Here is a 72,089-nt window from a genome sequence, read left to right as displayed (position 1 = left end):
TCAGCAGTAAATGATGAGGTTCGACCTCGCAATGCAGGTAAAAGATCACTGCTAATGCAACTGAGGCTGGAAAAAGAAACTAAATATTGTAGACCATTTTTCTATTTGCTCTTCCTTATTAAGGAGATGTTTCCTTCATTGAACTCAACTAAAATTTTCGTGTAGGTTCGGCCTCTAGAAGTTCAGGGGCATCAGCAGCTGCTGGTTCAAATAGAACTTCTATGCCTTGGGATCGACAAACACTACAGTTTTCTGTCAATGCTTGGGTATAAAGTGATTCTTGATTTCTAATCATGTTTCTTAAATGAGAAAGATGTGTATTTTATGTCCTTTATTCTTGCATTCTGCCTGATAGATACAAGAGTTGAGGGGCTGATTGACTGTTAATGTCTAATTAATAAATTACATTATGAAATATTTTATCAGTTGCAACATCTAGCAACTTAGGTCAATCTTACATTTCCTGCCTATATTTTTGTTAGGTTATTTGCTTATGTTATTTCTTGCAGGTTTTTATTGTTGCTGTGCTAGCCATCTTTCCACTTGTTCCTAGAAGTCTTTCGTACAGGGCTTACCGGCTGTCATTTGTGGGCGCTGCTTGTTCCTCTCTGTACTCTTTGTATGCACTATATGGGGTAAACCTTATTCCACTTATCATCCATTTGACTTAATATACCGGGGTTCTTTTGTTGAATCTGTTCTATGTGTTATGCAGAGACCAAGGGCGTGGAATTTGCAAGCACTTCAAGTGTATTTTCAGTCAATTATTGCAACTAAAGATTTTATATACTTAATCTACTGCCTTACATTTGTCACTTCACATCTTTTCCTTAAATGTGAGGATTTGTTTCCGCCCCTAATATTTTTAACCATTTTGTTACTAAACTCTTTTTACTATGTAGTACGATGATCTGATTTGGATCTTCATTGTAGTTGCTTTGATTCCTGTTTTATGCCGAACACTTGAGCACATCGCGAAGTTCTTGAGGCGTAATTTCAATCATTCCACCTTGTATAGGTAGATCCTTACTGAGATATATAAACCATCAGCTTTACTATAATGAGCGAGTTCAGTTTTAAATTTACTTAATTGGCATGGTTGTCTGTGGCTTTTCTTTTGAATTAGTTATACCATCAGACCATTAATGTTCGCTAAAAGAAAGTCAGTTAATATGAAATGGCTTAAACCTTCCGGTCTCTTTGTGAATGTTAATAATTAACGATAGGTAATATTCATACTTACCCTGTTCTTCTTTCATCTTAATCAATTTCTAGAAACACAGTAGTTCAATTTGATCTACAGCGTTCTTTGATGTCACCTCAAACATGGGTGATGAAATTCTTGTTTGCATATGCATTTAGATGGCGATGCTTGAAGGTCTATTCATCCCTTCCCTGTTAATACTAACTCCCTTTGTTTTATACAGGAAGTATTTGGAAGATCCTTGTGTGTGGGTAGAGTCAAACACGACTACCATTAACATACTCTCTTCGCATGCTGAGATTGGACTCGGCTTCCTTCTAATTGTTTCCTTGTTCTCGTCAGTTGCTAACTAATATAATTCTCCTATTTTGGTTTATTTTCCTCGCCAGTCCGGCCTTTTTAATTTTTCTGAAATTTGGTATCAACTTTTGTAGGTGGCAACGCAATATCATACAAACTTTCATGTACTGGCAGGTCTGTGATGCTTCTTTCTCCCATTATTTTTCTTTCATTAATTAGTTTTTTGTTCAGCAGTCATCTGGAAGTTACTGACAAGCTGATACAGAACTATTTACACAGTTTACATATTTACAAAACAAAAACAAAAGAAAACAAGTGGTAAAAAATCCTTCTCTGTTTTTCCCTTTTGTGGCAGCTATTGAAGCTAATGTACCATGCTCCGGTTAGTGCCGGTTACCACCAAAGTGTTTGGGTGAAGATTGGGAGGACAGTTAATCCTCTTGTCCAGCGTTATGCACCATTTTTGAACCCTCCGGTTTCTGCAATTCAACGATGGTGGTTCAGATAGTAGTAAAATCATATAGATCATAAACATGAATCAATAGTTGAGATAGTAGTAAAAAATGGATGATATATAGATCATAAACATGAATCATTCTACATTTGCTTTTGTTAAAGAAGACTACTGATTCGGGATATAGATGAAGTAACCGTCTTGAGTGTGGATGGATGGATACATTAATTCAACTAATTAGTCTTTTCTCATTCTTCTCAACTCCACCTTATACGGAAATTTTCATTTCTGTTTTTCTTTTGCCGGGGACGCGGGGGGGCATCTCAAATATTGAAATATATTATTTTTGTGATTAATGAGTATTATTTAATATTTTAAATATTTTCATTTTATTAAAATTGAAATAATTTAGTTTTTTTTTAAAAATGAGGTATTTAAATTATCATATTTATTTTTATCAAAAATTATCAAAAATGATATAAAATATTATATTAATAAGATTAAAATTAAAAAATAAACAATCTTTTAAAAATTAATATTTACTTTTATAAAAAAACATAAATAGGATAAACTACCCAATTGGTCACTCAACTATTAGAGTAGTTTCCTTTTTGCCACCCAAAAAGAAATTCTTATAATTTCATCACTCAACATTTAGAGCATTTTCATTTTAATCACTCGAGCATTAAATCTTTAATAGAGGCTAATTATTCACGCCAAATCATGTCCACATCATGTTTACACTTTTATTTTGGTCACAAGAAAAAAATTTAAATCTTGATTCGAGTAAAAAAACTAAGGATTAAAGTGAAAAGATGTAACAACTAAAATAATGCATTAAAAATTCGTCAAATTGTACTTGTTTATCTATTGCAAAAACTCTAAATTTCTTTTCTTTTTCAATCCTGAAATTTTAAATTTCAAAACATCGAAATCAATTAAATAAATTTTAAAAATTTTATAGCTTGATAATATCAACCACTTTTTTTTATTATAATATTAAAATTAATTTAATTAATTTAAGCTCCTAAATTTTAAAATTTTATTTTATTTTTCCAAAATATTAAAGACAAAATTAATTCAAATAACTCTTATAATGAAAAGTAATTTGGGTTTCATAGACAATTTTTAAAGATGATTTGATTTTAATTCAGAAACATAAAATAAAATTATAAATTTTAAAACAAGATTAAATTAATTAATTCCAATATTATAGTAACAAATCGGTTGACACTACCAAGGATATATATTTTTTACAATTTATTTAATAGATTTTGAAGTTTTGAAATGTAAAATTTCAATATTGAAAAAGAAAAGAAATTTAGACCCCTAACCCGCCTCTGTTGTTGGATTAGGGTCACGAGCATTACTAACCAATCAGAACATTTAATTACAACATAAGCAAATATATAAGTTGACTATTAACATCATATTATATAGAGAGCAAAACAAGCTAATTTAATGTTTCCATATTATTATCTTGAACAGCCGAATGATGAGATATGCTATGCAATACTAAACTTGATCTTCCACAGTTTACACTTTTATCACCATTTATCCCCTCTTAAAAGTTAGAAGTTGGATACATAACAAGACTATTCCAATTATTAACGTCAGAGTATTGAACTATACTCTGACTACTAGCTTCGATGATCTTAGTAGAATGACCTACTTCACCTAATATATGTTCGCCACTTCATTTAAAATTAGTGTAGAAATACTCTTACAGTCCTCAATACGAGTTTTATGGGACCCTGAATATAATAAAAAAAACAAACAGGGACTAATTTGAAACAATTCAAAAGGGTTTGGAGAAAAATTTCAAAAACTTAGAAACAGGGGTCACACGGTCGTGTGGCTTTCGAAGTTGGAACACACGACCGTGTCCCAGCTCGTGTCTCTGCCCGTGTAACTCACTGACTTGAGACACATGGTTGTGTCCCAGCTCGTGTCTCTGCCTGTGTAACTCTCTGACCTGGGTCACACGGCTGTGTGCTAGACCGTGTGAAACATGTACTTAAATTAACAAGACGCACGACTGTGTGGTCAGGCCGTGTGTGTCACACGATCATGTAACAGACCGTGTCTCAGGCCATGTGTGCCTAAATGTACCTTAAAACTCAAGTTTACCAAATCATGCTTACTAGAACACTAAACAACTCATTTACCAACCATTTAACATACTCAAAACACATTTAAGCATGCTTAAAACATGTCAAAACATCTATCTTAAGTGCCTAACCAATGTACCCTCATTGGTACCACATTTTATATTTCCAAACACATCAATAAGACATCAACCATCCAAAACATTCATTCATACCAAATGACCATAGTTGAACTAATGTTTAGCTATTTAGGCTACCAAGCTTAAAACTAAAAAACATGCAAAACATTAAGCTTGACTAAAATACCAAAACATAGATTTAACCACAACCATATGAACACATAAATACCATTACTCATGGAACTCAAAATAACATCAACCAAAAGACCTCCTAGGTACATACCATTACAAAATAAAACATCCCTACACTTGAGTCTGGTAACGTTGTTGGATGCTGAGCTGATGATACACTGAAAAGTACCTAACTTGTGCATGGAAAACAAAACTGTACGCTGAGTATAACTCAGTGGTATTTTTATAATTTGAATATTAAGACAAGATATAAATAAATGAAATGCTCAAACTAAAATTCACTATAAGTTTGAATTATGCAATTTTCATGGCAATACTACTTTACACATTTTGCAACATTAATACATGGCATTTTCAATTATACAAATACCCAATTTCCATTTTGGTTTGTAGTATGCATTTCATTTCTCAAGTCTTGTTATATCAATAGCATCTCATATATCATTCAATTTTTAATCATGAAATGACACCATCCTAACCACATTATTGATCCATATTCCAATTGAACATAGTCAATCTACGTTCATGGCTCAACCCAAAATTTCATTCCATTCTAATCCATTTCACATATTAAATTTCCATTTCACATATTTAAATTTCATAATTCATATTTATTTCTCTATTGACACGATTCGGACTTAGACGGATACGCGGATCCAACCAACACACCAGTTTGACACCTAGTGTCTCATTGGATAAATCCAAAGTAATACTACGCCCAGCGCTACATAAATTGACACCCAATGTCTCATCGATTAAACCGAAGTACATTGGCACCTAGTGCCTCATCAACTCAAAACTGAAGTAATCCTTGAACTTTTCCTATCATATGGCATGCCATCTATATCTAACTTCGCCTGAAACAGTTAATAGGGTTTCATTTTACTTTTCAATACAACCAATGTTTCAATTTCATAAATGTATATTACCACATAAAAGCATATATTCAATTTGATAGCAAATACATTTTCTCAATACATATATTCAATTCAACAGTCACAAAAATACCACATTTCTCGATATCTATAATTGGATAATTTTAATCATCATTTAGTTCAATTCAATCCAAATGTACAAGAGTTCTCACCTCAAATACTTACCATACACAATCAACTCAACATGCATTAATTCATAATTTAGTTCGGATTATAGAAACACAAACCGTATATTCCGAGCTACTCGACGTCGACCTTGTCTTTCCCCTTCTTACTCGAGGATTATGGATCGATGTTCGCTATGGAATAAAATAATTAAAATAGATTAATAATACACAACTCAATTCTCATTAAATTTCAAATTTTATGCTACATTTTGTTTAATCTTCAGTTTAGTCCCTAAATCGAGACTAATTTAATCTCCACAATTAACCTTAAATTTTTATACTAATTTCACTCTAAGCTAATTTAGCTCTTTATTTTCAATTCTACCCCTTAATTTCAAATTTTTCAAAATTTAATCCGTACTACTCAAAATCAACAATTATCTTCACTATTTAATCCTTTTCCACTTCTAACTTAAAAATCTATCAATTTAATTTCAAAACTCTAACTAATCAACAATGGTATTGGTAGTATCTTCAATCTTGAACAATACTAAAAATTATAACATGGGTCGGCTAATTCTACGTACCGGGATTCCAAAAACATAAAAATTACAAGAAAAAGACTAAATTGTACTAACCAATTTTAGTTTTGAACTCCAAACCGTGCGTCACCCTTGCTATGTTCTTTCTTCTTTCTTTTAAGGTTTGCATGTAAAAATAAAAAGAAAGAAATGGTTTTTTGTTGCTTATTACCACTATATATTATTATAACTTATATTTTATAATTTAGTTAATAAATATTATGAAAATCAATCCCACCACCGTCCATCACATTTAATTAGTGGTGTACCTTTGTCCCCTTAATTAATATCAATCTATAATTCAACTTTTAACCTTTACGTGATTTAGTTACTGTACCTTAATAGCTCTTAATTTCATAAAAATTACTTATCGAAAATTTAATCCACTACTAAAATAACTTCGTAAATATTTAATAAAAATATATACGCGTTCGGTTTACGAAAACGGAGTTCCAAAACTACACTTTCCGTCACCTCTAACTATCGGGTCATTACATTTAGAACTTTCGGTAAAAGGATAAACAAGTACAATATAACAAAATTTAACCCATTATTTTAGTTTTTACCGATTTTTCACTTTAATATTTATTTATTTTTACCCAAATCAATACTTCGAAAAAATATTTTTTGAGTGATCATAATGAAAGTGACCTAGAAGTTGGGAGGTCAAAATAAATGTTGAAACATGATGTTGCATATATAGTCAACCGCTATTAGAGATTTGATACTTGGGTGGCTAAAATAAAAATACCCTAAAAATTGAGTGATGAAATTGTAAGAATTTTTTTTTTGAATGATCAAAATGAATATTCCCCCAAAAGTTGGGTGATCCTAACTATGTAGTTTACCCTTTTAAACATTTGCTTCGGTTGGATGAGACCATCATGGGTTGAGTTGCAGCCTGTGTTTAACCCAGTCTAGCCCATTGGCTTGTGTTGGGGATCGACCCGATTAAGTAACGAACAAGTAAAAATAGCGGAAGAAATTGAGAAATTGAATACACAAATTTAATGTGAAAAGACCCCTCCAAAGAGGATAATAAACCACGGGTAAAGATAATTTTACTAAAATGGCAAAAGAACGAAGAGTACAAAAGATGGAGATAAAAACTAAACCCCGAAACCTGAAAATAAAGAATCCTTAAAATCTAAACACAAAATTCTCCAAAAGTGTTATGAGTTCTAATCTTTTAATGGGTGTGTTTTCTAAGGTTGTAAAACACTTATTGGTAGGCTAAATTCGTAGGTCAAATAAATTATGCTAATAAATTCTAAATAAATTATACTAATAAATACTAAATCTTCTCAAAAGAAAATATATTTTGTTTAAAGACTTGCAAGCAATCTCTTAGAATTCAGGTCACACAACTCTAATAACTTTAATTTAATATCCACTTATATTAAAATAAAAAATTGTGAATGTATAAATTGAATTCAAAATGAATTGATAAATGATAATAATTTCGGTCGGATCAAAATCTCAAAATTTGGCCTTTAATCATGGGTGTTCACCTCACAGCCTATATTGCGAAGATGATTGAGGGGATATAGGTGTGAGTAAAAGAAAGTTGTGCAAAAAGAAGATGCTACGGTGGAGCAGACTGTGATTATACGAAAGCTATTTGGCTGTAATGGATGTATGGATCACATAACAATATTGTAAAATGAGTTGTAGGACATAATGGTTTGTTGACATTATTTCTTCTCCTCGTACTTGCATAAAATTAGCTGCGAAATAGGGTTATGTTTGAGGAGTGTTGACACTTTTTTTTTTGAGGAAAATGGGGTCGACTTGAGTTTTGAAAATGAAAACGAAAAAACGGGAATCGCCACCAATCCTTTTTTATCTAGGTGTGATCGGATCACCTCATCATTTAATAAAATTTAAATTTACTAAAACGATAATTTTTGGTCTACAAAATCCAGAAAATGAGTTCGGGAGTCGGTTACGCACGAGGAAGGATTAGCAACCTCGATACGCCCAAAATTGGTACCTAGTTGATTAATTAGTGTCTTAATGTCGAAGATTGAAAACTTTGAAGAGTTTTAAAAATACGATCCTTAAAAGAAACTTTGATAACATGAATTGAAATATAAGATCCTCTTGTTCCGAAGGAATATCACATCCAGCACGTTAGGACACGATACTTTAAACCATCGAAACCAAGATCACCTTATAGTTTAACGAAACCATACTTTGAAGTTTTAAGAGAATATTTGGCTATTTAGTCGAACGAGAAATCGAAACCCAGCACGTTAGGGCACGTTTTATCGAATTTCCAAACGCGAAATATTGCCTCATTTAGAAAATCTTTTCTTTTGATGTATGATAAAATATGTATAGCAAAACAGTAATGAATATGATGGCGTAAAAATAACACGAGTAATAGCAACGAAAATAAGATAATAAAAGGGACCAATCAATAACATACAAAGTGGCAAGTACATAGGCAAATAAAAGTTGAATTCTTCTTTCTAAATAATAATGAAAGTGTAAATAAATAAATAAATAACGAATAAATGTAAAAAAACGTATATACATGAATGTACACAAAATTATGAAAATATGAAAAATCTATGTACGTATACATATTGTGAGATTATTAAATATAAAAATATATGTAAGTATGTATATACATGTATAGGTATATGAATTAAAATATGTAAATATATAAGTATATATATGCATGTAGAAACATGAAATATAAAAAATATATATTTAAAATAAATAAAGAATATGTACATATATATATAAATTATAAGATATAGTAAGAAATGTATATGAGTATGTATATATATAAATTATAGAAAAAATATGTACGTGTATGTGTATTTAAAAAACATGTATGTATATATAATGACTTAAATCAAGTAATACAAATAATAAGAAAATATTAGGTAAATAAAATATACATATATATAACTTAAAATAAATATTAAAGGAACTCCCCTTTTCCTTTTTAAAAAAATAAATTAAATGAACTAAAGGATGAAAATAAAATCAAACCAAAATCCGGGGGTCCAAACTGTAAATAAATAAAAAGATCGCCAGGGACCAAAATAGGATGCGTTGGGAAGAAAGAAGGACTGACTGCGCAATATCCCCGTCCCTTATGCGCTTCGTTTTGACATGGGCCAGAATGAAATAAGAAACAAATTATGCAGACAAATTAAAAAGGAAAGAAAGTAAGAAAAATGGACTGGATTAAAAGAACAAAAAATGAAGAGGGACTATCTACACAAATAACCCCAAAGAACCAAACATGCAGATTCCCCCCCAAAAACGACGTCGTTTTACGTCTAGGGTGGGTTCCAACACACTGCCGTTTCAGCTCTCCATTTAAACCCTCATTTTATTTTTTTTTGTTCATTTATTCCCCCTATTAAGAAAAATCTGCAGAAACCTCTCAAAGCCTCCCTATGCCTTCCGACGGTTGGGTTTCACACCGCCGTTTATCCGTCCATCGCACCGCCACTATACCGGCGGCCGACAAAGTGACGAAGGGGCTTTTAGAGCCTAGCCTTCGGGTGATTTGAAAAGCCGGGTCTTTGAACCCCCATGAGCGCCGAGATTGAGGCTCGTAGCTCCCCCCTTTCAGATCCGGGCCAATGACGGAGAACCACACACCGACAGCTCGGTCGCGAGGTGTCTCCGGTGAGCCCCTTTTCTTTACTTTGTTTTCGTTAAAATATATATATAAAATAGAGTAAAACAAAATAAAATAACAGGTCTGGAGAAGAAAAAAACTTAGTTTTCTTTTTATTTCTAAAGTTTGTGAAATTGCCAGAAGAAGACATTACAATGCTTTTGTTCAGCCTATATAGCAAACTTTTACAACCCCTAAACTTCTATTTTTGTCATTTTGTGCTTTGGATCCTTGTACTGTTGCGTGTGACTTCGTTTTGCAGGTGTCAGACGCGTGGACACATGAAGCCGGGGATTGGCGAGTAGCGGCGGTGGGCGTGCGCAGGAGGTGGCAGCAACAACATGCGGCTGGGGTTTCTTTTTGTGTTCGAAAGCTGGTGTAGTTTTGGGCCATTCGGGCCTCTAGGGTTTTTATAAATATTGGGCATTTGGGCTTGTAGTTTTTGGGTTTAAAGTGGCTGAAAATTGGCTGCTTTTGTTTTTATTATTTGGGTCTATTTTGCTGGTATGGGCCCGAGCAAAAATGGCCTATTACAACTGCCCCTTTTTGCTCATTGTCGTGTAATGAGAATAGAGTAAAGACTTCAAAATGGCCAATTTTGACCGGTCTTGCCTAGTCTTGACTTCTTCGGTACTTCTCTTCAAGTAGCTTCATTTCAATCTACTGTGTCTTGTCGCTTTGATCCACTTCACAGCATCTTTAGAGAGATATGACTTCAATCTACTCTGCTGCATGGGGATGAGATTTGTGGTTCTTTCTTCTGCTCTTCAATCTATTCCACTGTTGTCCAGGGAAGTAGAATTACTGGCTTCAATGTACTCTACTGTAATCTCAGAGAGGTAAAATCCGCCATCTTCGATCTGCTCCACTATTGCTTAGGGAGATAAGATCTGTAATCTTCAATCTATTCCACTATTGCCCATGGAAGTAGAATTTCTGGCTTGAATGTACTCCACTGTAACCACAGGGAGGTAAAATTCGCCATCTTCGATCTGCTCCACTACTGCTTAGGGAGATAAGATCTGTAGTTTTAATCTATTCCACTGCTGCCCAGGGAGATAGAACTACTGACTTCAATGTACTTCACTGTAATCTCAGGGAGGTAAAATCCGCCATCTTCGATCTGCTCCACTACTGCTTAGGGAGATAAGATCTGTAATCTTCAATCTATTCCACTGCTGCCTAGGGAGATAGAACTACCGGCTTCAATGTACTCCACTGTAATCTCAGGGAGGTAAAATCCGTCATCTTCAATCTTCAATCTATTCCACTGCCAACCCAGGGAGATAGAATTATCGGCTTCAATGTACTCCACTGTAGTCTCAGGGAGGTAGAATCTGCCATATTTGATCTACCCCGCTGTCGATGCAGGAGGGCAAGATCTGCTATATTTAGTCTGCTCCACTGTTAGTACAGGAAGGCAAGACTAGTTTCTTCGATCTGCTTCGTCGTCAGTACAGGAAGGCAAGATCTGCTATCTTTAACCAGCTCCACTGTAATCGATGGAGGCAAGGTTTTGTTTTCGATCTGCTTCGCTGTTAATGCATGAAGGCAAGATCTGCTATCTTTAACCAGCTCCACTGCAACTGATGAAGGCAAGGTTTTGTTTTCGATCTGTTTCGCTGTTAATGTAGGAAGGCAAGATCTGCTATTTTTAACCAACTCCACTACAACTGAGAGAGGCAACGTTTGTGTTTTCGACCTGCTTCGCTGTCAATGCAGGAAGGCAAGATCTATTATCTTCAACCAGCTCCACTACAAACGAGGGAGGCAAGGCTTGTGTCTTCAATCTGCTTCGCTGTCAATGCAGGAAGGCAAGATCTGTTGTCTTCAACCATCTCCACTACAACCGATGGAGGCAAGGTTTTGTTTTCGATCTGCTTCGCTGTTAATGCAGGAAGGCAAGATCTGCTATCTTTGACTAGCTCCACTGCAACTGATAGAGGCAAGGTTTTGTTTTCGATCTGCTTCGCTGTTAATGCAGGAAGGCAAGATCTGCTATCTTTGACCAGCTCCACTGCAATCGATGGAGGCAAGATTTTGTTTTCGATCTGCTTCGCTGTTAATGCAGGAAGACAAGATCTGCTATCTTTGACTAGCTCCACTGCAACCGATGGAGGCAAGGTTTTGTTTTCGATCTGCTTCACTGTTAATGCAGGAAGGCAAGATCTGCTATATTTGACCAGCTCCACTGCAACTGATGGAGGTAAGGATCTGTTTCTTTGATCTGTTCTCTGGGGAACATAACCTGTAGAATCCATTTTATGGACCTATTTATGCTTAGTGTTTAGGATGACATGATCAGAATAAATCAAATGCTCCTAACTGGATGTGTATGAATGATATTTGCATGAATGTAGAATGTCATGAGAATGATCCCTTTTTAATGTTTGGGTTGTTGTTCCTAGTTGATCGTTAAGGTTCTATCACTGATGTTTTCCCGTTCAGCAAGTATCTTTGACAGAAGATTCAAAGAAATAGTTTCAATTTAGACTATCCTCTCTCAAATGTTTCCAACCCTTAGGTTTGGTTAGTTCTAAACAATAGTCCTGTTTCAGGTCCTCGTATTATTTAGAAACTTTCAGAGTAATATGCAGAACTCCTTCTGCATGAGTATTGTCAGTCCATTAATCGTTATTTCAATGAAAAATGCTTGAAAAAGATTATCAAAATGGACAAAATGAAATTTTGTTGAGAGCAAAGCTCTAAACAAACAAATCAATCAAGACAGCAAATTTTGCTGAGATACGAGATGTATAGATGAAAAAGATTATCACAATGGATAAGATGGAAATTTGTTGAGAGTAAAGCTCTAAATGAACAAATTAATCAAGATAGCAAATTTTGCTAGAATTCAAAATGAGAATAAATTAATCAAGATGGCGTATTTTGTCAAAAATACAAAAATGAATAAAATTAAAATAGGTGCCCCAGCTATCATAGCACGAGCTTCTCTGCCCCAAACTTCTTGAGGACCCTTTTGAACTTGATATGTGTCTCGAAGTCTTAGAAGACTTTGTTGATGCCCCAAGATGTAGCATCTCCCCTTCTTATTAATTCAGAGAGGACAAGACTACCACATGCCCCAACTTTGATCAAAATTTGAACTGCCCATTCCTGGGTTTTCAAATCAAAACCCTTTGGTCCTAAGGCGCCCTTTGTGGGTTTTCACTTTGGCCTCTCCTTTTTCTCTTTTATTTTTCGTTTTTCTTTTCCTTTTTTTTCTTTTTGTTTCTTTTTTTTTTCAAGTGAAGTTTTTATTGCTTGCATCAAAATTCTCAAGATTAGACAAGTTCTTACCATCTATCTTGGTCAATACCGATCTTCTCCTAGATAGGCCTTCCACATAAGGTCCTTCTCGATTTGGCATCCACTTTCTTTTGAAGTCCTTTTGTATGGAAAGGATCTTCTTCGATATCAGGTTCCCCTCATGGAATTCTCTGGGGCGAACCTTTTCTTTGGTAAGCTCGCATCATTTGTTTTTGGTGTATTTGACCATGACGGATAGCTTTCGACCTTTCTCTTTAATCAAATTTTAACTGATCATATCGGGCCTAGATTCATTCAGCTTCATCCAACTTCAGCTCTGGCAAGACTCAAAAGGAAAGAATATCGACTTCGATGGGTAAAATTACCTCTATTCCATATACCAATGAGAAATGAGTTGCCCCGGTAGAGGTTTTTTTCTTTTATTTTTGTTTTTGTTTTTTTGTTTTTTTTGCCTCCACTGAATCATTCATTTTGGGGCGACATGGTGTTAATTTTGAACAGACTGCAAACTTCTGATATCGCACTGTTGTTCAAATTTAGTGCATTATCTGATATGAGCCCTTTGGCATTCCATACCGACATGTGATTTCTTTTTCATGAATTTGCTATCTGTCCATTTCGACACCGGCATATGAATCAACTTTCACACATTTAGTGAAGTAATCGATGACCACAAAGATGACTCGATGACCACCAGAAGCTTTCGGTGCAATCAATTCGATGACATCCATGCCCCTCATAGAGCAAGGCCATGGAAGAGTCATAACATGAAGAGATGAAGAAAGCACTTAAGTCTTGTCTCCGTAAATTTGACACTTGGTGCAACTGATGCAATCTCCTTCCGTGGTGGACCAGCAGTAACCATATCTCATGATTTTCTTGGCCATTACAAAATTAATGCATGTGCTCCTCAAACACCCTTTTTTTAGCCTCAACAGTGTCCACGCGTCTTTTTAGCTCAGTCATATGTTGATGCGAAAACATAACGTCTCGTTTTGTCTCTGCGGTGATACAGGATCTGATCTTCAACTCTTTCTCTTCTCTTAAGCTCACAATTTTTACTGATTCTTTGTAAAGCAATATCTGTTTCTCGACTTGTTCTACCATCCTTAATAATCAGGAGATAAGCTACAGTCTTGATCATCTTCAAAGTCTTGAGGTTCCTCTGGATACATATCTTGCTCAAAAGAAAGTTCTGAGTCAATAGCAGTGTCGCTCATATCATTGATATCTAGAGACCTATTATAGGAACGAAAGAAGACTCAAAGAACAAATGAATCAAAGGGTAATTATTTGTGTGGTATGAGTATGAATGAACTGGAAGGAACAAAAGAATATTTGCCAAAACAGGACACAAAGATGCATTTCGTTGAAATAAAGAATAGTGGACATGTGCCTTTTCCACAAAAGGATTTTCTATTGCTCCTAGGCTTAGAGCAATAAGAGCGTTCCGAATGTTACTCTGAAATGGTCCTAAAAAAATTACAAGAATCTCCTCCATAGTCTCATTGTTCATAACGCCTCTAGGGATGTAGAAACAAATTCCTGATGATTCTTTTGTTTTTGTTTGTTTTTCAGTTTCTTCTTTAAAGGTACAAACATCTTTACCTCATAAATCATCGATATCTTCAAAGAATTCTAATTCTCTATCATCCATCTGGCTCTATACTAGAGTTCTGAACTCAATGCCCTTTTGGATTTTAGGAAATTTATTGTATGCAATGAAATGCAATGTTAATGAATGAAAAGATGCATGCAATGAAATGTAATGCAGATGCATGAATGCAAAAAGAGACATTGATTCTTGATTCAATTATATTAGAATAACTTTACTAGAAAACAAATCTCTTTACATAAAATGGATATTTACATATACGATATCGTCCTAACTCTCGAAGTAGAGACATCGATCATTTTCTTCAAATCCATATATTAAGATTGAATCTCGAAAACTCTTCAAAAGGGGCACCTCATCTATCTCCTTTGCTTGATTTGAGTTGCGACCCATTGTTCGTCCATCTTCGTGATGCTTGCTAGCTTCTTTAAAAGGTCAAGACGTTGACGACTCTCGAATGATCTTTGTCGACTTGAATCTTCGGGCAACGAAGCAAAGTCGTATAGTCCTCCATTGAACTATCATCCTTCTTTTGTTATATTTTCTCGGACCGTATTAGGACGACCGTATTGTTTTCCACTTTATCAAGAAACTCATTTTCTTATGACAAGCTCTCTATTTAGATACTTGAACGTGAATCAACACCTCTTTTCTATTTGATGAAAAATACAATGCAATGCAATACAATCATAACCGAAACAAAATGAAACGGGTTAGTACACGAGAAAGCAAGAAAGAAACAAATTGAGCACCTACTCTGGAGATCACTAGAGTTTGGTGTAATTATTCCTAATGCGGGCAACTAAGGCTTACTATATGCAGTTCGGCTCTAAAATAAGGGTGCCCGAACCGGCAGATTCCTCAATCCTCACCCATTATAGGCTCATACAGACTGAGTTCAGTTCAGGGGAATACATTTCCCTATGGCTGCACGGAGATGAAAATTTCACAAAGACATAGGTACGGATGTATCCCGAAAGCGATCCGCTATCCTGCACGGAGGTGAAGACCTCACGAAGGAAATAGCTTATCACTCCCACTTAAAAGGATATAATCGAATGATTATGCAATATAATATGCAGAAACATATAAAAAATATTCAAACCAATAGAGTAATTACAAACCGAAGTAATGATAATCGTAGCAAAAACGGACAAAATACAACAAAATAATCGTAGATTTGAACCAAGTTTTTGGGTGACCTCTAGGCATTCGGTGTGGTTCTACCTAGGGTAAGCTCTTAAGGCTCATAATATGCGGTTCGGTTCTAAAGAAAGGGTACCCGAACTAGCAGATTCCTCGATCCTCACCCATTATAATTGCATACGGACCGAGTTTAGTTCAGGAGAATACATTTCCCTATGGCCATGCGGAGATGAAAATCTCACGAAGACATAGGTACGGATGTATCCCGGAAGCGATTCACTATCCCATGCGGAGGTGAAAACCTCATGAAGGCGTAGTTTCTCACTCCCACTTAAAAGGGTGTAACCGAGCGGTTATGCAATGCAATGTACAGAAAGATACCAAAACTTATACTAACACAGCAATCATAAACCACAATGGTAAAAACAAATGAAATACAATGAAAGGATCATATATTTAAACCCAACTTTTAGTTTTTGACAAAAAGACAAAAAATAATCAACATGTGGCTTGACTCTCTTATCCTATCCCCAGTGGCGTCGCCAAGCTGTTGACACCTTTTTTTTAGGAAAACGGGGTTGACTTGAGTTTTGAAAATGAAAACGAAAAAACGGGAGTCGCCACCAATCCTTTTTTATCTAGGTGTGATCGGATCACCTCATCATTTTAATAAAATTTAAATTTACTAAAACGATAATTTTTGGTCTACAAAATCCAGAAAATGAGTTCGGGAGTCGGTTACGCATGAGGAAGGATTAGCAACCTCGATACGCCCAAAATTGGTACCTAGTTGATTAATTAGTGTCTTAATGTCGAAGATTGAAAACTTTGAAGAGTTTTAAAAATACGATCCTTAAAAGAAACTCTGATAACATGAATTGAAATATAAGATCCTCTTGTTCCGAAGGAATATCACATCCAGCACGTTAGGACACGATACTTTAAACCATCGAAACCAAGATCACCTTATAGTTTAACGAAACCATACTTTGAAGTTTTAAGAGAATATTTGGCTATTTAGTCGAACGAGAAATCGAAACCCAGCACGTTAGGGCACGTTTTATCGAATTTCCAAACGCGAAATATTGCCTCATTTAGAAAATCTTTTCTTTGATGTATGATAAAATATGTATAGCAAAACAGTAATGAATATGATGGCGTAAAAATAACACGAGTAATAGCAACGAAAATAAGATAATAAAAGGGACCAATCAATAACATACAAAGTGGCAAGTACATAGGCAAATAAAAGTTGAATTCTTCTTTCTAAATAATAATGAAAGTGTAAATAAATAAATAAATAACGAATAAATGTAAAAAACGTATATACATGAATGTACACAAAATTATGAAAATATGAAAAATCTATGTACGTATACATATTGTGAGATTATTAAATATAAAAATATATGTAAGTATGTATATACATGTATAGGTATATGAATTAAAATATGTAAATATATAAGTATATATATGCATGTAGAAAACATGAAATATAAAAAATATATATTTAAAATAAATAAAGAATATGTACATATATATATAAATTATAAGATATAGTAAGAAATGTATATGAGTATGTATATATATAAATTATAGAAAAAATATGTACGTGTATGTGTATTTAAAAAACATGTATGTATATATAATGACTTAAATCAAGTAATACAAATAATAAGAAAAATATTAGGTAAATAAAATATACATATATATAACTTAAAATAAATATTAAAGGAACTCCCCTTTTCCTTTTTAAAAAAAATAAATTAAATGAACTAAAGGATGAAAATAAAATCAAACCAAAATCCGGGGGTCCAAACTGTAAATAAATAAAAAGATCGCCAGGGACCAAAATAGGATGCGTTGGGAAGAAAGAAGGACTGACTGCGCAATATCCCCGTCCCTTATGCGCTTCGTTTTGACATGGGCCAGAACGAAATAAGAAACAAATTATGCAGACAAATTAAAAAGGAAAGAAAGTAAGAAAAATAGACTGGATTAAAAGAACAAAAAATGAAGAGGGACTATCTACACAAATAACCCCAAAGAACCAAACATGCAGATTCCCCCCCAAAAACGACGTCATTTTACGTCTAGGGTGGGTTCCAACACACTGCCGTTTCAGCTCTCCATTTAAACCCTCATTTTATTTTTTTTGTTCATTTATTCTCCCTATTAAGAAAAATCTGCAGAAACCTCTCAAAGCCTCCCCATGCCTTCCGACGGTTGGGTTTCACACCGTCGTTTATCCGTCCATCGCACCGCCACTATACCGGCGACCGACGAAACGACGAAGGGGCTTTTAGAGCCTAGCCTTCGGGCGATTTGAAAAGCCGGGTCTTTGAACTCCCATGAGCGCCGAGACTGAGGCTCGTAGCTCCCCCCCTTTCAGATCCGGGCCAATGACGGAGAACCACACACCGACGGCGTGGTCGCGAGGTATCTCCGGTGAGCCCCCTTTCTTTACTTTGTTTTCGTTAAAATATATATATAAAATAGAGTAAAACAAAATAAAATAACAGGTCTGGAGAAGAAAAAAACTTAGTTTTCTTTTTATTTCTAAAGTTTGTGAAATTGCCAGAAGAAGACATTACAATGCTTTTGTTCAGCCTATATAGCAAACTTTTACAACCCCTAAACTTCTATTTTTGTCATTTTGTGCTTTGGATCCTTGTACTGTTGCGTGCGGCTTCGTTTTGCAGGTGTCAGACGCGTGGACACACGAAGCCGGGGATTGGCGAGTAGCGGCGGTGGGCGTGCGCAGGAGGTGGCAGCAACAACATGCGGCTGGGTTTCTTTTTGTGTTCGAAAGCTGGTGTAGTTTTGGGCCATTCGGGCCTCTAGGGTTTTTATTAATATTGGGCATTTGGGCTTGTAGTTTTTGGGTTTAAAGTGGCTGAAAATGGGCTGCTTTTGTTTTTATTATTTGGGTCTATTTTGCTGGTATGGGCCCGGGCAAAAATGGCCTATTACAAGGAGAGCCTACCATTCTTGTAACCAAATTATTGCTAGTTTTAAGAGTTACACCCAACTACATAATATCGTACTACATTTGGGCTCATGGGTGTTGATAGGTTTTGGAGGGTTTACGCTTCTTTTCAAGTGTTATATGATTGTAAACAATTTATACATTGGGATTGGCTCAATTAAGACATGCTCAAAGGTTGAGATACTCGTTAATAATAAATCTATTAATCTGGCCAATAGCACCAACAATAACATGTTTGATTTTCAACGTTTATAACTTTTGTTACTTTAATCCTAATTCATTTAACAATTTACTCTTAAACTTGTGCTTATATATACACATTATAGTTAGGGGTGAGTGTTCGATCAAATCGGATGAAAAAATTTTAAGTTAATCGAGTTGACGAATCATATCTTATCATCCTAATTCAATTTAAAATTTTCTCGAATCGAGTCGAATGAGATGGAATTCGAATCAATATATTTTTTCGAGTTAAATTTAAAAAAATGGCATTGGGTCCTTGTAGCCACTACCACCCATCATAATCAAATTTGTTATTAACTTTTATCCCATCATAATTTATTTACTAATATTTTATATACGAGTTAGCTTCTTTGCTTACTTAGTTGATTCAGTTATCTTCTGATTCTTGTCACCATGTATTTTGAAATTAAAAAATATATAAAATGTAAAAAATGTGAATTGTTAATAAAAGTTATTTTAAAGATAAAATGTAAAATTGATACCAACAGAAAATTTTAACATAAATATTTTATGACATAATCAATAATTCAATTTTAACAGAAATTGATAAAGATTCAGCATGATTAAATAATTCAATAATATAAATAGTAGATATAAATTCGAAAAAAAAATTTGGAGTTTGAGAGGAAGTAAAAATTTTGGGGGAAAGATAAGGAAAAAAGTTTTGGGGGGCTTAGGGGGGTTTGGGGAAATTAAAATTTTTGGGTGAAAGTAAAAGGAAAAAAACTTATGATATTTTTTTGGCTTAAGGGTGCAAAAGACCCTCAAACTTTTTCAACAAAAACAATTAAGCCCCTGTTTTTTTTTTGTACTCAATTGGGTATTTGAACTTTCAAAATGCATCAAAAAAGCCCTCAAACCTTTTAAAAAAAAGCAATTAAGCCCCTACCTTTTTTTTTCACTCAATTGGGTACTTGAACTTTCAAAATGTGTCAAAAAGACCCTCAAACTTTTTCAAAAAAAGCAATTAAGCCCCTTTCTTTTATTAAAGATTAGAAAAATTAAAAATTAAAATCAATAAAAGCTATAAACATTATTAAAATTTAGTAAAAAAATCAAATATTAAAAAGTTTTAAAAATATAAAAATAGTAAAAAAATTTAAAATTTTATAAAAATCATAAAAAATTATAAAATATATAGAAATATAAAAAAATATAAAATTTTATAAGGTCGTAAAAAAATTATAAAAAATGTAAAGAAATATAAATTTCGTAAAAAAATATTTATAAAAATTTTTGTTCCAAAAGAAGCATTTTATAATTTTTCTATAACTTTTATTAATTATTTTTTATTTTTTATTATTTTTCACCACATGTCACGTTGTGTTGCGACACGTGATGATTTTAATTGAAAAAAAAGTAGGGGTCATTAATTTTTTTATGATTTTCATAAAATTTTACAATTTTTTTTATTTTTTTATGATTTTTATAAAAAATTTCTAATTTTAATAATTTTATTAAATTTTTTTATTTATTATTTTTATAATCTTTTGTAATTTTTAGTAAGAGCATGGGCTTAAATGTTTTATTGAAAAATTTTGAAGGTCTTTCTTATGCATTTTGAAAGTTCAAGTACCCAATTGAGTAAAAAAATAGGGGCTTAATTGCTTCTTCTTCTTTTTTCTGAAGAAGTTTAAGGGTTTTTTTTTTATGCATTTTGAAAGCTTAAGTGCTTAATTAAGTGAAAAAAAAGAACTTAATTGCTTTTTTTAGAAAAAATTTGAAGACTTTTTACAAGCCTATTTATTTTATTAAAGTATAGAATGATAAACTAGAAACCTTTAAAGTTTTTTTTTTCCCTCCTAGAAAAGAAGTTGTTCCAAAATATCTGAAAGGCACAAAGCAAGCACAATTATTCCTAGAGGATTTGTTTCAAAGTTGTATAATTGAGGTGAGCAATTACTTTGAGGTTAAATTTAATGTAGCTGTGCTTGGCATCAGAAGACGACAATAAATCTTTCTGATAACGAAAGCAATGGGGTATACTATTTCCATGACAACACCTAGTCTTTCTAAAAGACTCGTATTGATCTTCAAAAGTTATTCATAAGATGAACCCTACAAGTACAATGGACACCGACATGATAATTGAAGGCCAAATTCCTACAGTCCTCTACATTTGACTTGGTCTCCATACAAAAAAAAAAAAGATGCATGTTAAGTGTAAGGACTTGAGAATTTTGAACTTATATATAGTTCCCGAGCCGTGTCATCACCGTGTATGATTATAAAATAAAAAAGTTTTTCCTTTTGTTACTTCAATACCCTTTATAAATAGACATGAGAAGCGGTTGAAGTTCAGCACAAACTAAAACCATCTCTACTTCTCTTTATCCAACTACTGCTCCAAAATATGAAGACCTTTCTTATTATTTGTGTTTTCTGCTTCTTATTCTCTGCTCTGCCTTTCTCTATAGCTCTACAAGTTCATCGAGGTAACAAATTGCCTTCTATTTTCTTCTTGTTCTTCTTCTTCTTTAAGCATTTCGCTTTTATTTATAAAAGTATGATCTCTACCTCTATTCATCCTGCTTTCTACCTCCTTGTTTTGTTTAATATTCACTATCTCTAACAAATTTAACCATATATTTAAACTTTTACTCCACATTGATTAGAAAACATGCATTATTGTTGTTAATAATCAGTTTAATGGTTGCTGCAGTTGAACACAATGGTTATTATGTACAATTTCCAACAGTAAACAAAGTGCCAAGCACAGGTAACGTAACTACGAGCTGTGTGGGCGGCAAATATGCAGCATGCACCATACCTATACCACCACCTGGAAAAGGATTTCCTAATAGACGACGACCCATATGCCCTTGCCGCCATTGATCTCAATTATCACCTTTTTAGAAAAGGAAAATATTTGTCTTTTCTTTTTTCTTAATTCTAGTGTGTTGTGAACGAGTTAGATATACGTTGAATGATGTTGTTTTAGTAGATAGCAGCAGCTTTCCTTTCCTAGCGGGTGGGATTAAGGTTTACATATCTTTTATTTCAATTCTATTGTTTTAAGTGTGATTATTCATAATTATTGATTTTGTTTGTTTGCTTCAATTATTTTTTATTATAATAAAAGATTTTGATTGAGCTTATATTATTAAATCATGGCATACTTACAAAGTGGAAGAAAAAATGATGTAATAAATTTAAAAGTTTTGATATAACAACTAATTATGACTTTTGTTAATTAGTCAAGCTAAACCATTAACAACCATAATGTTTTAGATACGAATGTCATACGTAAATATTTTTCTAGATTTTATACGAAAAAGGTAAAATTATTTTTAAAATAATATTTATTATTTTACAAAAATAAGTGGGTTTTGGTAAATTCTCTACTAAATTGAGATCCGTTGAAGGGTGATACCAACTTCATAAGAATTTAAATATTAGTATAGATAAGTTAAATGAAGCTAATTCAATAGATGAAAAATAAAAAATAGCAAGATAATTAAATTGAAAAAAATAAAAAGAACTTAACAAAAAACGTGCTATTTAAAATTTAGCATTATAACTTATTTGACCTTCAGATTTTATAAAAAAAAATCATTGTCTCCCTCTATCTAAATTTTCGTCTCTTTTAGCCTTTAAACTTGCTTTGTTTATCTAATTACCTCAAAATGGATGGTTAACTTTGCTGACGTGGCCGTCAATGTATATGCCATGTTAGCAGTTAATTAATTTTTTAAAATTTAAAATATTATTTTTATATTTTTTAGTTTTTTAATATTTAAAAAAATAATTAATTGTTGACATGGCTTCCACGTGTATGTCATGCCATCAAAGTTAACATACAGTAAATTTTTTATTCATTTTAAGATGATTTGACAAAGAACACAAATTTAAAGATTAAAAGAGATGAAAAGTTAAATAAAGAACTATAATGATTTTTTATCAAATTTAAGGGTCAAATAAATCATATCTTGGAATTTTTATAAAAATTATTTATTTCTTAAAAAAATATTAACTCACTCCACTAAAACTATTCAGTATGGTAGAACTTGTAACAAACAATCCCATTCTTCTCATAACTATTATTAATTTTTAATATATAAAATAATTTTTTAATTTTCCTTAAAAGGCATATATATATATATATTGGCAAGCATAATTGGTTAATAGAAAATGCCATGATTACAAATAGATTTTGCCAAGCATATAGATTTTGGCAAATACCTTTCTATGGTTGTTCCGGACATAAGGTTAGCTTGGAAACAACTCAGATTTACTTTTTCAAGAATGGGTCCTGACACTTTAGGGTTTACGAGAGTCGATGGCTCATCACGCTCGTATCATGGCTCAGCTTCTCTAGCCACGACTTGTGTCATGGGGCTAGACCTTTCGTCTCGCAATCCGTGCGGCCTTAGGCGATCCGTTCGTCTAAACTCGCCTAAGTCAGCCTTAACGCCCAAAAGTGAGGATTCCTTAAAACTCCTCCAAGGCACCAAATTGAAGAGCGGAAGCGATTTATGCCAAAAGAAGCTAACCAAAGAACAACAGAAAGCCACAGAAAAGATTGCACACAAGGTGTTTGAGTAAATGCTCTCAGAATTCTATTACTCTTAAGAATTCAGAATACAATGGATGATTTACAAATGAGGGGGAGGCTCTCTATTTATAGTTGAGCTCCCCCAAAACCAACGGTCAAGATACATTTACATCGACGGACGAGATTCAACCATATCCCTTAATTTTAGGGATTTACAAGATAAGCCTTATCTAATCTAATCTTTACAAGATATGATTCTATCTTCTAAGATTAGTTACCATATTAGCCTAAGTTGCCATCTCTTCATTATCGGGCCAACCAGGCTTCAATCTGACAGGCTTGTCCAATAGCTCTTTGAATCGGGCCAGTTCTTGTGGGCCAAATGATCTCCATCTGAGCAATAGACCTCCATTGGATGCATTTGGTTCCATGGTCACGGGCTTTGAACTGCGGCCCGTGACATTCTCCCCCACCCATTCTCGCAACGCCCTCGTTGCGACTTCTGAATGGCACTGACTTGATTCATCTTTGAACCCTCTCGTTGCCTTGGCTTCTCCCTGACTTGCCTTGCGATCAGGTTGTCCCTTCCTTCGAAACTTTTGCCTCGGCTTCTGTCGCATCTTCCCTTGAACCGTTGCACTCTTTGGTACATCTTGTTGGCAAGAAGTCTCTGCTCTAACTTGCCTCAACTTTGACTTGTTCTCTCTTGAATCATCTTGATTCTCACATCTTGGCTTCGTATTGCCCACAGTCCCTTGGCCTCCTTGCTCATGAACTTTGAAAGGGCCCCTACGACCTTGCCAAACCAACAAGTCAGAATTCAAAACACTATCAAAATGTTCGTAATGTACCTTACTCGCAGCATTTACTCGTCCCGACTGTTTTCGCATCGCTCCCTTTTCCTTGAAGCCTGATGCATAACCCACCTTTCCCAAAGGTGTTGGCTCCACAGTCAAATCTGCAGGCTTCATATCGAACTCTTGCGCCACTAACAATTCTGAAGGAGCTTTTGTATCTTTTCGATCGATCGAGCCAATGTTCCTCCCATACGAAACATCCTCGACTAGTTGGATTGACGATAACACCTTTGCCCCCACCTTCATATCTCGACGCACCGGCACAACAATTCTTGTTAACGGACCGGTGATAATATGAATTTGATCGGCCCATGGATACAGAACTACTTGAATCCTATCAAGGAAGTTTAAGCCAAGTACAAAATCGTAATCATCTAATTGGATTACCTCAAAGTCTTCCTTGCCCTTCCATTCGCCCGATTTGTAGCTCCACATTCTGAACTACTCGTATAGTTGGGGCTTCCTCGGAATTCATTGTCTTGATCTTCTTATTCGATTTCCTAATCGGCAGACCAAGCTTCCCTGCAGCTCTTTCCGATATGAACAAGTCTGATGCTCCCGTATCAATAAGAGCACTCCGCTTCTGACCCGCAATGTTGATGTCTACAAACATCAACCCTTCTTTACCATTCCTCTTATTAGGAATGAGCACCATCGAATTGACCCTCGATGGCTTACCCTCAATAGGCTTCACCTCTTCCGGCTCATTATTTTTCTTGATAGCCGAAACTGAAGATACCTTTGGGCAGTCCCGCTTCATGTGCGGTCCCTTACAAAAGTAGCATCGTAACTTTCCCCTCTTTTCTTTCGGGCTATTAGGTCTTCACTTTCCATTTCGTGGTTTCCTATCATCACCATCACTGCTACTACCGTTGCCATCATAGCTTTTTCCCTCTTTATCCTCCTCATGGTACCCACCATTGCCCCTCTTGTTGGGCTTGGAAGATTCAAACCTGTCCCTTCTCGGAGCAAGTTCCACTATGGACTCCGCTACCATCATAGCCTTGGTAAGTTCCTTAACTCCTCGACATTGCAATTATTGCTTAGCCCATGGTTTCAGCCCATCTGTAAAGGAGAAAAATGCTTCCTTCTCGCTCAAATCAGAGATCTGGAGCATGAGTTCACTGAACTCCCACACATACTCCCTAACCGTGCCTCGTTGCGTTAGCCGTCGCAACTTTGCTCGGGCTTCATCCTCGGCATACTCGGGGTAAAACTGTGCTTTAAATTCCTTTTGGAACTCCTCCCAAGTCCCAATCTCGGAAGTATTTACATAGCAACAGTATTTACCTTTGTGACATCATCCTCGATGTTCATCGCACGGAAGTATTGCTCCATGGCCCAAAGAAAGTTGTCCACTTCATTTGCAGACCTTGCCCCTTTAAATGCCTTCGGGTTGGGCACATCCATCACTTGTGGCTTCGGCTTTGAAGCCAACATTCCATTCCCTATGGCAGCCTTGAAAATCTTGAGCTCCCCCTTAAGCTCATTGATCTCCTCCTTCAAAGCTGTCACATAGCCTCGAGAGCATCGTCCTTCTCAGCCAGCTTACTCCCTGAGGAACCGATAGTATCCCACACAAATTCCATGAGCTGTCCTTGCAATGTTCGCAACCCATCATTGTGTCTATCATCGACATCGTCGATCCTCTCCTTGACGTCCCCCATGGACTCCTCAAGAGTGACGACTCGATCCTCCAAAGCCGACAATAAGTCCCTTGATCGACTCGCTTTTTTGGCCCTTCCTCGGGTCTCCATTGGCTCATTCTGACCAACAACTTCTTTTGACATCCCAACAGTGCCTTCGAACCAAAAGCTCCGATACCAACTGTCACAGGACTAGACCTTTCGTCTCGCAATCCGTGCGGTCTTAGGCGATCCGTTCATCTAAACTCGCCTAAGTCAGCCTTAACGCCCAAAAGTGAGGATTCCTTAGAACTCCTCCAAGGTACCAAATTGAAGAGTGGAAGCGATTTATGCCAAAAGAAGCTAACTAAAGAACAACAGAAAGCCACAGAAAAGATTGCACACAAGGTGTTGAGTAAATGCTCTCAGAATTCTATTACTCTTAAGAATTCAGAATACAATAGATGATTTACAAATGAAGGGGAGGCTCTCTATTTATAGTTGAGCTCCCCCAAAACCGACGGTCAAGATACATTTACATCGACGGACGAGATTTAACCATATCCCTTAATTTTAGGGATTTACAAGATAAGCCTTATCTAACCTAATCTTTACGAGATATGATTCTATCTTCTAAAATTAGTTACCATATTAGCCTAAGTTGTCATCTCTTCATTATCGGGCCAACCAGGCTTCAATCTGACAGGCTTGTCCAATAGCTCTTTGAATCGGGCCAGTTCTTGTGGGCCAAATGATCCCCATCTAAGCAATAGACCTCCATTGGATGCATTTGGTGCCATGGTCACGGGCTTTGAACTGCGGCCCGTGACACTTGGATCTGCCATGATGCCTCTTAATCATCATCAACAACCAAATCACTCTCCATAGTTAAAAAATAAAACAACACTAGCAAAACCAACAGACAGCAGTCACTTATACCAAATCAAACCTTTTAAAATTTTAAATCAAGGTCTAAAATCAGTAATTATTGTGTCTTATTTTTAAAAGAAAACATTAATAGGGTATAAGTTTATACATTGTTGTAAACCATATTATCAATAAATTAATAAATAATTTTAAAAATTATTAAAAAAAATCAACAGCTTAATATGAACTATCAGTGCCCTAACTTTTCCTTTTGGAATTTTTAATGAAAGATAAAAACTATGAAGACTTTTCACGGATGTCTCCTTTGTTACTAAGCATAATAATGTGAGAAAAAAAATTATTTATAGTTGAATATAAAATAAAGACTAGTTAATATAAATTTAAACGATGAGTAAAAAACTCTTATAAAAAGATAAAAATCCCTTTAAATTAAGTGAATTTTTTTACTAAAAATAAATAAATAAATAAATAAATAATACTAATTAAATTAATTTATTACTCAAAGTTTTAGAATAATTATTAAAAAGAATAGTCAGCTTCCTCCCATTTTCACGGCATATTCAAGGGTCCAGGTAAGTCTACTGTACTTGCTTTAGGATTGGGTCCAAGAATCTTTGACGCTATAACCTATAATACATCACATGAATATGATGATAAACAAATATCATTCTTTATTATATAATAAACCAACATATAAGATTGACGGTTTCAATGCAGCAAAAAGATGTCGGTTCTCAATTATTAATACTTAATATTTAATCAAGTCTGTTAATAAGCGTAGAGACTAAAACTAAATTGATGTAAGAAGTTTAAATCACAAGTTAAAAAGGTAGTATAAATATCAATTTTGAAATTAATTACTATTATATAATTTGAAATTTAATCATTTTACCATATGATGTAAACAAAAACAAAAACAAAGTTGACCACGTGTCAACCAAGCGCCTAGTCTTTCTAAAAGACGGCCAAAAGACTTTTATTGGTCTTCAACAAAAGATGTTTTATTCATAACATAACCCTACAAGCTAATGTTTTCCTCCTAAAATCGACACCAAATTCCAAGTCCTCTACTTTGACTTGGTCTCCGTCCAAAAAGAACATGCAAGTTAAGTGCAAGTAGTTTAGAATTTTGGGTTAAATATAAAATTAGTATTTAAATTTGTCTATTTCTTTTATATTGGTATTTATGAATTTTTTTTTGTCCCAGATTGGTACTTGAACTTTTTTTCATCCACTATATTGGTACATAAGCCTAACAACGTTACTTTTTTATGATATGACAACTTTGGCCAATCTCGCGTTGCTATGCATCACCCTCTTTGACCCCTTTGACCTGTCCTCTTGAAAAAAAAAGATTAAAATCATTTATCTTAAATTAATTAACATCATTTATTAAAATAAAAAAAATCAAAATCCATTAAATGTTTTCCACCGATTAGTGAATTGATTGTTGAACAAACCTTACCTCTTCGATTACTAGACCTTTTTTATTATCCTTCAACATCAAAAGCCATCTCTAATTCTTTATTTTATTCACATTGAATCCTTTCACTAGACGTTTCCATCCTCAACTTCTGTGTAAAAACCCTTTCGATTCCATCCTTCAACCATATGAAAAACCCTTTCGATTACCCAGCTATCTAAAAAATTCTTCATCATCTCACTGAAAAGGCCTTGTTTCATCATCGATTACTCAGCCTTTCATCTCAGTGAAATGATATTTGAATCAAGATTACTCTATTTTCATCATTGGTTACTGGTATTTTACTCAGCCTTTTTAGGTTCTTTTTTATTTCCATTTAAAAAGCATAAATTTTTTTAAAAATTTATTGGTTTCTCAATGTGCTTTTTATTATGTGTTTTTTATAAAAAAATAGAATTTGTTTTTTCCACTACTTGGATTTTTATTAGTCCTCAAAAAGTGACAATTTTTTTATTGGGACCATTGGTTTTCTAGTTTAAAGAATGCTTAACAATTTGTAATGGTTTCTTAGTGTTGGTTTAATGTTGAACCAATTTTTAATAGTGCTTAGATTTTTCGTTGTTTAGATATTTTATTTGTATTATAATTTATTTCTATTTTTTTGTTGGTATTATTGTGTATGCAGATAACTCCATATCGAAGGGAATTTTTTTAAGGTGAAATTGATTGAGGCTGAAAGGTCAGTCAATTGTATATTATTATGTCTATTATGTATGTATATTAGTATGGATATTATGTATATTAATGTTTATGTATGTATATTATGTATGTATATTAGTAGGATATTATATATGTTATGTTTATTACTGTTTATATTATGTAACTGACTTTATTATCTAACTAATTTTGCCTATGCAGTGTTTTATCATAACTTGGGCTAGTGTGGTGCATATGCATTTGGGTGGAACTTTTACCGCAAACTCTTGTGCAACATATGTAGGAGGGAAGTGTTGTAATGAGATTTTGACCTAGATTTTTTGTGTTATTACACTTTGTGTGAGATGGTAGTGGAAGTTGGGTATAGAGTTATGAAGAACTTTGTATACTGTGAAGGTGGGTTAAATTTTAGTAAGAGACTGAATGTTTGCTATGATAATTCATTATTCATAACAATAATTAACCATAGTAGAAATATAGGTTTCATACATGTATATGTTGAACATGAGGTAGACACACCTGATGTTATTGGTGATACCATGTTATTGCCTACCACTAGGGAAAGGAAATTAAATAGTGGGGTTGAAGAACCAAATTGTAATAAAAAAAATTAAATTGTAATGAAAGAGTTAATAGTAGGGTTAGGGAACCATTTGCCGAGTTAGGTGGGGAATCAATGTAGGACTAGAGCTGGGTGGGAGTAGTGATACATGTGCTTAGAGTGGGGAAAGTTCTGAAATAATGGGCGTAGTGATACAGACAGCTCATTGGGCATTGAGGAGTTTTAGGGGAAAATTTTGAGGATGAAGAGGTGAGAAATATCAAATATCAAGGCTTGGTATATAAATTATAAAGGAAAGAAAAAGAGCCAAACAAAAGCAACAAATAGGGTTAATAGTAAGGGTGTAAATGTAGTGAAATGAGAGAGAGAAATGATGAAATTTTAGATGAACCGGGTGGGGGAACATATTATGTTGATTCATCATATTTGAGGCCTTATAGAAGTGATTCAAATGGTGAGGTAGTATGTAGAAAAGGTTGACATGTATGTTTCGATCCTACTAACCCAATCCCATATTTAGAGCTTGGTATGATGTTTAATGGATCAGAGGAATTCAATACTGCTTTAGCAAAGTATACAGTAAGCAAGAAGTTTGATATTGTCTATCTTAGGAATAAAAATGAGAGGATTAGTGCTAGATGTAGGGAAGATGGGTGCCCTTTTAGAATATATGATGTTGTAGATAATAGTGATGGGTTTTACAAGATAAAAACCTGTATAGAAACTCATAGAAACCCACGAGTGTTCAATAACTTTTAAAAACAAAAGGGCATTTTATAAGTTTGTTGGAGAACATTTCTTAGGTAAAATCAGAGTGATTCCAAAGGTGAAGTTAACTCAAATGTAGAACCTAGCCAACAGAAAGTTGAAAGTTGATCTATATAGGGGTACATGCAACAGGGCTAGAAGATGGGCACTGGAGGAAATTAATGAAAGAGTAAGCTATAAGTTTAATAGATTATAGGCTATGCAAATGCACTTAGAAAGACAGGTTTAGATGACAATATAGAGGTGATGGTAGAAAGAAAAATCTTGTAACACTCAGATTTTTCTTAATTGACCCAAGATTTACAAGAGTTAGGACTAAATTGAAAGAGACTGTAAGCTGACGATCTCTATTGAAAAATCAAGAAAAAATAGTAACTAAACTGGACATGATTGAAATCTAATTTTGGTTCGATTAGATTAAAACCAGGTGATTCTTTAGTGAGAGACAAAATGATTGTTAATGGATGGTTTTTAAACGGTTGAAAATCGTGCGAGAAGGGCTATAAACAGTTGGAAAAATGACTTACTAGTGATGATGCAACTCCATTATGTATCATTTCCCTCTTTTCTTCATCCTTTTCCTTAAAGGCTCCGAGAAGAGATGGTTACAAGAAAGCTTTGTATGAGGCGGCGGTCATAAGGTTCGAGTAGAAAAGGAGGATCCAACAAACTGGTAAGATACTAAGACCTTTGGTGGTTGTAAGTTAAGGAATAAAGTTGAGGATTTCCTGAACCATTTTAGGAGTGTTGCATGTTGTTGGAAAACTGAGGTTTAAGTTAAACGTACTAAGTTTAACCCATGATTTTGGTTATTATGCTAAGCTTATAAGATAATAGAAGCTCTAGCGTTCAAAAAAGTTAAGCGGAGGAGGCAAAAAAGTGTCAGGTGAGTTTCTGCACTCCACCTCTGAGACAATAAGCATATGAGAATCCACCACTCTAGTTCAATATGCATAAACTGACTATGAATCAATGACATTCTATTTGTGGAATGCATACATCGCATGTTTAAATAATGAAACATGGAAGAGGATCATTAATGGGATTAGATAAAGTTAGGATGAAAAAATGGTGATTTTGTTAGAGACCACCATAAGGTATTATTGTGTGCAACCGTGATGTTGAAGCTCTAGGCCTTGCAGAAATGACACTACGATGTTCAAGCATCAAAAATAGGATGGTGAAATGGAGGAATAGGTGGAGGAATAGGAGAAATCAAAATTTCGTTAACATTCTGTCATCCAGGATTGTTGAGAGAAAACTGTGATATGCAAAACTCTGAGTAAACATGAGGAATATACGGTTAAGACCATGGTTGGACTATGGCAACCAGGATAGTCTGCCATAACAGTAAACACGAGAAATATTTAGTATAATACCATGGTTGGACTATGGCAACCAGGATAGTTCACCGAGACAGTAAACATAATGAATATTCGATGTAAGACTATGGTTGGACTATAGCAACCTGGATAGTTCACCAGGACAGTAAACAGGAGGAATATACAGTCTAAGACCATGGTTAGACTATAACAACCAGAATAGTTTGCCAGGACAGTAAACAAGGGGAATATACTATGTAAGAATATGGTTGGACTATGAAAACTAGGTTAGTCCACCGAGATGGTAAACATGGGGATTTTGAGGTATAAGACCATGGCTTGGCTATGGCAACTAGGTTAGTTCATCAGGATAGTAAAACAAGGATTTCGAGGTATAAACCATGGCTCAGCTATGGCAACCAATAGAGTCTGCCAAGATAATAAACATGGGATTATACTGTGTAAGACCGCAATTTGGCTACGTTAGTATGAATAGTCCACCGAGACATTAAACATGAGAAAATTGTCAGCATGTGAAGTATGGATTCATAAGGTGTATGACCCTGGTTTGGTCAAAACGGCACAGAGAAGTCCACCAAGATGATAATTACAATGATATATTGAGTAAAACTGTATCTCGTTAAAGTAATGCATGATAAATCGTCAGAACTATAAATACAAAGTAGTCCACTAGGACATCAAAACGAGATAGACTACCAAGGAGGTAAGTATGGAAAATTCACGAACACAAAAAAGGGGGTTGAGGGAAATGTCAACTTTGGCAACTATAGTTAACAAATGAATTTTAAGGAAATTTGTTAGACAAGGTAAAGGTAGTAGAAATTAGAATAGTCCGCCAAATTAGTATTCAGAAAAGCTGTGGGACTCTTGGGAGGTAACCCAACATAATCCAAACATGGGAAAAGAATTGTCAGTAGTGCCTAACGTATAGACAAATAAAGAAGACTTATTTGAGGTCCACATATAATGATTCATCATTATGATCTACCAGAAGTTGATCGAAGGAACATAGAATGTTAGAGGTATTATTAAGGACAGCATAGGTGACAGATTTGCCTACCAAGACTATTCCTCTTTGAGGAGAAACTATTAAAAAAGTATCAGCCACATGGCTAGTATTGTAGGGAACCAGCATGTAAGAGAAATCATGAGCTTGGATGGTCGTTCAGATGACAGTAAGCAAAGTACTGTAGGGCAAGTCATAAGGGGGTAACCCAAACAACATCGCAAACTAGATGTAGGGCGAAAAAAGATCTAGCTTGCCAAATAGGGTGGGACTACTTTAGCTAAACCCACTAGCGAAGTGTCAAAAAGCCCGTCTAGACTGATATAACAAAATAGAGTTTGTCTAGGATGAGATAGGGAGGTTATGTTTGACAAGAAAGGTTAAAACTGAAAAGGTTATTAGGGTGATAACCAGGATGTCTATCATATAAGCGAAAGGGGGAGGTGGGGAAAATCTTTAAGAATGATCCGGAAAGAAGTTGGATAAAGGAAAGAGACATACGTAAGGAAATGATAGAGTCCGTAGTTGTGGCGAGACATCAAAAATGTTGCCAAGATTGTTGAAAAAAATGGGTTTGGAAAATGCAGCGGAAAATAAATATAGGGAAAAACTAGAGTTTTAATTTTTTTTTTCAAAACAAGATCTTGGTTGTGATATTTAAAGTAATAAACAATTAGTCAAATTTGCACCTTTTTTATTCGTCTAGGATGAGCGCTTCGACTGAGTAGTCTTCTCCTCTATCTTCACGCTCACGTCTGTCGAGTGTGGGCTGGCTTCAAATTAGAAAATTTTTCACAAAGATTACTAGTGGGGTAATTTTGTAATTTCTCTAAACTTTTGGGTTAAGTTGTAAATTAGAAAAATAGTTCTAGAAATTTTCTAGAATAATCTCTTTAGAGAATTTTCTCTTTACAACTTTCTCTTAAATTCAAGTGTGTGTAAAAATAATGACCCAAGGCCTCTTTATATAGGAAGAGTTTAGAGAGTTCAACAATGATTAATTTAATCACTTTAATATTAAATTTAATCGAATATTTATTTTGATAAATATTAGATTAAATTTAATATTAAATCTTATTAAAATAATAGAATATTTATCTACAAGATAAACATTAAATTAAATTTAATATTAAGATAATCACTTTAATATTAAATTAATAAAATACTATTTAGATAAGTATTAAATTAAATTAAACATTAAATTATTAAAATAATATTATTTTTGAAATAATTAATCTAAAATCAAATTCTCTGATGGAATTCTAGTATGAATGTAACTCTTCCACTACTCAACCACCAACGACCAACCGTCGTCGGCCATCGGGATGCCCTCTTCATAGCCATTGGCACTGCAGTATCTAGTGATGCAGGTGTGACACCTTTACAACACCCCAAGCCGATTCGGCTACTGTCGGTCTGGTCTGGGTCAACGATGACCCGACCGGTCTAGTCTTGCCACCAGTTGGAACATTGGCCAGTTTCACATACCAAGCCCGGTTCGACCAGTTTTTGGGTTTTGGTCTTTATTTTGGGCTTCCAAGCACAATTTACGATGTCAGATCCAACTTTCAAGTTCAATTACATATTGGGCCAATTGTCTTATTTGAAAATTAAATTCCAAAAATATCATATTAATTTTAATTAATTTGATTAATTTAATTTTACTTGATCAAAATTAATTTTTCTAAAAATTACTTAGATTTTTCAAATTAATTTTTCAAGAAAATTCTTTAACTCTAGTTGAACAATTCTTACGACCACCTAATTTAATTCCACATCGAAAAATCGGCTCAATTAAATTATTCCCAAAGTCGTAGAATTTTCTTATAATTCAAGTGTAGTCCGATCGAGTTTTTGTTGAGCTAGCAGGGGGACTAATCGGACATATACAATTAGGCTTTAGTGATTGCAATTATGTCTAGATGCATCGTTCCAGTAATTTGCAATTAGTTAATCATGGAGTCAGTCCAAATTGTAAGAAAAATGAAACTTTCTTCTCTAACCCTCTCACTCATGTTGGAATATGGAAAGATGATGTTTTCTCTTCATTTTTCCTCCCTTTTTATATTAAAATTTTCATAATAAAATATTAATATTATAACATTTATCTAATTATTTAATTAAAAATATCATTGAAATATCTCTTGTGTCATCATTACACTCTAGAATTCTTTCTCATTCTAATTGACCATTTTGTCCTTTATAATCTTTAAAAATTTCATCCTTGAATCATCACTTAATTTGGTAAAATTATGATTTAGTCCCTCATAGTTCTCCATTTATTCAATTTAGTCCTTATTCTTATTTTCTAGACTCTGTCACCTTTAAGATATTTGTATTATTGACCTTTCAACTTTTTCATATCTATACTTTAACCCTCACTTGTTAAATATTTACACTTAGACCACATACCTTTTCATATTTTTATGATTTAGTCCCTAGCTCAAATTAATATTTCACAACATATTTCTTATTTTATTTTTCTCTAACATCCCTTATCATTTACTTTTTTATATCTTATTTCACTTAAAATCTATCTCATATTATTTTCGACCAAGGAATTTTGAGGATGTTATAGAAAAGCGGTACTTTAGGAATTAAAGTGTACATTAAACCTAAGAAATACAAATAATAATAGTAATAATTTGTGTTTTTATATTTTTTACGTCCGTTTTATGGACTATGTTCAAAGTTAAAGGATTAAGGCTACACCGACAATTTACTCTCTAATATTCAAGCTTATATTTTCTTCTTTAAAATGTAATGCGCTAACATTGCACCCAAGTTCTAACATTACACTAGAGTGATTCTTTTCTTTTCTCACTTTTTGGCAAAAATAAATTAATTTTCTTGACCAAGTCTTTTACTGTTGAAATTGTTAGTAACACCTAGCAAAACAATTTTGAAATGGATCCCAACAATATCTATAACATCTATACAAAATTATGTTTATGTTATAAAATAAAAGACAGAAAGTAAAGAACAAAGAAAATGAGAGAGCAAAAGAGAAAGTGTATTTTATTGATCAATTGGAATATTTACAAAGCTTCTCTAAAGTCTCTATTTATAGGCATAAGAAGTATAAATGAAGTAGAGATCTAATTCTAATGACTATTAGAATGTAAAGTACATAAAAACTTATCTTGATCTTGATTGACATCCACCTAATAAGATATTCATAACACTCCCCCTTGGATGTCCATTGGTAAATAATGTGCTTCGTTAAAACTTTATTAGGAAAAACCCTGTAGGATAAAAACCTAATGAAGGAAAAAGAGTATATAATCTTCTATTTGAAATTGCCTCGTTAAGGAAAAAGGGTTACAGCACGTATTTACTCCCCTTCATGAAAATATAACATAATATCACATATTCTACGTATTCAATATTGAATACTAGATTTTCAAATTTATATCACCATTCTTTTAAAAGTCATGAGTGAGAGAAAATTTGGAGAACATATTTTGATCTTTTCAGGAGTTTCAACAATAATTATAACAAATTGTAATCATGATTCTTCTATAAAAACACAAATAGGTATTTTGGATCATTCTATAATCCTCCTTCAACTATTATTCACTAAGTCAAATTTACCATATATGTCCAATTATTTCAATTCATATAAATGAACAATTTCTCGATAATATCAATATGCTTCTAGCATTCTAAATCCTTTAAGGATTTTAATGTAAACTTTACTATATAGTGATTCATAAAAAGGTTGTAACAACAACCATTAGACGCAAATTAATTTTTTTTATGAACTATCAGTTTAATAATATATCTAAAAGTTATTGTATCCATCATAAAATAATATTATATCTTTTAATAATCAATGACAAGACTTAGTGAAAAACTTCATATTTTTATTCTGTTTTTTGCAAAACTACTTCATTTGTACCCTCACTAGCTTTATACCTTTAGATATTTGGACTGCTGGTCTAAAAACTCCACGAATTTGAGTTGAGTCTTTCTATTTTGACCAATCTATTCCATATCTATATTTCTCAATAGATTTATTCAAGATCCTCCTTTTATTTCATTATTTCAACAATAAAATTACATGCAAAACCATTGTCGACCATTTTTATTATTGGTTCGACATTTTCTCAAATGACATAACTTATCGAGATCTCTTATTTTCACTATTTTAATCTTCAATTTCAGGTACCTGAATCTCTTCGGAGGTTTTGCTTATTAGTTATGTCTTGGGTCTCTTCTGGAGCACCCGTCTTCATGATATGACCATCTAGATTTATTATTTTCTTTTATGAGAATTTTCATATTTGGAACTTGTCATAAGTTATCCTTGTTGAACTTTTGGTTCAAATTACTCTCCCCCTAACTCATTATAAGTTATTATTTCTCTCCCCCTAATATCGGGAAAACTATCAAATCAAAATAGTAATCACAAATCATGTCATAATTGAATCTCCAATACATTTAAAACATATAATAATACAAGGAGACTCGTAATTAATATATATTCCCAACTTTCTTTTAGTATTCACTTATCTTTCTTGTGGAAATTGGAACATATACACATACAAAAAATTAAAGATGAGAAATATTTAGCTCTTAACCAAAAATCAATTGTCATGGTGAGCAGTTATAACTCATTGGCTTGATGCATACAACACATAAATTAACATAATCTCATGTTGAAATAAGAAGTTTAGTTCTCATAAGTAATGTTTTAGATATTAATCAGAGGTGTTCAATCAATAATTTATCTAAATCATTATGCACATAAATAACAAACTTTTACAAAAAAAAAAACTCAATTAATAAAAGACTGAGATATAAACTCATCAATATTAGTAAGATGAATTGTTTTAATTGCATGATCTGAAATTAATTATTTAAACAATCAATCTTGCAAATGACAGGTTACAAGTTGATAACACATATGTGATTAATTTGTAAATGCATCTACCAAAATCATATAATTTTAAAACCATCCACATGGTGGATGAATTGGTCCATATTTAATTCAGAAATGTAAGACATTAAATCTCAACTTTAGCTAGTAAGTTTCTAATAAGTAATTTTCATTAAGAACAAGAAACAAATGAAAATTTTTTAAATTAAAGAATCTTCTGGTTCTTTAATGAATGTCCATATTAATTCTCAATTAATTTTCACATATATGATCTAGGATGGTCTAACTGGTCAAGCCAAGTAGTAAATGTATTTGTATCAGTAAACTTCTAGTTTACTTTAACATGCATTTCAATTGTACGAATAATGTCAATATAAATTATGACAAATTGATAATTTTACTGACATTCCTTTTACTTTGTATCTACTTATAAGTACTATTGTGACATTTACTATTGGAAATGTCTAAATCAATCTAAAGTCTATCATATCACTAAGTCAACAAAATAAATATAAATTTGAAACAATTATATGCAATATTTGCTTTAGGGAATATGCCAAAATCTTTTTTTCTAGTCTTGACGATTTTATCAATAAGTAAGCAAATTAAACTCGAGTATTAGACTTTGAATCCAATCAAAATCTATTAATAGCAAACTTTGAGAGTGAATCTTATTTTCCAGGTGTACAATAGATATATAACCAATGACTTTTCATACATAAGTTTTCTCTCTTGCAAGTTCTCATCAGTAACAGTTTTCGACGTAATTTTTGTTGAGAACTTATTTTGAATACTGTATAGTTATACTCATAGTTTTTTTAAAAAAAATTTTGCAACTTCAAGTGCATCCAACCATAACGAGTTTTAGATAGAATTATCATATTCTATTACTCAAAAGTAGATCTTTCTCATTCAAATATTTTACTTTCAATTCCTTAATGGAGATGATGACAAAAAGATATCACAAAGATAGTCATAATCAATTCAATTTAATAACAAGAGTAATCAATAATTCAATCCTCTTTTGATTCATATGAGATATAATATTTTTCTCATTCACAATCTCAATATGAGATCCATTATGAATATATTTTAAAACCAATGGATTAACCATCACAAGATATTAATATATTAGCTCTTCTGGAGCTTTCAACTAATTTTATACTACTAAATATTGAAACAATATTGGTTTTTATTTTCTTTTATGATTGTGTTCACTTCGGGGAAAATGCAATAGATTTACTAGGACGAACTTATAAATGTCCCAATAGATTTTTTTTATTTCATAATCACCATCGCAAATATTCGTGGATTTCAAATCAGGATCCATCTATTCATGTTGTCATGATTAGTCTCCAATAATAATAAACATGATATAATAAATAAATCATAGTAAAATATACCTAAAGATATTTAACATTATTGTCATCACCCTAGCTATTATCACTAGCACTGAGTGGTTAAAGGCTCTAATAATTACCCATAATGCGCAGGCCTCAATTGAACACTAAAATTGTAATAGCTCTAGAAGGCAGTTGACAACAACTTAAGCAACAGATTTAGAGTGACCGTATTATAAAATAAAAGAGAATCATGCTTATAACATGTTATAAAATAAAAGACAGAAAGTAAAGAACAAAGAAAATGGAGAGAAAAAGAGAGAGTAAATTTTATTGATCAATCGAAATATTTATAAATCCTCTCAAAAGTCTCTATTTATAGGCATAAGAAGTATAAATGAAATAGAGATCAACTTCTAATGACTATTAGATTTTAAAGTATATCAAAAATTATCTTTATCTTGATGGGCATCCACCTAATAAGATATTCATAATAGTTTAATTATTTGTATTTATTTTTTAATTTTTTTTAAAAAGCATATATATTTTGCTAAGCAAAATTCATTAATAGAAAATGACATCATTACAAATAGATTTTGGTAAACAACATTTTTTCCTTAAATAACTAAATATTATTAATTAAATTAATTTATTATTAACTTATTAAAGTTTTAGAATAATGATAATAATAAAGTAGGCATCTTCCTCCCATTTTCACGGCAAATCCAAGGGTCCATGTAACCTACTGTATTTGCTTCAAGATTGGGTCCAAAGATTCTTTGCCACTATAACCTATAATACATCACAGACAGACATTATATTTAACAAATATAATTTTTACAGATTGACGGTTTCAATACGGAAAAAAGATGTCGGACCTCAATTATTTATACTTAATATTTAATCAAATATGTTTATACATCCACTATACGTGACAACTTTTTGATATATAATTCTATTTATATCAAATTATATTAAAAATTAATATATATACATGTGTAGCAAGAGATTAAAATTAAAATTTAATTATTATTATGTAATTTTAAATTTGGGTGTAGTCTAGAAATTAAAATCAAAATTTGACCACTGCCAAAAAAAAAAATTGACTAAGTCTATTGTGGTTAAAATGAATAGTGATCGGCAAAAGTTGTTTAAACGTGTAACATGCTAAAGTGAACAACTTGATTTGAATTGATAGGAATATGATACGATCTTAAGAAGGTGTTTGGTAGGCATGGCAACTGCACAGTGTCACTACCTTTTTGGAATTTTGACATGGTCCATCGACAAACAAATTTAAGACTCTAAGCATAGTCTTCACGTATCCAAGTCGTGGAACCAATTCGATTCTCAATAAATAGTCAGTAACCAACTCATTTTCATGGCAAATCCATTCACTTTTTTTACTATGGGCTCAGCTTTTCACCTCATCCTGCTTGCTTTACTCCTATTGTTTTCTCTAGTTTGTTCAGTAGAGCCCTTGTGTCACCCTGATGAGCGCTCAGCGTTGTTGCATTTCAAGCAAAGCTTTATCATCAAACATTCTGCCTCAAGCAGTCCCCATGCCTATCCGAAAACCGAATACTGGAATGTGGAGGACCCAAGTGTTGATTGTTGTTCATGGAATGGGGTGGAGTGCGACAACATCACCGGTCATGTAGTCGTCCTCGAACTTAATAGCAGTTATCTTTATGGTTCAATCAATTCCAACACCACCCTCTTCCGTCTTCGTCACCTGCAACGCCTTAGTCTTGCTGACAATGTCTTCATTAACTCTGAAATCCCTTCAGGGATCAACAACCTCTCAAACCTGACGTATCTGGACCTTTCTTTCTCCAACTTTTCTGGTCAAGTCCCATTGGAAATCCTAGAGCTATCAAAACTAGAGCTTCTTAGTCTTTCGGGAAACTCATTGAAGCTTTGGAAACCAGGGTTGAGGTCTCTGCTTCACAACTTAACCAATCTCAGACAACTTTATCTCGCTGATGTCACAATTTCTTCCTCAGTACCTAATATGTTAGCAAATTTTTATTCATTGACAGCTTTGATACTATCAAACTGTGACTTGCGTGGTAAGTTTCCCACTGCAGTTTTTGAGTTACCAAATCTTGAGTGTCTCAGCCTGGAGTCCAATCAGGAACTTAGTGGATCTTTACCTGATGTTCAGGAAAATCAATCACTTTTGATATTAAGGTTAGCAAACACGAGGTTTTCAGGACAGCTGCCGGAGTCGATCGGGAACTTCAAGTCCTTGGAATATTTGGACATTAGCCACTGCCATTTTTTTGGGAAGCTACCGTACTCACTTGGTGGCCTTACTCAACTCAAATATCTTGATTTTTCTTATAACAACTTTTCCCAACCTATTCCTTCTTCAATTGGACACCTAAATCAACTGCATACTTTGGATTTGTCTGATAATAAATTTTCGGGGCAGATCCCTTCTTCCTTATCCAACCTTACTCAGCTTTTTTATCTGTCCCTTGCCACCAACAGTTTCGTCCAGGGAAACTTGTCTTGGTTTGGTACACAAACCAATCTCACATACTTGGACTTGTCCAAAGCCAATTTAACTGGCCAAATCCCACCGTCTCTCCAAAATTTGACCCAAATCACTTGGTTATATCTTTATGGCAATGGACTAGATGGTCAGATCCCACCCTGGATTGGAAGCCTCACCAAGCTAACTAGGATAAAATTCCAGGACAATGATCTGGGTGGTCCCATACCAGAATCAATCTTCAACCTCCAGAATCTTGAGCTTCTTTATCTGCATACAAATAATCTAAATGGAACTCTCAAGTTGCAGTCCTTTCTTGAGCTTAAAGCTCTCACCAGACTCCAACTTTCAGGTAACTACTTGTCCTTGCTCACCAATGTCAGCATCAATGTCGCTCCTCCAAAGTTGAAGCTCCTAGGATTGGCTTCATGCAACTTATCTGAGTTCCCAAGTTTTCTACGTAGTCAAGATGAGTTGGAGGTTTTGGAACTTGCTGAGAACAAAATTCATGGCCAAATCCCAAATTGGTTCTGGGGCGTGGGAAAACAAAATCTCCAGTACTTAAATTTGGGCTTCAATTCTCTGACAGGATATATATTTCAGAAGCTTCCTGCAGTTCTTCCATGGAGTAACTTGAAGGATTTCAACCTTGAATCCAACATGTTGCAAGGATCATTGCCCCATCCACCGCCTTCCATCAGATCCTATAAAGTCTCAAATAACATGCTGTCGGGAGAAATCGAACCAATGTTCTGCAATCTTCCTTCTCTAGTTGTCTTGGATTTGTCCAATAACAATATGACTGGGACTCTGCCGCCATGCTTGGCCAATCTGACTAACTCTCTTCAAGTTCTCAGCCTTCAAAGTAACCACTTCATCAGTGCTATTCCTCCAACATATACCAAGAACTGCAGGTTAACAATGATGGACTTGAGCCAAAATCAGTTGCAAGGGAAAATTCCAAGATCACTAGCCCATTGTACGCAATTAGAGGAACTAATTCTTGGGAACAATCTGATAAATGACAGCTTTCCTCATTGGTTAGGTGGTCTTCCAAAACTCAAGGTTCTCACCTTGAAATCCAACAGATTGCATGGTGTGATAGGGAAACCTCAGACCAAATCAGACTTCTCCAAGTTGCAAGTAATTGACCTCTCCAACAATCATTTAAGAGGTAAGTTGCCGTCTGACTACTTCAATATTTGGAATGCCATGAAAGTTCACGGTACCAACTTGTTGTCACCCTACATGTTGGCAAACACAAGCTTCCAGAACAGAGAATATGTGTGGTATGATTATTACAATTACGCAGTTACATTGGCAATGAAAGGCCGGAACCTGAAATATGAGAACGTTCCAGATTCCATCTCAGCTATTGATTTGTCAAGCAACGAGTTGGAAGGTGAAATCCCAGAAGCCATTGGTGAGTTGAAGCTGATTCGTATGCTTAACTTGTCAAACAACAAACTCAGTGGTAGAATTCCATTATCTTTGGGGGAACTTTCGAACCTTGAATCTTTGGACCTTTCTCGAAATAAGCTGTGGGGAAAAATCCCTCCCCAGCTATCCAAACTTAACTTCCTTGTAGTCTTCAACGTGTCTTATAACAAGCTTGAAGGGGCAGTACCTCAAGGAGCACAGTTTAATACATTTAACAACGATTCATATGAAGGAAATTCAGGATTGTGTGGGTACCCTTTGACAGAAACCTGTGGAAATCCTGAGGTTCCAGCATCGACTCATTTGGGTTGGGATGAAGCCGAAGATGAAGGAATGTCGAGCGTGATAAAGTTTGGATGGAAAATAGTATTGACAGGATATGGAGGTGGACTGATACTTGGAATGTCACTAGGATGGAACTTCAACGCATGGAAATACGGCTGGCTCAGGAGGGTGTTGGGGAAGTGGGTAGTGAGTAATAGTTGGAATGGATCTAATTGGTACGGCTTCTCCTGGATTTCTGTTTGGAAAAAGGTTCCCTGGAACTACTGAATTTACTACCTCATAGTTCTTCCTTCCTATGCTTTTAACTTCCTTATTTTTCATTTTGGGTTTATACAATTTTATGTTTGTTGAAGGTAATTCTTCAAGTTTTATACATTGAAAATTTTATACTTAGTTTTTGTTTCTTAAATTAGTGTAATAAAACAAAGAGAAACAAATAGGTGATATTGAAACTCAAAATCTAGCCCTTCATTAATAATAATAATAATAAAAGCATTCTCATTTATTTAACACAAGATTAACCGTAATTGCAAGAAAGCAGTAGAAACAACCCTTTCTACCTCAATTCCAAGCAAGGGCAACCATGACCTGACCTAATTACTAAGTGCAATGAAATGAGTGTATCCTACTGGAGGGGAACAAACCAAACACTTTGGCTCTTTCCTTTCTTTCTACCATGGAAACAGCATCCCAAACATGGGCTTCCCCTCATGGTTTCCACAGGATGGTGGTTTCTGCAATCATGGACGTGACAACATACGGATCCATGTTCGATGCTGGCCTCCTGTCTTCGAAATACCCTTTTCCGGCTTTCTCAGTGTCTCGCCCAACACGAATTGATGCCCCACGGTTTGCAACACCCTATTGGATGTAAACAATCCAGAGAAATCAGATATTATGATGTTATATAGAAGATGTCAAAGGTGGTTTCATTTTTTTACCCATAAGAAAGTGTTGATGTCGGCGGTCTCGTGCCGGCCGGTGAGACGACGCTCATTGCCTTCTCCATAGGCAGCAATGTGTTCTTTGTGCCTTAGCCCAAGCTTTTCAATTGCTTTCTTGATAACCTCGTAGCCTCCATCACTTCTCATGGACTTCGTACTAAAACATCATATGAACTTCACAATTAGGAAATAACGATAATAAAAAGTACTTAATTAATCAGTTTCTTCCATGAACTTCTCAAAGTAAATTCAAATGGTACCTGTAATTTGTGTGAGCGCCGGCACCATTCCAGTCTCCCTGGGATCAAACAACATTCAAAAAAAAAAAAAAAAACTGTAAGACTAAGACCGCTTGTTGATATGGAGCAAAAGAAAAGCTAATGGAACCAACAAGTCTAACCTGAATTGGCTTAGGATCAAAGGAGAGCACCACTCCAGCAGTCTCTGTAATCCTCTGTAATTCACAAACATAGATCAAATTAACTTAAAAGAGTTGAAGCAAACCTCTTGATAACTATGTCACTCTGATTTTTCATTTTTCTTCAAGTATTTGTGTCCAATACTCGTGTGGATGTGATGACCAAGGACCCGGGTTTGAGTAATCTTAACTCAAGCATGCTAGATTACCTCCAAAATGTAACGTGCAACCCACAACTCATCTCCGGCAGAAATGCCAACCGCCGGACCAACTTGAAATTCCCACTGTTAAAAAGATGAAGACAGATTAAGCTTAAACATAATAACTGAGAAACATAGCAGAGTATTATGCAATCATTCTACCTGTCCGGGCATCACTTCTCCATTGATGCCACTGATATTAATCCCAGCATATAAACATGCTTTGTAATGAGAATCTACAATGTCACGCCCATAGGCTTTGTCCACACCAACACCGCAATAGTAAGGACCCTGTCAACAAAATAACCCAAAAAACAAAATCATACCCAAGGTTTTTATCTTTCTTAAAACATACATGTTCAAGGCAAGTAAAAAAGAGCAATCACGTGCTAGTAATATCATCCGTCCACATGGTGACATTTGAAAGTAAATTTGTATGTCGTTTCTGAAGGGGAATCTGTACCAACTTGACATCTGTAAACTTACATAAATCCTCTAAAAATAACCTTTGAAGCACGATGGATTGAATCAACAACTACAAGTCGTCTAAGTTCAACATACATCATTCCAACAGTTTGACTTTCAGGGGAGATTTCTGAACATTGCTTTGAATGAAAGAAAGAAAAGAGTACCTGAGGTCCAGGGTAGCCACCAAGAGGCCATCCAATTGGCCACTTAACATCTTTCTGCAACAGGGTGTACTCTTGCTCAATTCCATACCTGTTTCAAAGCAAATCAACATTAACTCGCACAGCTGGAAAATAGTTTAACCTATCATTGGAAATAGGACTACCAGGGCTCTTCCGCAGCAACACCGGGATGGCTAAATATCTTGGCAGCGTTGCATCTCTTGTTTGTGGGGATGGGCTCACCAGCTGGTGTGTAAGCATCGCACATAACCTGACTCAATCATTAGAGTTCAAAGAAAATCAATTCCATGATATATGCAAATCATCACTCCAAAAATTTCATTTTTTTTTTAGCCCAAAAGATGAAACAGAAACTTACAAGAATATTGTTGCCCCTCCTGAATGGGTCTTTGAAGATAGCTTGAGGACTTGATGATAAAAATAATAAAATCAATAAACAGGAGAAATATAAGAGAAAGCCAAAGAAGCAAAGAAAACATACTATAGGATCACTTCACTATCTTCACCAGGGGCTTGACCTGTGCTGGAACCGTCATAATTCCATTTGGGTAGCTTTGAAGGGTCGCTTACAGGACCAGAAAGTGTCTTTAAATAACCAAAATAAAAAATAAAAACTTGATATATTATTAGAAAGTAATGAAAACCAAAAGCTTCCAAAAGAAGAGGCAAAAAATCAATTACCCTTGCTTTGCTTCTGAGGTCCATCCCAGATCCACCAATCCTATTCAACAAACAAAAAATAAACATATAAGAAAAAAAACAATAGTTTCCAGAGAAAGCTGAAACGATAACAAAAGTTACCAAAACTTAACCATCTTTTAGATGATCAAAAGCTAATATTTTGAACTCTTTTAAGTTACAAATATATTCACGAAAAGACACAGTTATTAACTTAGAAACTGGAACATTCTTGAAACAGAGAATGAACAAAAGAAACTAGAAACCAAAAAGAGAAGCATCCATTGACGGTAACATTAAGTTAAGCATATTAATGAGATATTTGAAGTGATTTTTTGGCTTGGAGACCGACCATATGTATTCAGCAATGATTTTGTCAGTGCAGTCGGAGAGATTAAGGTTAACAAGATCTGTAAGAAGCGACATATTAGCAAATAAGGGATTGAAACAAAGAGAGTTTTCTCAATACTCTGTGGCAAACAAAGAAGAAGATGAAGACTGGGAAGAAGGTTGCTTCATACATTGCCTTTTATAGTGCGGTTGGCAGCTGCGACTGTTGAATGTGTTGCTTTATAATTTCTTTTTTACACTTTTTTTTTTGGGTTAAGTAATTAATTTCGTGAATATATTTTTCAATAAAGAAAAGGAATTAAAATATTTTAGATTCTTTTTATAGTATTAAAAAAAATTGGGCACAAACCGTAATTATCGCTGTGGAAAGGAATCTTGTAACTAGTCAGAAAAATCCAGCTGCTTAGAGGTTAATTTACCGTCTAATCCCTTTCCTTTTACAAATTCTAATTAATTTTTAATATTTATATTTTTTTTTATCCATTTGGCTTTTATGTTTTTAACTCAGTTCATTTGTACATCATTTTAATAAATAATTTAAAATTTTAAAAAATTTAAAAAATTATATAAAATAAATGTGAATTATCATGCGGGTTATTAAATTTAAAATTTAATGGTTTAATCAGTATTTTCGTTAAAAAATCTAATTCAATTTTTTTTCAAAAGATTAGTTGTCAAATTTAACTATTTTTAAAAAATTGATCATCAAATTTAACTAAAATAATAATAGCCAAATTGAAAATAAAAAATTTTGAATCCTTAAATCTATCATCATATCATTAAATTAAAATTGAATCCTTTATTTATTTATTTATTCTCTAATTTCGTTTTCATAAGCTTGCCTCCTTTGGTTATCTTCATGACTCTGAGACGAAGGAAATAAATAATGGTGAACAAAATCTATAAATTTATTAATGTGAACATATTATAATTAATTAGGTTTACTTAAATTATTCAATTTCAATTCAACAATAATTAAATAAAAATATAAAAAAACCATAACTCTTCCATTCATAAAAAATTGTATATCTCTTATCATACAGTTTAAATTCGACGAATCACTGATTCTCATTTTAATTTTGACAACACTATACTTTAATCAATAATATATATTATTAATAGAGTCAATTTCTAAATTTCAATAATAGAGATTTGTCAACAATATAAAAGAGTATTAGTTAAAATTTTTAACGCATAATGATTTATTTGGGTTCTCTAACTTTATAAAAAGTCATTTTAGCCTTCCATTTAATTTTTTTATTAGCCTTTAAACTTGTATTTTTTTGTCAAATTACCTCAAAATAGATGGAAAATTTAATGTTTTTAAGCTTTGCTGATGTGGCATACACGTGAATTGCACATGGATGGCATGTCAACATTTAATTAATGTTTTAAAATGTTAAAAAATATTTTTTATACTTTTTAATAAATTTAATGATTTTTATTTTTTAAAAATAATTTTTATATATTTTTAAAATTTTTAAATTTAAAAAATAATTAAATGCTTGCATGTCATCCACGTGTATGCCACATCAGCAAAATTTAAAAAACATTAGCTTTTCTATTCATTTTGGGGTGATTTGACATAAAACGTAAATTAATGGCTAAAAAATATGAAAAATTAAACGGAGGGTTAAAATGATTATTTTATAAATTTTTTATTGATATCTCAATGACCAAGTGATCTAATCCCCTCCTGACTTTGTAATAAAAATAAATAAAAATATAATCCTTTAATATCGAGGTTAGTACCAATAAATGCTCATTTCCGAAATTATTTATGGAAATGGGATGTTTCAAAAAATAATAAAGGGTATGGACCGAAAACTCAAAAATACATTAACATGGACACATTTTTAGGGGGAAACCCAGAAAAATACTTCCATGTCAGCGCTTTTTTTCCTTGTGTCAGTTAAAAGCACGCTGACGTGGGCGCGCTTTTGGCTGTATAATCTGCACTGGGTTATTTGCAAATTAGGACCTAGGTTTAGGGTTTTTGAGTTTGATTAGGGTTTGGAAAAAATTAAATTAGGGAATTATGTTTTTACTTGTTTAGAGTTTTAGGGTTCGATAGAGATTAAGAAATTAAATTAGGGTATTAGGTTTTTAATTGTTTAGGGTTTTAGGGTTTAATTTTTTTTAATTGCTAAGCATTGTTATGGGAAAAATACTTTTGACAATATGTATTTTGAAAAAATAAATTTGACATGATGTGTTCTGAAAAAATTATTTTGACTAGATGGATTTTTTTAAAAAAAACGCTTTAAGTAGGATACATAGTCAGTAATATATTTGTACAAAAATATTCAAAACAACTTCTATTTTATTAAATGAAATAATATAAAAATAAGTTGTATAAAAATATTCAAAATAACTTTTATTTTATTAAATAAAACCATATAAAAATAATTTGTACAAAAATATTCAAAAGAACTTCCATTTTATTTAATGAAACAATATAAAAATAATTTGTACAAAAATATTCAAAAATAAATCAATGCATGTACTAATCAGAATCAGTGCCACATGGGGATGGTTGACGGTTACGCTTTGAATTTCTTCTTGATTCAGCTTCCGACCGGGGTTGTGGTTGTCTGGGATTAGCTTCTGGTTTTGGGTGTTGGGAAGCTAACCCATCTTGATAGAACAAAGATCGCGGAGGTGTTTGCATCACCCACGGCCAATGAGCGTAACCGGCCTGAATCTCATAAGGCGATGGGGATTGGAAATGAGTTGAGCTCCCCGAAGGTGCCTCGTGTGGTCCATCCTACGACGGTGGCCTATATATCATCGATTGACTCAGAGTCATCAAGAAATGAGATGCACCGAGCCATACATTCCAACCTGGCATAAGAATGGAAAAATGATACACATAAGGGTTAGGATACACACATTGCATAATCTGAAAGGATGTGGTGTGGGCATCGTCGCTTGCTCTATTGGGGCCGTTGATTACTTGGATGCTGTTGATGGGCGCGCCTCGCCATCTCTTATCTTTGGATTTAAAGGGCCCCGTCGTTCCCTTTCGACATGGATTTCATGACGTCTCTCCTATTCCAAAACCAAATGTGGCTTGCCATAGATCTAAACCATGACATGTAATCTGGATCGCACGCTAACTCTGGAATGATAATCGGTTCGCAAGTAGGTATATTATCGTATAGATTTTTCCATATTTCAATATATTCTTAGTAGAAGAGCGACCTATGCGTATCCAATCGCTGTAAATCGATTTTGTGCTCATCATCGAGCACCTCAGGTGCCACGGGAATCGGTTGTCGGAATCTGAATTGCCACAACATTCTATCCGTCTGATGCATCTCGACAGTAGCGTAGTTGACCAATGGGACCCTAACGTGTTAGATGTTCGGATTCTATAGGAATTTATCTAGAATTGCTGCCTGAATTACTGGATCCTTGTATGGTGTCTATTGAAACTATTTGAACGTGATAAAAATATTAGTTATATACATAATACTAAATACGAAATAAGAAATCTACTATGTTATGTATATATAGTTCAAAATGAAACAAATACTTACATGCGCTTCCGACCGTTGGTCTAATAGAAGCTGTATATCTTCAAGAGCGGTAGGTATTCCCCTATAACTCGGCGAATGGTTCCACCAATTTAAATAAAATTTTAGCATAATATTTTATTTTAAATCTATTTAATAATTGTAAAATCTAATACAAATTTTACCTTGTTACAAGTGGGAATGTATACAAGTGGTCCACTCGAGGACGTAAAAATTGAAAGCGAAACCAAACTTATGATTGTAGCAGTGAGAGGCAACCTCCGATTTTGATTTTATTTCGTTGCATCACCCAACACATCTCCCAATATAATGTCGCCAACACGGCAAACCCCCAACTGAGTTCACCAGCCGCTCTAAAATTGATGAGTTTCAACAGCCACGTCAAATGTACGAGGCTTCATGACTTGTCCAACATCAGATAACCTTCGAGAATCTGAAGGATGTACACCGAGCATATCGTAATGTTTGTACTTCAATCGAATTATCCCCCAACACCGAGAATGTCTCTTGTAACTAGCCCATATCGATTCGGCCTCCTTAAATAATATTCGGAATCACACCCAAAATATCGTAACATATGGCTCCCCAATCAGCAGATTGAGCGGACCTGGTGAGTACGGACCCATCCACCGGTAACCCCACATGTAACTGCACGTCCTCCAAAGTGATGGTACACTCCCCACATGGAAGATAGAATGTGTGTGTCTCGGGTATCCACCTCTCCACAAACGCGCTGATGAGTTTCGGGTCCAACTTACACCCCCCCGGCCTGTATTGGCCACGTGCTAAAAACCCACTTCCCTCAAGTAATTTTCAATCAACGGTGATGGAAGACCAGGTAGATTACGAATAAAACATTGTAACACTCGATCTACCGACTATTATAAAAAATATTAATTAAATTATAAAAAATTAAATAATATTAAAAAAATGAAATTAACCCTTACCATTTGCATTTGGTCGACGGAAATATGTTTATCATCGAGACGAATTAATTACCGGGTCATTCCTAACACAATCAAATTTCTTAGAAATTATAAAAAAATAATACTAATTCAAGCAAAAATAAAAAATTAGAGAGCTTTGAGAGCTTTTTTGAGAAATTTAGAGAGAAAGTTGGAAGAATAATAAAATTGGTGTGAAAAAATGGGTTGGGGGATTTTATACTTTTTTTTCTAACCGTTGGGCCCAACGATTAGATTTTTAAACGGCCGTTGGAGGTGACTGTTGGGGGATTGCAAGGCCAAAAGTGCGTCCTCGTCAGCGCTTTTTACTAAAGCGCGTTCACGTCAGCGCGTTTTTGAGTTTTCGATCTATACCCGTTATTATTTTTTGAAACAGCTCATTTTTTGTAAATAATTTCGAAAATGAACCTTTATTGATACTAAACCCTTTAATATCAGTAAATATAATAATATTTATTCTCAAATTAAAATTAAATTATGTACATAACCTAACTTAAAGGATCAAATGATTTAATTGATTGTTTTTATTAAAGAAATCAAATGATTTAAAGAATAGTAACTAACAAGAAATGAAAATGAGTCATCTATTCTCTTATTACATAAATTTACGATTGTATACTTTGATATGGCAATTACTTAATATACCTTTCTTGGCTAGTCTTGTAATTTAAGAATATTTGCGATTTATGGATGGAATTAGTGATAAATACGTTAGTTTACTATTATTAGAGTTTTAATTGATTTCGCACCGACATCTAGTATAATTATGATTAAGCAATTTTCAGTTTCTGTAAATGTTTTTTATTTTATAAATACCGTAGATCAGTTTATTCTTATATAATAACATTAAATTTATCTTCTAAAAGTAAATTCTAAACATGAAATATAGGAGTATCAAGAATATGTAAATTAACATGGATATGTTCTATATATTTATAAATGTTTTACAATTTATGAATACAATATTATTGAAAAAAATAACTACCATCTTCAAGACATCATTAATAAGATAACCTCAAGTAAATCAATAAAAAAATTTAAAAATAAATAACAACACACAAAATACAAATATATATAATTGAACCGCGACATAAAATTATGCTTAAGCCTTCAATTGACACTAGTTTTAAATTAGATTACAAGCGCTTTACAAATATTCATCTATCACATGAATTTAAGTGTAAATTAACGTTTTTTAATTTTGCTGACGTGTCATATACATAGATGACATGTTAGCATTTAATTAATTTTAAAAAAATTTAAAAAATTATAAAAGAAATATTTTAAAAAATTTAAAATTATTAAAATTATTTAAATACTTACATGTCATTTATGTGTATACCACATCAGTAAAATTATCAAACGTATTTGTGTTTTTCATGAAGGTTATTTGATATGAATTTTTGCACCTAACATGAAATATCATTAGACATTCGCTAATAAACTAATAATAACTTATCGACAAGCTAATAAAAGAGTAAAACTCCTTTGGGAATAGTCTTTAAATGCTTTACGTGTAGGGAAATTACTTCATTATTTTCCAATATAATTTAGAAAAAAAAACAAACAAACGATAAACATTCATATTGATAGTGAAAGATAAATCCTATCAATATTAACAAATGCTTCAGCCTTAACAACAATAAAATAATACTTTATTGATAATTGATTATTGCACGTCTTAGTATAACATACTTGGATAATTGTAAGCACTTATCATAATAAATCAATCAGCCCTAGAAGATCTAAATTGGTAGGTAAAATCATTAAGATAATCGAGTATCTACCAAACCGAAGAGGATATAACAACAAATCTATCCCTAAAAATACTTGCATAAACAACAACAAAACTTGTAGAAGACAAGACAAAAACTTCAATTGAACTTTGAGTACGGATAAATTTACCATTCAACTATTATGTGATTGAATTGTTTCATCGAACTTTGAATTCCATTGAATTTTACCACTATATTTGATTTATTTTATTATTTTTCCCACTCAATATTGATTTTAATAATATGGAAATAAAATCTATCAATAAACATATTATTTCAAATATTTTATTTTTAATAATTAATAATAAGTTAAATTACAAAAATATTAATAAATTAACTTATAATTCTAATTTAATGGAAGGAACACTTGGAATTTTGAAAAAATCAAAAAGAAAAATAACTCAATTAATTTTGTGCAGCAAAATTTAAACAAAAATCATACTTTAGTACCAAATTCAATTAAATAAAAGTAAAAATGTAAAATTTAATATAGAGTAAAATATAATGGCAAATATAATGGCAAACATCAATTAAAGTAAAATATAGTGACAAATTTCAAAATATAGTCACAAATTTTCACATTAACCTTTTTAATTTAATCGATCATTATAAACATTAAATTAAATAAACAACTCATCTCAAATTAATTTAACCGATTTACATAAATGGAATTCAAAATTTAGTACCTAAAGCTTGTCATTCTAGTGAAAGTCTCGGTGGCAGAGTATTGATTATTAAATGGCATAATGACTTATTTTCCCCTCTAACTTGATAAAAACAAGTTACTTTAATTTTCTATTTAATTTTTTTGCTTCTTTTAGCTCTTGAACTTGCATTGCTTGACAAATTATCCCAAAATGGATGGAAAAGTTAATGTTTGCTAACTTTATTGGCATGACATACACGTGTATGCCATGTTAGTAATTAATTAATTTTTTTAAATATAAAAATTGTTGGAAAATTGTAATTTTTTGGAAACTTTGAGGCATATTCTCGACTGGTAAAAGTGGAGAGTTCAATCATAAAATTATGGTTTTATATTCTACTCCATGAGACCTTTACAGCGATATATCATATGCTCAAAATGGTTAAGTGATAAATGAGAAATTGATGCTCAAAGTAAGCTACTTGTGAATATTTGTTGAGGAAAAGAAAAACTTAGATCTCACCTTGGTTAAATACCAAGTGTGAGATGTATATATATTTGAGAACCCACTTGAATGGTGATTGAATGACTAAGCTTGAAATCTTGCTTTGTGCGTAAGGGAATGCAAATCTAAACCCATCAGGGTTAGGGCGCACTCGCCAAATGTTTGGACCGGTCGGGCCCAAAATGGGCCTGTGGATATTTTAGCCTAACACGAAATTCTTTTTTTCTCAACAAAACAAAATTTGATTTAAAAGGACATATATCCTGATTTTATTTTATTCCAATCAAATTGATTTAATTGCTCATTTAATGCAGATTTTGTATCCTTATTCACGGATATTTCTAAAATTCCTTCATATTGAATGTCTATAAAAGGCTAATAATTCTTCAGAATTTTTTACAATCACACTCTCTCACACCAAGTTTATTTCGCTCTCCAAAATTTTTCTCTTTTCTTCTTCATATTTTCCAACGTTTCGGTGATAGAAAAAGACAACGTTTGTTCGTTGATTACTGCAAAGGTGTTACTGCAGAGGTGTTATTGCTTCGATCATCGTATTGTTGTATCCTGGAAGACAGTCGACCAACGTTTCTCCAAGTATCGTAGGAGCGGCCGAATCTATCTTAAGGAAACTGTGTAAAACATGCATCAACATATTGTAAAACTCGATTCTTCTTTTTGATTTCTGGTTTTCGTTATGTTATTTATTAGTTTTTCTTATATGATAATTTAAATATAATTTATTCAATTTATTTTATTTTATATATAAATATTTGTTTATTTATATTTATATGTTTGTTCACTAACGTGTTTTGTCCAACAATTTTAAAACAGATCCTTTGTTATTTTTGCAATTTTCTAATCTGAGATGAACGAGACACCAAGGCGAAAAAAACCTATTTTTTATTTGAAAATAAAAATAAAAATTGAATAAAATCTGTTTTAGGATTTATTCCTGTTGTTCAACATATTTTATTTCATTTTTTGACTTTGTTTCAAAACGAGTATTAAAATTAAATAAAATCTTTTTTGGGATTTATTCTCGTCATTCAACAGATTTTATTCCATTTTTTATTTTGTTTCCAAACGAGAATTTAAAATTAAATAAAATCTGTTTTGAGATTTATTCCTGCCGTTTAATAGATTTTATTTGATTTTAATTTTGTTTCCAAAATAGAATTAAATTGAGTAATCTATTTTGGGATTTATTCTCGCCGTTTAACAGATTTTATTTTGATTTTGTTTCCAGAAAAGATCTAATTAAATAATTTTGTTTCGGTATTTAATCCTGTCGTTCAACAGAATTGATTTTGATTTTATTTTATAATTTTAATTCTAACGTTTAACAAAATTAAAGAGAAATTTTTCTGTTTATTTTGGTCTTAATTGTGTCTTTAAATTGTGAAAACTTAAATTGTAGCTTCAAAATTGTGACATCAAATGAAAAGAAATTTATCAATGGTGAATTAAAAAGATAATATAAGAGTGCATGTTTAGGATTGGTTCTTTGAAAAACTTGGTATTGAAGCGTGCTGAGTGCACCACCTCTCTTTTAGGGTTACTTTCCTAGTGCATTGTATTATTGTATTTTTATTAGACAGCATAAACTTTTATTTCAAGTTTTATTAGATTCTTGTCGTCTAACAAAATTTGATAATTTTTCTAATTCTGGTTTTGTTTCTTAACATAAAATGGAAACTCCTATCAATGTTGTGGAAGATATGGACTTATGTGTTGTGATTTCTGAAGTTAACATGGTTGACTCAAATCCAAGAGAATGATGGCTTAATACTAGTGCCAAACGTCATATCTACTGTGACAAAGCCTCCTTTTCTGAGTTGGAACCTTGTGAAAATAGGGAGAAGCTCTATATGGGCAATGCTGCGACTTCCAAAATCAAGGGGAAGGGTACTATCATCTTGAAGATGGCTTCTGGCAAAGAACTAAAGCTTTAAAATGTATTGTATGTGCCTAACATACGTAAGAACCTTGTTTTTGGGACACTCCTTAGTGTACACAGCTTTAAGATGGTGTTTGAATCCTAGAAGCTAGTTTTGTCTAAGAGGGGAATGTTTGTGGGAAAGGGATATGTATTAAATAACATGTGGAAACTTAATGCAATTTTTGTAAAAGCAAAAACAATGAATAAGAATGTTGCATCTTTCTCTGTTTATATGCTTGAGTCATTTGATTTATGGCATGGTAGGTTCGGACATGTTAATTATGATACTTTACGTATATTAATTAATTTAAAGCACATTCCTTCATTTCACATTAATCATGAGCATAAATGTGAAATTTGTGTTGATGAAAAATTAACAAGGTCTTCATTTCAAACTGTTAAAAGAAGCACATAACCACTTGATCTAATACATAGTGATGTTTGTGACTTAAAGTTTGTTCAAACGAGAGGAGAGAATAAATATTTTGTTACCTTCATTTATGACAGCACAAAGTATTGCTACGTGTATTTGCTTAAGAACAAAGACGAAGCTATAGAAAAATTTATTCTCTATAAACAGGAAGTTAAAAACCAACTTAATAAAAAGATTAAGATGGTAAGAAGTGATCGTGGTGGTGAATATGTTGAACTATTTGGTGAATCATGTGCATAACATGGTATTATTCATGAAGTAGCACCACCATACTCTCCTCAATCAAATGGAGTAGCTAAGCAAAAAAATCAAACTCTAAAATAAATGATGAACGCATTGCTAGGAAGCTCAAGGTTATCACAGAACATGTGGAGGAAAGCTATTCTATCAGCTAATTACCTTTTAAATAAGGTTCCCTGCAATAAAAGGGATAAGACACCATATGAGTTATGGAAAGATAGAAAACCTTCTTACAGCTACTTGAAAGTGTGAGAGTGTTTTGCAAAGGTAATGATACGATGTAGCCTAACGAAACAGACTATCTTCGTATGTTACGGATGTAGGAATGTTGTAAGCACGTTCCTGCAACAAGAAAACAACAAGGAATTAAAAAAATAATCATGGTAAAATATGGGTAAAAAAAAAGAACGAAAATGGAAGGAAAATGAAGTTGTTGGCGTTTAAAAAAAAAAGAAATTCAATCGGTGAAGTCGAACGCTTCATGAAACGGCCAAGGCAGCAACTTGAATGTTCAACAATGGCAAAAGTAATCGTTGGAATAGAATAATGTTAAACTCAAAAGAACTTGCACAATCTACTGAGCAAACCCGAATCGAATCTGTTCAACGTCAAAAGGACTTGGACCCTCTAGATAGCGATCTAGGAACCCGAGGTATCAAGAAAATTTGACACAACAAACTAAGTCTGAAATGCCAAGGAAAGTTCAATGAAGAACCGAAATTGAGAGAAATTCTCAAACGTAATTGTTTTCATAAATCATCTAACCTGAATACATCATTTTAATATGTATTTATAAGTACAAAAGAGGGGTGTTGAGTGGAAATTTGTGGCTGTAATTAAAAGGGTTTAAAATAAGAAGTTATAACTCCTTTTGGCGTCATTTTAATAGCAGCCATACATTTAAATTTCAAACGACAACCTCCCTTGTTCTTATCCTTGTATATTCGGCTACACATGCATACACACACTCTTGTGCACAAGCGGTCATGTGCTCCTCACATGTTTGGACGCCACACGGGCTGCCACAAATGCATAGGACACTTGCCCTTACATAGGACACGTTTCAGTTGCTTCTGGACTCGTCAGCTGGAGTTGAGCTGGTGGAGCTGAGTTTGAGCTAGCTAGAAATGTACTGAGCTGAAATGAGCTGGTAACAATCTTTCAGAACTATTTCGAGCTGAGATGAGCTACATGCACATATTTGAGCTTCAACCGAGCTAGAAATGAGGTCTTAAGCTACTGTCTATTATTGTTTGAGCTTCAACCGAGCTAGAAATGAGATCTTAAGCTGTTGTCCATTAGTTGCCTTATGGTAAACAAAACAAACATGCATTAAAGTAATGCAAACTTATTGAAAACTTATTTAACAAGCTGTAAACATAATGCAAACACACTTATATACTCAATGGAACTAATGCAAATGTTACACTTCAGTATGTAACACATTATAGAGCTTAGTTTCTACACTAATACAAGCTGTAAACACTTGCAATCTTATTCATTAAAACACAAACAACATCAAATCAATACCAAAACATACTTAAATACACACATAATACATAGTAGAACCTAAATACGTCACAAAACACAAACAACATCAAATCAATACCAAAACATACTTAAATACACACATAATACATAGTAGAACCTAAATACGTCACATATCAGCATGCAACATGTTATAAAGCCTAAGTTCTAAGGCATGAACATGATCGAATAAATCTAAAAACGGTACAACCACTTGTTTCGTCACTTTAAGTTCTCCACCATCATTCAACCACTGCAACTTGTACAGATTCAGATGCTTTGTCGTCTTAAGACCTAATCTGTCAACCATCACTGAACTAGCAACATTAGTACAACTACCGCTATCAATAATCACAACATATACCTTATCTTGAACCTTGCATCGTGTGTGAAAGATAGTCTCACGTTGTTGCTCGTCTTGCACCTGTTGCACATTCAAACTACGTTTGACAACCATGATCTCCATAACTTGACCAGATTCAACAACTTCTAGGTTATTCTCTTCATCTTCTTTAGTCGAAAGTTCATGTACATCTTCCTCAGAATCTGACTCGATCTCTCCATCTTCTCGCATCAACATAACCCTCCAATTAGGACACTGGCTAGCAACATGTCCTCTACTAAGACACTTAAAGCACTGAATATCTCTTGATCGTTCTGGTGCCACCATTGGTTGTTTGCCACGTCCATTATCAGTAATGGGAGGCTTTGGTTTGCTGGATTCGCCTGGCTCTCGAATCCGTAATGGCGGTTGTGGTGCTTGTTTCCTGGCATTGTTATGGGTATATAAAGGATTCGAAAAAGATTTAAATGGAGTATTACCTCGAGTAGAAGCTTTTCTACGTTGTTGTCGCTCAATTTTGATCGCCATATGCACCATGTCATCCAACTCAACATAATGTTGCATTTCAACAATGTTTGCTATTTCAGAATTTAAACCTGCCAAAAACCGAGCCATAGTTGCCTCACGGTCCTCAACTATGTTTGCACGCATCATGGACATCTCCATCTCCTTGAAATAGTCCTCAACGCTCCTGTTGCCCTGTTTCAAGGTTTGTAATTTCTGAAATAAATCTCGATGATAGTGAGAAGGAACAAATCGTCTCCGCATGATACGCTTCATATCTTCCCATGTTCTCACTAGACCTTCACCTGTACGTCTTCGACTAATCAGTAATTGGTCCCACCATACCAGTGCATAGTCAACAAACTCCATAGCTGCTAGTCGAACTTTCTTCTGTTCTGAGTAGTTATAACACTCAAAAACGTGTTCAACCTTGCTTTCCCATGTCAGATAAGCATCTGGATCTGAACGTCCCTGAAAAGAAAGTATGGCAACTTTAATGTTAGAAATATTATCATCAACTGTGCGTCCTGATCGTTGATTCACCCTTGGTGAATGTTCAATGTCATTTTCATCATTATGTTCATTATGGACAGATTGTGAACCACCCCCTTCAATCTTGTCCAAACGAGAGTGTATAGGCTCTAATGCATTTTCTAATAGACGTTGCAAGGTACGAGTAATAGCTTGCATTTGCAAATCTGGTGGTTGATCTCCACCACGACTACGATCTTCTGTTCCTGTCATCTAAAGCAACACACAAGAATACAGATAATGAGTTAAGTAAAACAAAAGTAAAAGTCCTCACAGCACACTCTCAAAACCTCTCAGTTTTCACTCCAAAGAACTGTGCACTCTAAAATAGCACTCAGCGCTCGTGTTTCACTCGGGAGAATGCATGAATGACTCTTTTTGTCTCCCCTTCTGTTCTCACAACGCTCAATGCCTTTTTCCCTCACAATTTCTCATTTTTTTAGTTCTTTAAAGGACTAACCCAACATTTCAGAACCTATTATAATTGTGTTGGCTATAAGGAAAACACACGGTTAGAGAAAAAAATAAATAAAAGGAAAGGATAAGAAAAGAGTAAAAGGATGGAATTTAAATAATTTAGTTTCTTACTGCAAAGAAGTGCTTTACAACGTTCCTAGCACCGAACAAACAAGAATAGTTTGTTTCGATTGATATCCAAGCACTTCGCAGTTACAGAGTACAAAACTAAACATTATTCAACATTTCAACATAACAAAACACACTTTTTCTTTCCCAAACTTGGTGAATTTCAATTCCTCCTTTATTTATTTTTTTTGAATATGATTTTTCTTTCTCTTTTTTGTTATTTTTTTGTTTTGTTTTTGAATTTTCGAAACTGATATATATATTTTTTGTTTTGAATTTTGAATTTTATTGTTGGAGAAAAAAAAGTACAACAATTCCAACCCTACGCTCTGATACCAGATGATACGATGTAGCCTAACGAAACAGACTATCTTCGTATGTTACGGATCTAGGAATATTGTAAGCACGTTCCTGCAACAAGAAAACAACAAGGAATTAAAGAAATAATCATGGTAAAATATGGGTAAAAAAAAGAACGAAAATGGAAGGAAAATGAAGTTGTTGGCGTTTAAAACAAAAAAAAATTCAATCGGTGAAGTCGAAAGCTTAATGAAACGACCAAGGCAGCAACTTGAATGTTCAACAATGGCAAAAGTAATTGTTGGAATAGAATAATGTTAAACTCGAAAGAACTTGCACAATTTACTGAGAAAACCCGAATCGAATCTGTTCAACGTCAAAAGGACTTGGACCCTCTAGATAGCGATCTAGGAACCCGAGGTATCAAGAAAATTTGACACAACAAACTAAGTCTGAAATGCCAAGGAAAGTTCAATGAAGAACTGAAATTGAGAGAAATTCTCAAACGTAATTGTTTTCATAAATCATCTAACCTGAATACATCATTTTAATATGTATTTATAAGTACAAAAGAGGGGTGTTGAATGGAAATTCGTGGCTGTAATTAAAAGGGTTTAAAATAAGAAGTTATAACTCCTTTTGGCGTCATTTTAATAGCAGCCATACATTTAAATTTCAAACGACAACCTCCCTTGTTCTTATCCTTGTATATTCGGCTACACATGCACACACACACTCTTGTGTACAAGCGGTCATGTGCTCCTCACATGTTTGGATGCCACACGGGCTGCCACAAATGCATAGGACACTTGCCCTTACATAGGACACGTTTCAGCTGCTTCTAGACTCGTCAGCTGGAGTTGAGCTGGTGGAGCTGAGTTTGAGCTAGCTAGAAATGTACTGAGCTGAAATGAGCTGGTAACAATCTTTCAGAACTATTTCGAGCTGAGATGAGCTGCATGCACATATTTGAGCTTCAACCGAGCTAGAAATGAGGTCTTAAGCTACTGTCTATTATTGTTTGAGCTTCAACCGAGCTAGAAATGAGATCTTAAGCTGCTGTCCATTACGTTGCCTTATGGTAAACAAAACAAACATGCATTAAAGTAATGCAAACTTATTGAAAACTTATTTAACAAGCTGTAAACATAATGCAAACACACTTATATACTCAATGGAACTAATGCAAATGTTACACTTCAGTATGTAACACATTATAGAGCTTAGTTTCTACACTAATACAAGCTGTAAACACTTACAATCTTATTCATTAAAACACAAACAACATCAAATCAATACCAAAACATACTTAAATACACACATAATACATAGTAGAACCTAAATACGTCACAAAACACAAACAACATCAAATCAATACCAAAACATACTTAAATACACACATAATACATAGTAGAACCTAAATACGTCACATATCAGCATGCAACATGTTATAAAGCCTAAGTTCTAAGGCATGAACATGATCGAATAAATCTGGAATCGTAGCACAAGTAAAGAACAAGGCTTCCCTGAATTTCTTTGCCTTAGATCGAGTAATAGGTCCTAATGGTAAGACCTCCGGATCAGTTTGCTTTGTTGGTGTGAGCGTACGCACATCAGGTAATGACTTCGTTACCTAAGCAAATGAAAATAGGTTATAAAACGGTGAATTGTATTTTTATTGGCTATGCAGATCATAGCAATGCATGTAGGTTTCTTGTGTATGAATAAAAGAGTATTAAAATTTACAAGAATACTATATTGGAATAAAAAAATGTTTCATTATTTGAAAATATCTTCCCTTGTAAAGCTAGAAAAGTTTATTCAAGTTCAACTAAACAAAATTCAGAGACTATAGATGAAAATAGTCCAGACGAGGTTGAAACTGAGATAGAGTCAATGAGGAGTAAACAAGCAAAGGTAGAAAAGTCTTTTGGATTGAATTTTCTAACTTTTATGCTAAAGACCAAACCTCAAATGTATAATGATGCTATACAGTCATTCGAAAGCACCTCATGGAAAGATGATATTAAAAGTGAAATTGATTCCATCATGCAAAATCATACATGAGAATTAGTGGATCTTTCTCCGAGAATTAAACCATTAAATTCTAAATGGATTTTCAAACGAAAAATGAAAGAAAATGGAACAATTGATAAGTACAAGGCTATATTGGTTATAAAAGGTTATAAAAAAAAGGAAGGCTTTGACTAATTTGATACTTTTTCTCCAATATCCAAGATAACTTCCATAGGGATGATGCTTGCAATTGCTGCCTTGCAGAATCTAGAAGTACATCAAATAGATGTTAAAACAACTTCCCTAAATGGAAATCTTGATGAAGAAATTTACATGGAACAACCTGAGGGTTATATAGTTCTAGGACAAGAAAGGAAAGTTTGTAAATTGGTGAAGTCTTTATATTGACTTAAGCAAGCACCAAAACAATGGCATGAAAGGTTTGATAATGTCACAATGACAAATGCCTTCAAAATTAATGAGTGTGACAAATATGTGTATGTTAAAATTACTGATATTGGATATATAATCCTATGCTTATATGTTGATGACATACTCATTGTTGGAAGTAACATTGAAATGGTAAAACGTACAAAAAAACATGTTAAATTCAAGATTTGACGTGAAAAATATGGGACTAGCTGATGTGATTTTGGGTATCCAAATTAAGAGGCTATCTGAAGGTCTTATATTGACTCAGTCACACTATGTGGACAAGATTCTTGGGAAATTTAGCAAGGATGATTTCGGTATAGCCAGAACTCTAATAGATATGAGCCAACATTTGTCCAAGAACAAAGATGAAAGTGTTAACCAAGTGGAATATGCAAGGGTCATTGACAATCTAATGTACCTTATGAGTTGTGCTAGATAGGATATTGCTTTTACCGTGAGTAGTTTAAGCAGATTCATAAACAATCCAAGGGAAAACCATTGGAAAGTAATTGTGAGGATATTGAGATATCTCAGATATACTTGGGACTATGGATTACATTATTCCAGATATCTTGTTGTTTTAGAAGGATTTTTCGATACCAAATGGATAAATGATATTTAAGATACCAAAGGCACAAGTGGATATGCTTTTACATTGGGAGGAAGAGCTATGTCATGGAAATCTAGATCCACAATGGAATCTGAGTTTGTAACTCTAGGCAAATCTAGAGAAGAGGTAGAATGAATTCAAAACTTTTTAGAGGATATTCTTGATTGGCCAAAACTTGTGCCCACAATATTCATATATTATGATAACCAAGCAACAATTAGTAGAGCAAAAAATGCAATGTATAATGGTAAGTCAAGACATATGCGTTATCAACACAATACCGTTAGATAACTGATCTCAAACGGAGTTATCTCTATTGATTTTGTAAAATCAAAAGATAACATTGCGGATCCGCTAATTAAAGGCTTAAATCGAGATTAGGTTGATAAAACATTGAAAGAAATGAGACTAAAGCCCATGGAAATTAAACGTGCTATGTGAAGGAAAACCTTACCTAGTTGATTGGAGATCCTAAGATCTAGGTTCAAAGGGATAAACTAATTGTATAAACATTGTCAGGTCATTGTGGGGGTACTTATCCCAAGTCCGTTCCTATGATGTAAACAGTGACTAAAAATGTGATAGGTTAAGCAATGCTTTTAATGATCATTGTGTGTTTCGGTAAGCCGAACAACATAAGTCACTTATGTGAGAGTGAAGTGGGGCTGTTTCAAGGAGACTATTGGGTATAGTTCTCTCAAACTCTTGCAGAACCATGAGATGTTCATGGCTATATGAACATATTTATAAGAACTAAAACCTTGTTAGGGAGGTAGTCGTGTGAGGCATATCATCGTTTACACAAACGACAGAACAATCCAAGGACATCACGTCTATTGGTCAGCTAGTAAAGTAAATATATTTTCATAAAGGAAGGTTCAAGGGTGGATGCCTACCTATCCTATACAACTATCAATCGTAGATTCTATCACCACATCGAGTCAATGTTTTTCATTAAAACTATCAATTTTCATTCATTTAGGGGATTGTTGGAAAAATTGTAATTTTTTGAAAACTTTGAGGCATATTCTCGATTGGTAAAGGTGGAGAGTTCAATAATAAAATTATAGTTTTATATTCTACTCCATGAGACCTTTACAACGATATATCATATGCTCAAAATGTTTGAGTGATAAATGAGAAATTGATGCTCAAAGGAAGCTACTTATGAATATTTGTTGAGGAAAAGAAAAGCTTAAATCCCACATTGGTTAAATAACAAGTATGAGATGTGTATATATTTGAGAACCCACTTGAAGGGTGATTGAATGACTAAGCTTGAAACCCTGCCTCACGCGTAAGAGGTGTAGATCTAAACCCATCGGGGTTGGGGCACACTCGCACAATGTGGGCGACGCGAAATGTTGGGACTGGTCGAGCCCAAAATGGGCCTGTGGATATTTTAGCCCAACACAAATTTTTTTCTCAACAAATATACAAATTTGATTTAAAAGGACATATATCCTGATTTTATTTTATTCCAATCAAATTGATTTAATTGCTCATTTAATACAGATTTTATATCCTTATTCATGGATATTTCCAAAATTCCTCTATATTGAATGCCTATAAAAGGTTAAGAATTCTTTAGAATTTTTTACAATCACACTCTCTCACACTGAGTTTATTTTACTCTCCAAAATTCTTCTATTTTCTTCTCCATATTTTCCAACGTTTTGGTGATAGAAAAAGGCAACGTTTGTTCGTTGATCACTGCAAAGGTGTCACTACTTCGATCATCGTGTTGTTGTATCCTGGAAGACAGTCGACCAACGTTTCTCCAAGTACCGTAGGAACGACCGAATTTGTCTTAAGGAAACTGTGTAAAACAGGCCTCAACATCTAGTAAAACTCGATTTGTCTTTTCGATTTCTGGTTTTCGTTATGTTTTTTATTGGTTTTTCGTCTTTGATAGTTTAAATATAAATTATTCAATTTATTTTATTTTATATATAAGTATTTGTTTATTTATATTTATATATTTGTTTGCTAACGTGTTTTGTCCAACAAAAATTAAAAACAAAGTATAAATGTTTAAAAATAAAAAATATAAAGATTATAATTTTTTAATTTTTTAAAATTAATTAATTGCTAACGTGGCATACATTTGGAAAAAAAAACTTAATAGACTTTAATTTTTTTCATCTATTTTAGGGTGATTTGACAAACAATATAAGTTCAAATGCTAAAAGAGGCGAAAAATTAAGTAGAGAGCTAAAATAATTTTTTTTTGTAAAATTGGAGGGCCAAATAACTATACCTTACTAAATAGAAGTAAACAATAAAGATGATCTTATTACTTTTTACTTTATAGAAAATTAAAAACTTATTTAAATAAAGCAAAGAAAATTATTTGATATATAAATTTTTATATTCTAGGGGCGAATTAGAGGTTTGACAAATTTATTACAGGGGATAGTAAAAAAATAAAAAAATAATTATATAAATAAATGTGATACTTTTCATATCCTCAGTCTGCTTGTAAAGTTAAAAAACTCTATTGATGGTGTATTAAATAAATACCTATAAAATAATACATTTAAAGAATGGATAATTATTTGGTACCTGTCAATGAATTTTTTAACTCTACAAACATAATTGGGATTTTATCATGTGTCATTATATTGTATTTAAAAATAAAAAAATAAATAAGATATCTGTCAAAATTCAAAATTCACTCGTAGAGTTCAAAAATTCCACCGCCACAAAGTGTGTTGGGATAAAGAATTTTAAAAATTTTGAGATTTTTAAAAGGCTAGTATTTTAAATTTCATCAATTCAAAATGCATATAAAATGCTAGGATTTGTAATTACTTTGTTTAGATAAACAAATGATTTAAAAAATTAAGTTATTGCAATTTTAAAAATTATAAAATAATTATAAAATAGGAATAATTATTTTAAAAATAAATAATATAAAAATGTTCGGATATCATTATATTTTTAAAATTTTATAAATATTTTTAATAAAATAAATATTATAGTCAAATAAAAATAATTATTGAAATTAAAATTTTTTATGAAATGATGAGATTATGTGTATTAAATAAAAAATTATAAATTTGTTCGAAAAACTAATTATTAAGTAGAATGTAAAAAGAAAATTAAACTCTTAAAATCTCTTAAAATTACAGTGATATATCCATTAGCAAAGAATTTTTGTTTAGAAAAAAACAGTGTCTTGGGGTTTGGAAAGTGAAAGTCACCGTTTGAGGCGGTGTAAGTACGCAACGGCAAGCGGTTTGTACGGCAAAAGAGGAAACCGCCACGTGTCCCTTAGAAATGGAAACCGTGATGATCGATCTTTACTGGGCAAATGCACTTTTTCAAATTTCTATTTTCAAACAAAAACCCCTTCACCCACCCACCGGTCCCACCCAATGAATAAAAAATTTTAAGTGGGTTTATTATTATTATTTTTTTAAGGAAGCTCAAAAGTATACCTTCCTCTTTAACTTTTGAATATAGGCATGTTATTTTTCGAAAGCAAATGATAAAAGCGAAAAGCTTTTTCCCACAAATTTCTTCACTCACCATTACTAAATAATCCTTCCTCTTTATTTTCGGTCAAATTAAATTATATAAATGATCATTTAAATATTAAAATTCTTTTTATTAAGATATTAGATTTTTTTTGTGACATAAGATATTAAATTTTAAAAGGTTATAAAATGCTTATCTGATTTATCAATTTGAACTTTTTAGTCCAAAACTATTAAAATATTAAAAGTTTGCTGGTTCATCAATTAATTTAATGATATGTATTTTTCTAACCATTATTTATTTTCCACTTTATTTATATGTTATTTTATAATTAATATAAAAAAATATTAAATCCAAAACACTTAAAAATACACTTCTGGTTCTTTTCTTGTCATGGAATCTAAAAATGCTTTTTTTCTCTATTCTTCGTCACCATCCTCCCTTGTCACTGCCATTCGACAACTCCCCAGCCAAATCAATTCTTCTCCTTTTTCTAAATTTGGATTCGACTATGGTTCCTCAAAAAACTTCCTCATCACAAGGGATTGTTTGAATTTTTTATAATAAATTTTGAAGTGAAAGATAAGTTCGGGTAGAGGATTCGGCGTTACGTGGCGGCGTGGCGGTGGGAGAAGGAGGAGAGGAGTTGAGGAGGTAGAAAATGAAGTTGGTAAACGGTAGAGGAGTTAAGGGGTTGGAAGGAGTTCTAGTCCACCTAAATAATTTTTTTAAATATTTTATTTAAATCTTTTATAATTTATAAAATTTTAAATTAATAATAATAAAATTATATTTTAATCTAGAAAATGGTAAAATTTTATTTAATCTTTTAAAAATTATAAATATATAAATTATTAAAATGTTGAAATTATATTTTTATATCGTAAAGTGAAACGGGATATCGGAAACTATGGAACGTCATCGTTTCCGACAAAAGCCGGAGTTGGGATTGACGAAATTAGTCATTTGAAATTGGGAGGAGGGTCCTTTTTTAGTGGATTTAGGAGAAATGGAGAGATGGTGGACTGTTTTAAGCTTTAGTTTTTTCAGAGATGAAGATCATTTTCATTCTAATAATAGGAGAAGAAAGCCAAAAAGCAACAATGTTTAAGTTATTGAATGTGAATGGAGTAAATTTTTTGGTAAGGATGGGTCGAGATCTTGAAATTAAAGAAGCTGAAGCTGTTCTTAAAACTCTAAAACAAGACTGAATTCGGTGATATTGATAAATAAAGCGTTAAACTGGAGAGGGCCAATGAAGTGTTTGGTAGGAGAGCTCTGATTATGGCATTCACAGAAGATGAGTTGGATGCTAGAAAATCTGTTATATATGATCTTCGATAGGCTTGAATTATAGAGTCCATTTTGCGTCAAATATAAAGGGTTACTTCATTGATTATGTCTTGGATCTTATGGGGTTTGGCAAAAGGAGGCATTGATTGTAAGCTGTTTGCTTTTCTGGTGTTCTTGAGCTGGTGAGGTTTTTAATCAAAGCAAACGACAGTGATTTTGTAACGGTCTGTTTTGGTGTTTCTTTGTTTATTTGAGGTGTTGTTTGTGTCTTCCTTATCTCTAATAAAGGTTTTTTAGCCGACCAAAAGCAAAAGCAGACGGTGGCCTGAATCTAGGTTTAAAATTGGTTTTTTTTTTCTTTTTACAATATGACATCGAAGTTATATGAAAAAAATAATGTTAAGTTATTTGATGAGTAACATTTTAAAGATTTTGTATTAAAAATAAATAAATTAAGTGATTATTTTATAATTTTTTAAAATTGGATGAGCTAAGATGATCTTTAACTTAAATAAAATAAATATATTTATTGTTATTTAAAAATTACTATTTTATATTAACTCTTTTTTCTTTTGTTTTCGACAAACATTATTGACGAAAAATTCAACTATAGAACTAAAAAAGAAAATTAATTATACAAGTTAATCGTTAGGGTTGATGCAGAAGTCAGTCAAGTCTGATAACAAATAGCCAAAATGTCATGTTCTTTCAATTTTACTTTTTCTTACACCTAGCCTCTTTTTTCTTCTTCAACCTACTACCCTATTTATTTGATCATTCAGATATGAAAATCATGGTCTTTTATTCAACTGTGGTTTTAAATCAACCATCTTCCAAGAATATATTTTTCACCTTTTGATCTAAAATATTAATAAATGCACAACCTTCAAGGATGATTACATTATCCCCACTCCTGAGCTTATAAACAAATATGATGGTAACGTAGGGTAGGTGAAAACAAAAACCACACACCCTATCTTGGACTTCACAAACCACTCTTGTCTTCTTATGTGCAATTACACCAATGCCAAACTTATCACTCATTTTCTTTATTTAAATTTAAGATTCTTTGTGTTTTTCTTTTTCTTTTAAAAATTTAGTCAAGTTAGACAAGAAGATATTCTAACCACACAGGTAAAATTAAAAAAAAAAGAAATACAGAACATTATGACTTCAAAGTTCAAATATATATTCAGTATTCGTGAGTTTAAAGCAAGACTTTTGTATATGGAAAAAAGTGAAAGATATTCCGTTTTTCATTTTTGCATTTTCGACAACCACTCTTTTTATTGCTCATGAAAATAGTGTTTATTTTTTCTAGAATAAAAAGACTGAAGACCCAAATTTGACTTTGTCTTATATAATGTGGTATAGAAAAAATAAATAAATTTTGTATAAAAAAGAACATTAGGACAATTGTTTAGTAACACAAAAGGCCATTATTTGATAACGTGAAAAGCCAAGTCCTAATTGTGTCTCTGAAAGGCAAAAGATTATTAAATCTTGGAAATTGAATATTCAAAGAATCTTAAATTTATAATTAAGTTGTTTTGCTCTGTCTAATCCTGGCATCACAGATCATGCATCTTCACTTATTATACTATTACTAAACAAAAACATATAATTAATAAAATTTATGTCATTTTCATCTTGATTTTTTATAATTCAAATAAAGAAACGGAATTTTCTGGATGCAGTGGGATAACTGAAGCGAGCACTTCTTGTTTTTCTATTGCATATTAAATAAATTTTTTAAACATATTAAAAAAGGAAATATATATTAACAGATATAAAACTAATCTAATTATATGGTTTAATTATTTTCGGTTATATATCATGACACATTAATAATTTAGGTGAAAATATCTATGTAACAACTATATTTATAAAAAAAATATACATTAAAAATAAATATTGTTTTGGTTGAAATGATAAGATCATAATATTTTTCCTTTTTTAATTTTATACAAAAATATAAAAAGAAAATCCTCCTAATATTAGGACCAATGGGTGACACCAATTATCAACCATTTAATATATTAAATATCTATAGATGAAGCCATCTTTTAACACAGTGCATTTAATAAATTTGAGTTTAAATATCTTATTCTTAAACTGCAATGTATTTGAGGTTTTTCGTTCCAATTAAATCAAGTATAAATCGTAGGTAGTTTTTTTTTTCTATATTTCTGATTTAAGTTTTACTGTCATTTTCAAATTTATTTTGATCGAATATATTCTAATTATTAATTTAATAATTATTTGAATATATTAATTATAATGACGACAATATTCTAACCTGAAAAACTAATCGTGGATTGAAACATGAAGTTACTTTGCATCCCTTTATCAAAAAAGTGATGGTGCAGAACTTTGATTTTTATAATCAAGAAGTTGTAATCATCTCAAATAGTAAATATATATCTTGGCGTCACAAATATATGTAAACTAATAGCAACTAGCTTCTCATATTAGATGTATATATTGTTTTTGATGGAAACTATCTCTTCTCATATATGATTAAGACATTACTTAAAAACATTTTATAAACCTTTATTTTAGTGAGAAAGAGGGAGGGAAACAATGTGCTGGATTCGATTAGATTTAGCCAAGTGAGGTTCGGCTAAAGGTTTCATAAATTCGGGCTTGATGTATGGGCATTTCTAGATTAAAGTAAATTAACAAGTTAAGTGCATTGAGTTTGTTATTTGTATCGAAATTATTAATTATTCATTAAAATAAGGAAGACAAGTGGGAATTGGAATGAATGGAGAAGAGTGTTGAAGCAGGCATTGTTCTTTGTTCCCTCCAATTTAATAAAAAGGATAGCATTGTTGAATTGCCTTGTTTGGAAGACGATGTAAAGCTAGAAACTGTTGTCGTACAAAATATGCGATAGTTGGTCATTTTTGATCAATAATTGTCCTACTTGTCTTTATCTTGAATACAAGTTCAAAGGTATCTGCTGCCAGATATAGCAGCCTTTCTTTATCAACCATTGGTGTGGATGGATGACATTTACAAGAACCAAGTTCCGCATCATTTCTTGGAATTTATTCCCATCTTTGAGGATATGATCACAGTGTGGTTTCTTCCGGAAGCAATTCTTGTTTCTTTTCAAATGTCCTACAATTAGAGGTATTTACAAAGTCAAGTTACACAAGGGTTTGAATAAAATTCTTGTTTATGTAAAAAGAATTGATTGTAGTTTGCGATACCATGCTTTTTTTGGGGTCATAAGTGAGGAGCTTTATTTAAATGTAACGAGTGCAAGGTGTGTCAATTAAATTAGCATTTACGAGAGAATGCATATATAAAACCCCGAGATAATAAGACAAACAATATATAAGTCACGAGATATTAATATTACGCAAAAGACTACGATTTGATATTACTTCTTGCTCTACCCAAAACATCAGTGTATTCCCGGAAGGTATGCTGTAAACAACTTCAAGGGGATCTCATCAACCAAGTCATGCAATCATGAATGAGGGAAACAAGTAAAACATTACCATTTGTTGAGTTTTTAATGATATCAATAACAACCAGTTCAACAATAATATGGGTGATATTCATTTTTTATTAATGAAAAGTCTTTTTAATAATGTCGGAAACAGTGGTTTTGGGACCACAATATCGACAAGAGAGTCCGTAGATATATTTAATTAATATTTATAAGTTAAATATGATATAATAGTGAATCATGATTTGATAGATTTTATTAATTGGTTAGTTAGTCAAGATACAAGTGGTGCGTACCAAAAGTCAGTGGTGTCGAAAAATGAGGTATCAGGACCTCATTTTCATAAATCAAGCTTGGAAATATTTTTATTAAATATTTATCGAGTGATTATATAGGCGAGTTGAATTGTGCATAGATAATTTTGTCAAATTAGTGACTAGTTAAGATACAAATAGAGGTGCTCATGGGCCGGGCGGCTCGGCCCGGCCCGACAGCCCACCCGAAATATGGGAGGGTTTGGGTAAAAATATATGCCCGAAATATGGGCTTGGGCAAAAAAATGAGGCCCGTTTAGAAAACGGGCCAGGCCTCGGGAATAACTTTTTTGGCCCGGGCCCGGCCCGGCCCGGCCCGATATAATAAATATATTTATTTTTTAAATTTTTTAAATTTT

At 33.0% G+C, this 72,089-nt stretch overlaps 4 protein-coding genes and 1 long non-coding RNA gene across 5 annotated transcripts in view; 3 read left to right on the top strand and 2 right to left on the bottom strand.

Moving 5' to 3' along the window:
* LOC107954817 (transmembrane protein 33 homolog) overlaps nt 1-2,209 on the top strand; it is a 3,174-nt gene extending 965 nt beyond the window's left edge. The window contains exons 2-9 of the mRNA XM_016890503.2: nt 1-37; nt 166-266; nt 510-635; nt 716-836; nt 934-1,018; nt 1,428-1,541; nt 1,639-1,678; nt 1,860-2,209. The exon at nt 1-37 is cut by the window's left edge and continues 84 nt beyond it. Of these exons, the coding sequence (XP_016745992.2) occupies nt 1-37; nt 166-266; nt 510-635; nt 716-836; nt 934-1,018; nt 1,428-1,541; nt 1,639-1,678; nt 1,860-2,012 (777 nt within the window). The 3' untranslated portion in view covers nt 2,013-2,209. The remainder of the gene's footprint in view (nt 38-165; nt 267-509; nt 636-715; nt 837-933; nt 1,019-1,427; nt 1,542-1,638; nt 1,679-1,859) is intronic.
* An 18,912-nt stretch (nt 2,210-21,121) lies between these two features.
* LOC107956768 (uncharacterized) lies at nt 21,122-22,007 on the top strand. Its single transcript, XR_001700246.2, has 2 exons — nt 21,122-21,344; nt 21,572-22,007. It is a non-coding gene; the product is annotated as an uncharacterized lncRNA (long non-coding RNA).
* Nucleotides 22,008-40,223: 18,216 nt separating this feature from the next.
* Nucleotides 40,224-43,307, top strand: LOC107954814 (receptor-like protein 7). The gene has a single exon (XM_016890501.2). The coding sequence runs from the start codon at nt 40,224-40,226 to the stop codon at nt 43,305-43,307; it is 3,084 nt and encodes a 1,027-aa protein (XP_016745990.2).
* Nucleotides 43,308-43,486: 179 nt separating this feature from the next.
* Nucleotides 43,487-46,477, bottom strand: LOC107954816 (glutamine synthetase cytosolic isozyme 1). The gene is made up of 12 exons (XM_016890502.2): nt 46,283-46,477; nt 45,934-45,973; nt 45,734-45,837; nt 45,611-45,659; nt 45,396-45,502; nt 45,235-45,322; nt 44,765-44,893; nt 44,612-44,686; nt 44,385-44,438; nt 44,245-44,282; nt 43,982-44,141; nt 43,487-43,901 (listed from the first exon to the last, which is right to left on the bottom strand). Exons 1-12 carry the CDS (start codon nt 46,354-46,356, stop codon nt 43,749-43,751), a joined length of 1,071 nt encoding a protein of 356 aa, XP_016745991.1. The 5' UTR covers nt 46,357-46,477; the 3' UTR covers nt 43,487-43,748.
* An 11,506-nt stretch (nt 46,478-57,983) lies between these two features.
* On the bottom strand, nt 57,984-59,444 carry LOC121219172 (uncharacterized). Its single transcript, XM_041096864.1, has one exon. It carries the CDS (start codon nt 59,442-59,444, stop codon nt 57,984-57,986), a length of 1,461 nt encoding a protein of 486 aa, XP_040952798.1.
* Nucleotides 59,445-72,089: the final 12,645 nt, after the last annotated feature.

The sequence above is a fragment of the Gossypium hirsutum genome, chromosome D07, assembly GCF_007990345.1.
Source record: "Gossypium hirsutum isolate 1008001.06 chromosome D07, Gossypium_hirsutum_v2.1, whole genome shotgun sequence".
NCBI classification, from domain to species: Eukaryota; Viridiplantae; Streptophyta; class Magnoliopsida; order Malvales; family Malvaceae; genus Gossypium; species Gossypium hirsutum.
This window is presented reverse-complemented; position numbering and strand designations above follow the sequence as displayed.

Bases quoted from the DNA above. Each gene is read 5' to 3' on its own strand.
- LOC107954814 (XM_016890501.2), top strand. From the start codon at position 40,224: ATGGGCTCAGCTTTTCACCTCATCCTGCTTGCTTTACTCCTATTGTTT.
- LOC107954816 (XM_016890502.2), bottom strand. From the start codon at position 46,356: ATGTCGCTTCTTACAGATCTTGTTAACCTTAATCTCTCCGACTGCACT. The intron at 45,974-46,282 runs GTCGGTCTCCAA...TTTGTTGAATAG, and splicing joins ATCATTGCTGAATACATATG to GATTGGTGGATCTGGGATGG. The intron at 44,687-44,764 runs GTAGAATGATTG...TCTTTTTAACAG, and splicing joins GAGAAGTGATGCCCGGACAG to TGGGAATTTCAAGTTGGTCC.
- LOC121219172 (XM_041096864.1), bottom strand. From the start codon at position 59,444: ATGACAGGAACAGAAGATCGTAGTCGTGGTGGAGATCAACCACCAGAT.